The 67,782-nt window shown below is 45.7% G+C and overlaps 6 protein-coding genes across 8 annotated transcripts; 2 read left to right on the forward strand and 4 right to left on the reverse strand.

Annotated features, from left to right (window-relative positions):
- The first annotated feature begins 3,310 nt into the window (after positions 1 to 3,310).
- LOC136450980 (probable methyltransferase PMT24) lies at positions 3,311 to 14,180 on the forward strand. Its single transcript, XM_066451690.1, has 9 exons — positions 3,311 to 3,480; positions 3,996 to 5,120; positions 5,215 to 5,364; positions 5,744 to 6,014; positions 6,100 to 6,210; positions 6,641 to 6,815; positions 6,902 to 7,174; positions 7,655 to 7,849; positions 13,655 to 14,180. Exons 2-9 carry the CDS (start codon positions 4,122 to 4,124, stop codon positions 13,869 to 13,871), a joined length of 2,391 nt encoding a protein of 796 aa, XP_066307787.1. The 5' UTR covers positions 3,311 to 3,480; positions 3,996 to 4,121; the 3' UTR covers positions 13,872 to 14,180.
- Positions 14,181 to 16,964: 2,784 nt separating this feature from the next.
- On the reverse strand, positions 16,965 to 18,120 carry LOC136455498 (uncharacterized). The gene is made up of 3 exons (XM_066455499.1): positions 17,982 to 18,120; positions 17,486 to 17,881; positions 16,965 to 17,392 (listed from the first exon to the last, which is right to left on the reverse strand). The coding sequence occupies exons 1-3, from the start codon at positions 18,118 to 18,120 to the stop codon at positions 16,965 to 16,967; spliced, it is 963 nt and encodes a 320-aa protein (XP_066311596.1).
- A 9,080-nt stretch (positions 18,121 to 27,200) lies between these two features.
- On the reverse strand, positions 27,201 to 34,277 carry LOC136453871 (ubinuclein-1-like). Of its 3 annotated transcripts, none has more exons than XM_066454420.1 (13): positions 33,663 to 34,277; positions 32,970 to 33,056; positions 32,801 to 32,893; positions 32,186 to 32,262; positions 31,205 to 31,799; positions 31,031 to 31,124; positions 30,822 to 30,934; positions 30,389 to 30,475; positions 29,176 to 29,298; positions 28,940 to 29,074; positions 28,666 to 28,713; positions 28,104 to 28,205; positions 27,201 to 27,949 (listed from the first exon to the last, which is right to left on the reverse strand). In XM_066454420.1, exons 1-13 carry the CDS (start codon positions 33,969 to 33,971, stop codon positions 27,503 to 27,505), a joined length of 2,310 nt encoding a protein of 769 aa, XP_066310517.1. In that variant the 5' UTR covers positions 33,972 to 34,277; the 3' UTR covers positions 27,201 to 27,502. The 3 variants fall into 3 exon arrangements, with proteins under 3 accessions (XP_066310517.1, XP_066310518.1, XP_066310519.1); XM_066454421.1 differs by lacking the exon at positions 33,663 to 34,277 and adding an exon at positions 33,309 to 33,422; XM_066454422.1 differs by having other exon boundaries at positions 27,805 to 27,941.
- A 1,014-nt stretch (positions 34,278 to 35,291) lies between these two features.
- Positions 35,292 to 35,932, reverse strand: LOC136453872 (uncharacterized). The gene has a single exon (XM_066454423.1). It carries the CDS (start codon positions 35,930 to 35,932, stop codon positions 35,402 to 35,404), a length of 531 nt encoding a protein of 176 aa, XP_066310520.1. The 3' UTR covers positions 35,292 to 35,401.
- A 25,433-nt stretch (positions 35,933 to 61,365) lies between these two features.
- LOC136450982 (MADS-box transcription factor 2-like) lies at positions 61,366 to 64,131 on the forward strand. Its single transcript, XM_066451693.1, has 7 exons — positions 61,366 to 61,733; positions 62,225 to 62,291; positions 62,416 to 62,477; positions 62,631 to 62,730; positions 62,830 to 62,859; positions 62,952 to 62,996; positions 63,583 to 64,131. Exons 1-7 carry the CDS (start codon positions 61,381 to 61,383, stop codon positions 63,724 to 63,726), a joined length of 801 nt encoding a protein of 266 aa, XP_066307790.1. The 5' UTR covers positions 61,366 to 61,380; the 3' UTR covers positions 63,727 to 64,131.
- A 150-nt stretch (positions 64,132 to 64,281) lies between these two features.
- LOC136450981 (probable receptor-like protein kinase At1g11050) lies at positions 64,282 to 66,251 on the reverse strand. The gene has a single exon (XM_066451692.1). The coding sequence runs from the start codon at positions 66,227 to 66,229 to the stop codon at positions 64,298 to 64,300; it is 1,932 nt and encodes a 643-aa protein (XP_066307789.1). The 5' UTR covers positions 66,230 to 66,251; the 3' UTR covers positions 64,282 to 64,297.
- Between the last annotated feature and the right edge of the window lie 1,531 nt (positions 66,252 to 67,782).

Consider the following 67,782-nt stretch of genomic DNA (forward strand, 5'->3'; position numbering starts at 1 on the left):
GCATCTGACCCTGAGTCTTCCAAGTTGCTCCAGGAGCTATCTGTCAACTCTCGCAGCCATCCATCCCTTCACCTTGCATCATGGAGTCATTTGCCACTCAGGCCGCATCTGGGTTGGCAACAACCATCAACTGCAGCAACAAATTATCTCAGCTCTTCATGACAACGCGCTGGGAGGTCATTCTGGGTTTCCAGTCACTTACAACCGCATTAAGAAGCTATTTTTCTGGCGTGGTATGAAGCAGTCCATCAAAGCTTTTGTTGCTGCTTGCTCAGTTTGCCACCAGGCCAAACCAGATCGTGCCCGCTGTCCGGGTATTCTTTCTCCTCTTCCAGTTCCTGCCGAAGCCTGGCAAATGGTTTCCATGGACTTCATCGATGGCTTACCACCTTCTGGCCACGCTAACTGCATCATGGTGGTTGTGGATAAGCTAAGTAAATTCGCACATTTCATTCCATTACATCATCCTTATACAACCCAAAGAGTAGCACAAGCCTTCCTCGACAACATCTTCAAAATTCATGGCTTGCCTACTCATATCATCTCCGATCGTGATCCCATCTTTACCAGCCAGTTTTGGCGCGAGCTCTTTCGTCTTACCTAAGTCACTTTGGCTATGAGTTCAGCCTACCATCCTCAGTCTGACGGCCAGACCGAACATGTCAACCAATGCCTCGGAGCGCCACTTGCCGAGTACTGGTACAATACCAGTTCACACTCAGCTTTGGGAAAATCTCCATTTGAGGTACTGTTCGGTCGATCTCCTCGTCATTTTGGTATTACTGAACTTGCTGCTTTGCCCTGTGCCGGACGTCGCCTCCATGCTGGCGGAGCGCACCACCATGCTGGCCTCTGTCCGTCAGCATCTACTTTGAGCCCACCAGTGCATGAAGCACCAGGCGGACAAGAAGCGCTCCGAGCGTTCGTTCCAGGCTGGCGACTTCGTCTACCTCCATCTGTAGCCTTACGTGCAGTCGTCGTTGGCGCCGCACTCCCACCACAAGCTGTGCTTCAAGTACTTTGGTCCCTTCAAGGTGCTGTCCAAGATCGGCGCAGTGGCGTACAAGCTGGAGCTGCCACCGATGTCTTCAATACACCCGGTGTTCCATGTCTCGCTGTTGAAGCAGGCGTCGTCCGCTGTTCCGGCTGTCTCCTCCAGGCTCCCCAATCTCAACAACAACATGCAAGTCCCGGAGCGCGTGCTGCAGTCCAGACTTCATCAACGTGGAACCCACTCCGTCAAGCAGTTGCTGATCAAGTAGTCCGGCCTCGACGACGACCTTGCTACATGGGAGGACGCCGACGCTGTCATGCAACGCTTCCCTGGTGCTCCGGCATGGGGACATGCCGGCACTCAAGGGGGGAGGGATGTCAGGAAACCTCACCCTGGGACCCGTCGGCGGCACCAAGGCCCAAGAGGAAGAAAGTCAGCAACGTCAAATTGGCTGGGCCGGAATGGGCTTGCATATCTTGCAACGAGAAGCCCGAGTCGGCCTAAAGACCACTCCGTCGGCCCACTGGCTCGAAGCCGAGAAGAGTGAATCGAAGCTTGTATATCTGTTCGGCAGGGAGAGGAAGAGGGCATGAAATGAGTTCTGTATTATCTTTGCTGTAGCGAACACGTACTTCTTCCAATACACATCGTAGATTCTGTAAACTCATCCCTAAGTCCGGCTGCCTGCTACGGGCGAGTCTGACATGACGGACCTGCTGCCGGCATGAGACGATGAGAATGAGAATGACATGGGAATTATCCAACGGTGGGCAATGCCAAGCTGGCATGGTAATGGCCGCCCGTATACAGCAGCATGGAACAAACCACTGCTGTTCCTCGACGAACAGGCAGAGCGTTGATTGGGTGATAACTGATAATGAGATGACAGGTTTTTTTTGTTTAAGATTAGACACAGGCGGCCGGGACAGTATGTACGTACAAAAATGGAGTTAAAAAAAAGGACCTGTGTCCATCGGTGGGCAGCTCTGCACTGCTGCTTTTTTGGAATTAAAAATAAAAAGTCAACCTAGTATTATTAGTACGAGTCAACATAGCCCTCCAATGAAGAAACAGTCAACCGGCCTCTGCGCCGGCCGATTAGCACAAACAAGAGCAGTTTGGTGAGCCTCAACTCGTGGAGCGTGGCAGGCGGCAGAAGTCCACCATGGCGCCACCCAGCGTCCACAGGGGTTGGTTGTTGGGCAGGCGGCATTAGCCAGCCCAGCCATGAGCCATTAGTGACTAGTGGGCCAGCCTCAACCTGGTGGGCCGGGCGGGAATGGGATTATCCCCAACCAGCCCCACTCGCTCTCGCTCCCAATCAGCAGCCTCGTGACGCTCCGGCCTCCGGGGCCCATCGACCAGACGTCCAGACCGGGCGATGCCGACGGCCGCCACCGACAAGCAGGGGAGTGGCAAGCCGACACTCCCGGGATGCACGCGCCCGGTTCACTGCGCCGTGGCGCGGAGGACCCGCCGCGCCGAACACCGGACGGTGCACTGGAGGGGGGCGCCGGGCGCGCACGCACTTATTACTCCCGCCACGGGCCCTCTCGCACCGTCGCCCTCACACTGTGTGTGCCCTTGGCCTAATACTACTCTCCTATTTGCATTTGCAGTCACTCGTTTCATCGTAAATGATCATAAATTATTTATTATTAACTAGTTTAATATGAAAAAAAATATTATTTTAACTTATAGTCCACGATCATAGGACAAGGCTATGGTCTCGACCAACTTCCTACCGATAACCCTTTTTGCCCCAATTAAAGCATCGCCGTTTTTCTTTCTGAGCCCCGGGAGGAATAGCAACATCTTAAAAGGGCAAATCTACGAAACTACCGAACACTCAGATCGGGCATTTTGGTCAAGATCTCCGGCGCGGGGGTGTTTGGTTGCCCCTCCTAAATTTTAGTCGCTGTCCTATTAAATGTTTGAACACATACATAGAGTATTAAATATAGACTAATTACGAAATTAATTATATAGTTTGCGACTAATTTGCGAGACGAATCTTTTAAACCTAATTAGTTCATGATTCGATAATATTTTGCTACAGTAAACATGTGCTAGTGATGGTTTAGTTAGGCTTAAAAAATTCGTCTCGTAAAATACTGACAGATTATATAATTTATTTTTTTATTAGTATCCGAACATCCAATATCCTCCTATGCATCTTCTCAATTTTTTAGCCGGATCCGAACACCGCTGATCTAACCCGTAAAACGTACTGTATAGCGTATATTATATTATAATTACGTACGGTCGTCTAATGCGAACCCATCTCCTCCGCTTCCGCTCTGGACACACTACACAACAGGTTGCACTCCACTCACACTGCGCTGCCCACCCGCTTTTATAACGCGGCGAGCCCGGTGCGGAGGCAGAGAAGAGAACCCAAGGGCGCGCTTCGCCTCCCGTCCCCTCACTACTCTTCGAGATCCGCGCGGAGGGCCACCGCGACAGCTCCGGTCGGTTCCGGCGAGGTACCAACCCACCGCCTCCGCAATCCGCATTGTTGCTCCGTTCTCTCTCCTTGCACCCGCTTGCTGTCCTGGATCCGGCACAGCTGGTTCCGTCCTTCCGCCGATGAGCTAGCTAGCCAGCGAGCGACCTGCCGGATTAGCTATTCTTTTATTCTTCTTCATTTTCTGGAATCGGACATTGATTAGTGCGCGTTTTGCGCCCAGCTGAGAATCAGCTCAATTGGAAGATGCGGTAGCTCTCCGCGGAAGGAACAGAACGGGTTTTTTTTAATGCACACGCTTTACTAAATTTCTTTCCATGTTTGGCCACGCGGGCGGATTTCTCCGCGTTTTCCCGTGTTCTTATACCGGGAAAGAGCCGCTGTAGTAGTAGTAGCAAACAAGAAGCTAATAGCACCAACAACGGATCTTCCTTCCGTTGTTGCTTCAGTAGATCCAGCGTTTCCGTCTTTAGATCCAGCAGCTTGATTTAAACCCGCAGCGATTTTAAGTTCTTTTGTGGCTTGCTGCTTCAGGTGCCGCGCGGCTGTAGCAGCCTAGAGCAGACAAAGCTGCGATTTTTGGGGTTCTTGGTCCAGCGGTAGTTGGTGGAGATAAACCGCGTGAAGGCTGGTGATCCGGTACATGTTCGCCAGGCACTGATGGCATTTGGCCGAGGTGGGAAGATGGACGGCCGCCGGCCGTCCTCATCGTCGTCGGCGTTCTGCACGACCACCACGGTCGTCGTCTTTGTGGCGCTTTGCCTAGTCGGCGCGTGGATGATGACATCGTCCACTGTCTTCCCGCTGGAGATCTCGTCGAATAAGAAGCCGGCGGTGGTGAAGCAGCAGCCTGCGCCTGTCAATTTCGGGGCGTCACAGGAGGCACCATCTGGCAATGCTGGCGAAGGTTCTGAGAAATTTGAGGACACAGACAACAACGATGCCACGGTCCCGGAGGAGCCCAATAACAAGGATGCCCCTGAGGAAGAGAAGTTCGCTGAGAAGCCAGAGGAGAAGCCTGAAGAGAAGGAGCCGGAAGTGCCGACAGAGAAAGCGGAGACCAAGGATATGTTTGATGATGCAAATGGGAAATCAGAAGGGCGGTCAGATGACTTGAAGAATGATGGTGATGGGGAGAAGAACGGGGAGAAGAAAGGTGATGAAATCACAAATGAGAGTGAAGATGAAAAACCTGATGTTGAGAGCAAGGACGATCAAGAAGAGAAGCCTGAAGGTGATGTCACTCAGGAGGAGCAACCTCAAATAGAAGAGAAGGTGGAAGAAAATGGAGAGAAGGATCAGAGCTCTAACTCCAACGAGGTGTTTCCTGATGGGGCCCAATCAGAGCTTCTGAAGGAGTCAAATACCCAGAATGGTTCATTCCCCACACAGGCTGCAGAGTCAAAGAATGAAAAGGAAGTCCAAGCGTCATCAAAGTCTTCAGGTGATGCGACCAGCTATACCTGGAAATTATGTAATAGTAGTGCCTCGACAGATTACATACCTTGCCTTGACAACGAGAAGGCTATCAAGAAGCTTCGAACTACCAAACATTATGAACATCGTGAGAGGCATTGCCCTGAGGAGCCTCCTACCTGCCTTGTTCCACTCCCAGAAGGATATAAACGCCCAGTTGAGTGGCCAAAGAGCAGGGACAAGGTGATTCTGTCTATTCTAAATTGTACAACACTGAATCATCTTTAGTTGACCAAGATCTCTGTTTTCTTATTACAAGTTGTGCTGCTTTTTGCAGGTATGGTACAACAATGTTCCTCACACTAGGCTCGCAGAGTACAAGGGGCATCAAAATTGGGTTAAAGTCTCAGGTGACTACCTCCTGTTCCCTGGGGGTGGGACTCAGTTCAAGAATGGTGCCCTCCACTATATTGATACTATTCAGCAGGTATATATTATCATCACCATCCTAGCATCCCATATTAGTCACCCATTAGACTTATATCTGTCTCACTTTTGAGCATCAGTGATTGATTCACTAGTCGACAATCATAATTTGTCAAATGCCACCCTATGGAAATCTACACGTGTTGAGGACAGTTTGTATGTGCTAGACTAAATGACATCAGGCTTTCACAGCCAGCCATGTGTTTTTTCAGCCTCTCATTCCGGCGGATACAACTTTCCTTTTTTTAGTCTCATCCCTATATTAATCTAGCAAATAAGCTTAGTACTGTACCATGATAATGAAAGTTTCATGTTGCGTCTTTGAACTTGATATTGTCACACTTGCTTTCATCATATGCTGATTAAACTGCCATTCACAGGCACTGCCTGATATTGCATGGGGCAAACGAAGCCGCGTCATTCTAGATGTCGGTTGTGGAGTTGCTAGCTTTGGAGGGTACATGTTTGATAGAGATGTGCTTACCATGTCTTTTGCTCCGAAAGATGAGCATGAAGCTCAAGTACAGTTTGCATTAGAAAGGGGAATTCCAGCAATATCAGCTGTGATGGGCACCAAGAGACTTCCATACCCCAGCAGAGTCTTTGATGTCATTCATTGTGCTCGCTGCAGGGTCCCTTGGCACATTGAAGGTTTGTCTTGTTGGTGACATGTCTTCCTTTCTTTTATTCATTTGCTATATAAGTGAATCTTATTGCTGACTCCTGCTACTTTTAGGTGGCATGCTTTTGCTGGAATTGAACCGCTTGCTACGACCTGGTGGTTACTTTGTCTGGTCTGCCACTCCTGTTTACCAAAAGCTCCCAGAGGATGTTGAGATTTGGAATGGTATTGCACTAACTGCTGAGTTTAGTTTCACCCTAACTGAATGTCACATATCAAAACTGCATACCATCACTTTGAGAAGTGTAGATCCATAAGTAGGGTAGCTGGTAACTTGATTTGTTATGTCGAAATACCATACAGCCTCCCATCTTTAATAAGGCATCCATACCAAATTTATATTTCGTACACTGAAACACATAAAGAAAAGATCAGACTGTTGCTTGTGTGTACTTCCCCCTTTCTTGTATAGCAACTACTGGCAGAACAAATTCAGCAGTTCATGAGTGAAAGTACTGAATAATCCTAAGTATCAGGGGTTAACTTCTTTCATTGATGGGGAAGGATTGCATTTGTTCAAAATAGATGCTATGAACCAACTGTGCAAAATTGAATTATATTTCTAACATAACATATGGCCACTTAATCTTTTCAGCGATGTCCACTTTGACAAAGTCCATGTGCTGGAAGATGGTCACCAAGACTAAGGATAAGTTAAATCAAGTTGGTATGGTCATATTTCAGAAGCCAATGGACAACGTTTGCTACGAGAAAAGATCCGAAAACAACCCACCATTGTGCAAGGAATCTGATGATGCAGACGCTGCTTGGTATGGTTTCGGTTCTTTGAGAAGAACATATTTTCAATGCGGTGGAGTGCTTCTCTACTTTGCTTACACAACCTTTTGATTTGCAGGAATGTACCTTTGGAAGCATGCATGCACAAACTGCCTGTTGGCTCGAAAGTTCGAGGATCAAAATGGCCAGAGTTTTGGCCACAAAGGCTTGAGAAGACCCCTTTCTTTATTGATGGTTCCAAGGTTGGTGTCTATGGAAAGCCTGCAAATGAAGATTTTGAGGCAGATAATGCTCACTGGAAACGGGTTGTAAGTAAATCGTATGTGAATGGCATGGGAATTGACTGGTCCAAAGTGAGAAATGTCATGGACATGAGAGCTGTGTATGGAGGGTAAGTAAATGGCTGTCTTAGTTTCTTGGGCATGTTTCTTTTTTTTTGGTAATTCGGATCACAGAAGGGTGGGCCTGGTGCAAGCGGTAGAGTCTTACCGCCTGTGACCGGAAGGTCCCGGGTTCAAGTCGCGGTCTCCTCGCATCGCACAGGCGAGGGTAAGACTTGCCACTAACACCCTTCCCCAGACCCCGCACAGAACGGGAGCTCTCTGCACTGGGTACGCCCTTTTGGTAATTCAGATCACACTACATAACTACTAGTTAACCAAGCTAGCACATAGCTAGCATAAAACATAATGAGCAACTTGTCCACCATAAGTCATTGAGCATTTTTCTTTCTTTCTTTCAGTTAAGCTGGAGAAATTATCTTTCTTTGTTTTGGTTTTAAAAATCTTTTTTTTTAGTGAAGACTGTTGACAACGAGAAATGCATTTAAGCACCTTCTTCTGGACTAATGCTTTACATCGTTGCATGGCAGTTTTGCTGCAGCTCTGAGGGACCAAAAGGTCTGGGTCATGAATATTGTGCCGATTGATTCACCAGACACACTGCCCATCATTTACGAGCGTGGCTTGTTTGGTATGTACCATGACTGGTGCGAGTCTTTCAGCACCTACCCAAGAACGTATGACCTTCTGCACGCGGACCATCTATTCTCAAAGCTCAAAAAGAGGTTTGTATTTCGTGTTCTTCACATTATTCTATCCTTCTGGTATATATACCAGTGAGATGTTAAATTCTTAGGATCATCTTGGTGTAGATTAGAGGATGAATCCGGTACTTGTTTAGTTCAATTCAACCTATAACTTGATACAGAGAGGGAGACAGTGAGAGAGGAAGATGTAGGAGTGGCTGACCGTCGGCTTTGGGGAAGGATGAGCCGTCCATGTCGAGGTCCAGTCGGTGGTGTCGGGGTAGAGGACGCAGTGGAGTCCGGCATGGCGTAGACGTCCGGCGTGGCGCAGAGGCAGGGATGGCGCTTTCTGTCGCTGGCAGCACCCCTCTCGATCGGTCTAGGTTTAGTAAGTAGGGGCGTCTAGCGCCCTAGGTGAACCTCGTATCATGTGCCCTGGCCCCCACCTGCTTCTATATGGTGCTGCGCGACGGGGGCCCACCAACCTTGGTTTGGTTGGATGCCCTCGATCAGGGCACTGGATCAAGGTCCGACTCGACCGTTGGGTTGAGTCGGATGAGATCAACACTAACAATCTTTCCCTTGATCTCACCTCATACTTAAACTCAACTTTCTTTATCTTTTTTTCATTCCATCACAGATCAGTGCATAGAGCGTGCTTCATCGTCACGGTCAGTTGCCATTAGATTTAACAGCTACAATGCACCTCTCTGTTTTAAAACAGATACTCAATTAGGCCCTTAGTATCAAGAATTCATAGGCTTTCTCGTAAACCCATGTCGGCTGTGTGTTCTCTGAACGCACTAGGTGGTAAGCCTTTGGTAAGCGGATCCGCAAGTAATTACTCGATATTTATGTTCTCAATGCTTTCAAAATGATTCTGAATTTTCTCCTTTACAACATATAACTTAGTGTCAATGTGTGTAGCAGCACACTTGACATGTTGTTTTAGAAGTTAACTTACTTTAGATGGTTATTGCTGTTGTCTACCATTGTTAAATCTGGATACAAATTCCCTTAACCTCCTTTTGCCTGTTCTTTAAGCCTCATGTCAAGCTATACTATGGTATGCATCACTGATGACACCATAACTGTTTCTTTGGAGCTTTTCCACAATAATACTCCAACTGCGAGTGTTAGCAACTGCTGTGGATTTCACTACACATCTCGCCAAGACTTAACATCTGTACCCTCAACCTTTTGAGAGTTCTTGTTCTTTCTTTCTTAGCATGAGGCCTATGATACTTTACAAAATTGCAAGATATTTTCAACTTCATTCCAATGATCTATATTTGAACTGGACTTCTGCCAAAATATCCCGGATACGTACACTACGTCAGGGTAAGTTCTTACTTGTACTTGTACACTCAACAAGCTTTCAACAGCTGAAGCATATGGAACCATGTTCATTTGATCGATCTCATATCGGTTTCTGGAATACTTAAAATTCTCAAAACTATTACCCTTGACTATAGGAGTAGGCGTAGGTTTATTTCTTTAGAATCTTTTATAAGTATGTCTTTGCGATAGTCTTAATACCCATTTTTCTTTTATCTCGGTGAATTTCAATTTCTAGAACCAATGACGCTTCACCAAGATCATACACATTGAAACTTGACAACAAAACTTCTCCAATGATAGATTAACATCATTACTAATGAGTAGACTGTCATCTATTCACAGGATGTGGAAAATGAATTTTTCATTCTTAAACTTCACATAAACGCTATTGTCTTTCTCATTTTCTTTAAAAAACCCCAAACTTTCTTATTATTTTATCAACTTCAAATACTACTGTAGAGACTTACTTTTAATCCATAAATGGATTTTTACAAATGGCATCCCTTATGTTCTTTTCTTTCATGACAAAATCTTTTGGGTCGTGCTATGCAAACGTTTTTTCATACAAATCCCCGTTGAGGAATGTCGTCTTTACATCCATCTGATGTAACTCTAAATCTTAATGTGCCGATAACACCATTTCAATTCTAAAGAATCCTTGCATGAGACTGGAGAGAAAACTCTAATCGTAATCTATTCATCCTCTTTGTGTAAAGCCTTTTGCTACAAGTTGTGCTTTATTTCTTTCTACATTCCCTTTGGAGTCATATTTTGTCTCGTGACCCATTAACAACCTACAGTTTTGGCTTCATTAGGAATTACTTCTAAGCCTCAAATATTGTTGGTATTCATCGAATTCATTTCAACTTCATATCTTCTTGCCATTTAAACGAGTAAATGTTTCTCATGGCTTTTTCAAATGTGGTGGGATCACCCTTCATTTGAATTTCTTTACTAACATAGACTTCATAGTCATTGGAAAAACTGGTTTACTAATTCTTTGAAACCTTCTGGGGCCTCAGCTACTGGCACTTTCATATGGGGCTGTTGTTGCTCTTCATTGTCAAGAGACAATTGATTCTACAGGCTCCTGTATAACAAAATCCTTATTTACATTATTCATCTTCATCGAAGAGCTAACACCTGGTATTGTATTGGTCATACAACATCAATAGGTATTGAGAAACTTGTTGCCCCTGAGTCACTGGAGTAGGCACACAGTCCCTCTTTTCTTTAATTCTTAGGTCTCTACATACCTCTACATACCATGCTTCCCCAGATCTTCCCATCTTTTCTAAAAATGGTGTATCTTCAAATGTCTTATTTTGGGTTTAATCTTTTAAAACCTTATATGGCGCTTTAAGCACCATCTTAATATTAGTTTAATCTTTTTAAAACCCCATATGGCGCTTTAAGGTTATCTTCCTGTCGGAACTTTGAAAGGTCCAGGAATTTAGCTATTTCTCTGCTTAGGGGTATCATTGTTGTGACCGTTGTACTCCTCCAACGGTTTCATCTTAATTAATCTTTATCTCACTCTTTAATGAAAGTATCTTTCTTAATTGATTTTAATATTCCCCCCCTCGAAATATGGCACGAGCTTTAGTGCCATAATTTCGATAACTATTCAGAAAGCCTGTGAACAAGGAGACATTTATAACTTACTTCATTCACATGATTATGTCATATAAACAAAGTTATTTTTTGATCCGTTTAGGAGGACACTTTTCTTATTTCACTTCAACAACTCAACGAGGTCTTTCATTAGCTGTACTTTTGTAAGTCACGCTTGCATCTTTTCTTATCCTTTAGTTAGTATTGACCATGGCGATGTATTTCTTTTATGCTATGGTCAATACTAGGACAACATAAGAGCTATCCAAGCTTCTCTTGCTATACGGGATACAAAACATGTGAATCATCAGAAAACTTTTCCTGCCATGCAGGATTGACTAGCATAAGTACTATGCCAAACTTCTCCCCGTGCAGGATACATCTATGCGAAAACTTAGTCATAACGACTAAAACATTCACTTATACTTTATTTTTCAATTAAATCTTTCCGTTGGTTCAAATTTAATCAGAAAATTAGTAAACTAACAAAAAAATTGTCCTGAACTGGCTTGACTCAAGTCTTTTCATTCACATACCCCAGCATTGCAGTCCATTGGCATGCAGCCGAGTGATCTCGTGGGTTAAAAATAAAACAAACAATGTGCTTCTGCATCAATTCTACGTCACTGTCGGGCAGAAAATAGAATTAATGCATAAAACTCGTAAATCAACTTGAAATACATTAAACTACTCTTCAAAATTAAATTCTCCCATTGGCTCGAATTTAATTAGAAGATAAAGAACACTTCATCGTAGCGGAAACATGTTAATAAAATACATTCTATTAGTTCAGGAGCATTTCTTGGTTCTTATCTACTCTCTGAAAAATTATTCACGTTGGTTAAAAAATTATCAGAGATTTAAACCTCAAACTTGAACTCATTATAATATTGTCATCATCAACGTTGGTCAGAAAATAACAATACCATAATCTGACTTAAAAAAACAGACTACTCTAATTGAATTTTCCTATTGGTTCCAATTTAATTAGAGGATAAGCATAATCATGATTTACTAAATATAATTGCTCTTCAAATTAAATTCTTTCGTTGATTCGAATTTAATTAGAAGATAATAAACTTTAAACTTTGCAGAAAACCTAATTGTAAATTTTATCCGTAGGAAAAATTCTTTTGCTAATTTTCTTGAGCCATTAATCATTTTTCAGGAAATAAATATTTACTGGAAAAAGAAAAAACAAAAAATTGATTCAATTCTTTACTGTACGCTCAGCCTAGCAGCAAAAGCCGGCCCGGCCTGCTCTGCTTGCGCGCGCTGTGCCTCCCAGGCCGCAACCTGGGCCTGGGCCGGCAAAGCCGCCCGCTCCGCGCTCCCGCCTGGGCTCAATTCGGCCTGAGCTCCATCAGCCGTTCGATCCGATCCGATGGTCGTCCGCGCGTCTCGCCCGAACAAAATACCACGTCGCGTCGCTCCACTGAAACCCTAAACTCATTTCCTTCTTTTTCTCTTTCTTCCTCGGCGCCGCGGCGGAGAGCGAGAGGCACAGCAGGGTAGCGTCGCCGTCGGTCCCCACGCCGGTGAGCTCGCTTGCCCGAGGCTGAGCATGCCACCGTCGAGCGGTCTGGGCAACGGTGCTCTTGACTCCACGCGGCTCCACTCCCTTAACCCTAACCCTAGCTATATTTTGTTCTCCCTCCCTCCTTTCCTCAGTGCCGAGTGGCAGCAGTGACCGAAGGAAGCCCGCGGGGGAGGAATGGTGGCGCCGTCGCCGGCCCACTCGCCGGCGCGCGCGCCGCCGTCGAGCGGCCTAGCGGCGGTGCCTTAGCTCGGCCGTTCTTCACGGCACGGTGGCCCTTTCTCGGAGTGCTCCGGGGAGTGGAGGTCGGCGAGGTAAGCCGCCTCCCTAGCCCTTCCCATTTCCCCTTGATTCTCTCTGTTTGGATCTGCTTTTCTCTTCTTCCCGGAGCAAGTCCGATCTAGGGTTAGGGTTTGGGTCAAGTCGGGATAGGGTTAGGATTCGGCGCGAACCCTCTGCTACTGTTTTTCTTCTCCGAATCGATCTACACGGGTTAGGGTTCGGATTTGGGTCGATCCGAATCGGGCCGAATCGAACCCTCTTTCTTCTGATGTTCTTCCCTTCTAGGGTTAGGGTTCGAAACCCTCTTCTTCGATCCGAATTGGACCTTTTTCATCTTCTTCTAAACTGCTATTACTCCTGCACCTAGAGCAGCGGCTCCGATACCATTGTTAAATTCTTAGGATCATCTAGGTGTAGATTAGAGGGTGAATCCGATACTTGTTTAGTTCAATTCAACCTATAACTTATACAGAGAGGGAGACAGTGAGAGAGGGAGATGTAGGAGTGGTTGACCGTTGGCTTTGGGGGAAGGATGAGCCGTCCATGTCGAGGTCCACTCGGTGGCGTCGTCCGGTGGCGGTGGATCCGGTGGCGGCGGCGTCGGGGTAGAGGACGCAATGGAGTCCGGCATGGCGCAGAGGCAGTGATGGCGCTTCCTGTCGCTGGCAGCACCCCTCTCGATCGGTCTAGGTTTAGGAAGTAGGTGGGGCGTCTAGCGGCTCAGGTGAACCTCGTATCATGTGCCCTGGCCCCCACCTGCTTCTATATGGTGCTGCGCGATGGGTGTCCACCAACCTGGGTTTGGTTGGATGCCCCCGTTCAGGGCACTGGATCAAGGCCCAACTCGACCATTGGGCCGAGTCGGATGAGATCAGCACTAACATGAGACTCATAAGTTAAGGCTACTGATGTGATTAGTTCAGCAAGAAAACAATAATGAATTGTTGAGTTTGACAAGTTTCTTTGATATGTACAAGTAGCATGTTTGCATGCTTTATGCTTCTTACAACTAAACCTGTGTTGTTTACCTGCAGTGTTTCAGATACTAAATCTGAGTTGCTTGTTTACAGATGCAAATTGACGGCAGTTTTTGCGGAGGTTGATCGTGTATTGAGGCCACAAGGCAAACTGATTGTGAGGGACACTGCGGACACAATAAACGAACTGGAAAGCATGGCCAAGTCCCTGCAGTGGGAGGTGCGGATGACCTACACCAAGGGCAACGAGGGCTTGCTCTGCGTCGAGAAGTCGATGTGGCGGCCCAAGGAACTTGATGCAAGCACGTGAAATATATGTGTTGAAGAAAACTGTTACCAAGTAGGGTAAAATTAGAGGAATTTTGCCTCTAGATATGCCTATGATTCTTGTTGATGCTGAAAGGACAAACCCTTTGGTGTAACTGTAGAATAATACACATCTGTTTCCCCCCATTTGTTGTTTCACAACGCAGCTGTAAGATAGTGTGTTGGAAATCACAGGTGCATTCAGTTCAATTGGGCACCTTGTCCAGTTTGTCGGATAGCAGTTGAACAGTCCTGTGTGCTTGTGCTATATTTGAGCTGTTGTACAAGTTGTTGTTTACGTAACACCCAACAGTCTACAGTGCATGCTTGGTGCTACCGAGCAGCTGTCTCTGACTAGGGCTGGGCAAAATACTCGACTCGTGGTCGGCTCGACTTGGCTCGTTTTAACTTTTTCACGAGTTGAGTTGGAAGTTTAGCTCGCTATTTTAACGTGTTAACTCGTGAGCTGAAACGAGTTGAGGCCTATCAGCCCATGACCGTGAATTCAGAAGATGATGCTGACCTAGAAGTATACACTTATTCTATTGGTATGTAAACATTATTTTTAGCTGTTTCATATGAATTTTAATTTTATAATTGTTATGGTCCTTAAATATTGATTTTATAGATTTTTTTCTAGGGAGAAGATGATGCTGACATTGAATATGTGAGCTTTCCTAAGTTTGTGGTGACAAGCAATTAGGGTTGGATATCGAGTCTGCATATCGAGCCAACTCGGCTTGGCTCGGTCCAGCTCGAGCTGGCTCGTTAGGCTAACGAGCCAGCTTGGCTCGGCTCGTTAATATTACGAGGTAGAGGGGCAGCTCGGCTCGGCTCGTTACCGAGCTCGAGCTGGCTCGTTTAGCTCATGAGTTACTTAAAAAAAAATAGGACACACATGCTTATAATGTTTATGCTACATTAATTACAGAAAGTGACGTCCACCATTATGCAACCATACGTGATTAATACATAGCAGGTTCATCAAAAGTATCAAACATGCAACATAGCTGGTCCATCCATGATCATACAGTTTCAGTATACTAACTAGTTGCTTGCCACCATAAACTTAGGAAAGTCCACAGATTCAATGTCAGCATCATCATCTTTTTCCTAGAAAATAATCCATAAAATCAACATTTAAGTACCACAATAATTATAAAATTAAAATTTATATGAAACAACTGAAAATAATGATTACATACCAATAGAATATGTGTACACTTCTAGGTCAGCATCATCATATTCTGGATTCATGGTCGTGGCTGATAGGCCTCAGCTCGTTTCAGCTCGTGAGCAGCTCGCGAGCTAGCTCGAGGTGGTTCGTTAAAATAGCGAGCTAGACTTATAGCTCAACTCGTGAAAAAGTTAAAACGAGCTTAGTCGAGTCGAGCGAGTTGGCAAGCCGCGAATATTTTGTCCAGCCCTACAAGCAACTAGTTAGTATGCTGGAACTGCATGATCATGGATGGACCAGCTATGTTGCATGGTTGATACTTTTGATGAACCTGATATGTATTAATCATGTATGGTTGCATAATGGTGGACGTCACCTTATAGAATTAATGTAGCATAAATATAATAAACATATGTGTCCTATTTTTTAGTAGCTTACGAGTTAAACGAACCGAGCTGAGCTACCCCTCTAGCTCATAATATTAACGAGCCGAGCTGGCTCGTTAGCCTAATGAGCCAGCTCGAGCTGAGCTGGCTCGATTTCCAGCCCTATATGTGACAAGTCACTAACTCCCAGTAAGGCCTCCTTTGGATTGGAGGGTAGAAAAAAGATAGGAAAATGAAAATTATAGAAATGAAGTGCACCACTTCTCCAATCCTATGGAATTAGAAACATAGGAATATGGACTTGGAAGCCCTTTGGCAACAACTCAGGAAAACCAAAGGAATTGTACAGCGTGCTGCTCTCAATTTGAATTAAACTGGCCCGTTCTCAATTTGGCGGCTTGGCCCATTCATGACGCACAGCCGAAGGCCTCAGGAGATAGGGCAAGCAAACTAGCAGTAGCAGAGCAGTGACGGCGCACTCCCAGCCTCCAATCACGCTCGCACGGCGGCTCCGCCCCGCGCGCCCGCGCCGCTCGCCCGCTCGGTCGGCCGCCCTCCGGTCCTCCATAGCTGCAAGCCGGCGACGCGCGCGATCCGCTGGGTCCATTCCTTCCTCCGCGCCTGCGCTGCTCCGCCGACCGCCCCGCCGTTGGCCCGCTGCCGCTCCGCCGACCGCCCCCGCTGTTGGCCCGCGCCAGGACCGCGAATCGATCGAAGTCCAGACGGCGGCCGTGCCCTGCGCGCCTGGGCCCGGTGGCCTCCTACTGCAGAGAGGGAAGTGATGCGCCTATATGCACACGCGCCTGTACAAACCACATCCTGTTCATCTCCAAGCACACAGTTCATCTCCAAACACAACGAGCTCACCTCCAAACTCTTCAAGAGCTCTGACCAGATACTTCATACGGTGAGTCATGAATCTCATAATTTTGTTTTTGTTCTGTACACGTCAATCTTGCTAGTGACATTTATTTGTTATTTCACATCTCGAATACCAGGTGGTAGCCATCTGTTTATAGTGAATCTACAACATATTTGAGTACCATACTTGGTTTTCCACTGTGTTAGTCATGGATCCAAACTATCGACACCGATCACAAAATGAAGATGAATTCATGTTATTTGTTCTCCCTACCATAGAAGATTCATCAAAGCCATCATCTAGTAAAAAACCTATACATACATCAAAACTGTCAGGAGCTGAGCGTGTTCAAGAAATCTTAACAGGCCATGAGAGCCTAAGTAAAAGGAACTTTAGAATGGAAGTTGGTGTTTTCCAAGCTTTGGTCAATAAGTTGCATGAGAACCAACTACTTGATGATTCAAGGATCTCAGTAGAAGAGAAGGTTGCTATATTCTTATATGCACTAGCAAAAAATGCAAGTAATGAGACCTTGCAATATGAGTTTCAGCACAGTGGAGAAACAATTAGTCGTCATTTTGGAGCAGTGCTTGATGCAATTACACAGCTTACATGTGTATATATACGCCCACCTTTGCTACACCCGCACCAGATTTTGCGAAAACCAAAATTTCACCCCTTCTTGTTGATGCTGTATGGATCCTCCAATTTTTTCTCCTCAATAGCAGCAAATCGATCTATTTCTTCCTTCTTCAGTTTTAGGTATCTCTCATGAAATCCATCATCCGAGAGAGCAACTTTGCTCTTTTGTTTCTTATTACCACGTCGAGAATCAGATGCCTCTCTATGCATGTGTGTGGAGGTAGGTGCATGGCTGATGGACATGATTAGATGAAGGCTGCGAAAAATCAAAGTTTGCTCCTCTGTCTCTTCATCAAGATGAAACTGTAGATCTGATTCACCCGGAGCATTTAACGTTGGAGATGGTGAGTCATATGTGTCAGCCACTTGTGTTGTTTGTGTTGATGGAACTAACACATTCTTTGCTTTGCTTGCATAATGGTCCATGCCTTGATGGGTTCTCCCTTCGGCATGACGACCTGCAGAATGACGTGCAACAAAAAAAATGATTACCAAATTTAAGAAATCAAAGAGACATGCAAATAAAAATGTGCAGAATATGTAAGCCTCACCATCGTACAGTGAAGATAAAGCATCATAATATGGGAATGACCTATCTTGCCAATGGAAAGCGTCCTTATTGTTGTTGCGAGCAGTAAAACTAGACCAAACACTTGCAGGCGCAGTCACCATCATTCGCTCAGTATCCCATCCAAATCCACTTTCAGCCAGCAAATCTTTAACACTTCGGTATGCTTTCTTCAAGTCTTGCTCCTGATGTTTGACTTGGTTAACAGAATATGATGTACCAAACTTTGCATTCACGCGACGAACAATGTTTGTCCATGCGTCCTTACTCCAAGCATTATGTGTTCTGAAACCCGGCACATCATGTTCTTTTAAAAGATCAATAAGGAATAGTTTCATTTGGTGACTCCATCCGGCTCTCTTTGTGGTCCCCAAATTCACTGCAGTTCAGAAGATTACATAGACTCTGTTTCATTAGGAATATGCAACTATAAATTATAGGCAGGGTACTGGTGCATCTGAAATGAGAAGAAGCATCACCTAGTTCCTGGGTATTTTCTGTAGACCAATGCTCATCGTCAGCATAATCAGACCATTGTGATTGGGAGTGGTGTTGTTGTTTATCAGACAAAGTGCGTTGATCAACCACATTAATCTGAGTGGATCCTTTCCACGACATCAGTACCCTTGCAATAAAATAAAGTATGTTATATGATTTAGGCATATAAAATATGGTAGAACAAACTATTTTGCATCAGTTCATTCTGCTTCTTGTAGCTGCAGGCTCCCGACGCTAGTAACAGCCCGGCCAAGCCCGTGGCCAGCGACACTTGCTGTTGCGCCTCTTGTCTGCTCGCCGCAACCATCCCCCACCCCCAAATCCTCCTCTTCCATGGCTACAACCTGCTAGCGAGTGGCACTGTGGCGGCCTGTTGGGTATGGCGAGCGGCACGGCATGGCGGCGCCGGTGCGCGGCATGGTTAGGGCTGCGGCGAGCAGCGCGGGCGCGGGGCAGGGCTAGGGCGAGCGGCGTGGCGGCAGCAGCTGCCGCTGGGGCCTCGTCCTCGGGATGCCGTGCGGTCGCATGGGGAGCTCCGCCTCCGACTTGCTTCTGATGGGGAAGAATAACGCACTTGTAGATGGGGAAAAGGAAAGTACCTGGATGACGGAGGAACTCGCGGATGCACGATTCCGTACGGCGTTGTCGCTGCGAGTGCCGGACTAGGTGGCCGGAGATGGGTTCCGGCGGATTGGGTCGCCGACGTTGAGGCAGGCCGACTCGATGGTCTGCGATGGGAAGGACCTCGCGCCGTCTCGTGCAGAGGTGACGGCGCCGCCGACGCCTCAACCGGGGATGGCGCGGCCATCGCCTGCACCGACGACGGTGACCGTCAGCCGTCCCGACGATGGGGCGGCCGCTGTTGCCCCTTGGCTTGTGATGGGGATTGGGGAAATGTTCTGTTTCGACTGGGCTGGAAATGTTTTGAAAGACACAAGCGCGAAGCGAATCGAGCGAGCGGGAGACGAGCGAGGGCGTGAGGCACGCGAGCTGTCCTTTTCGCGCCAGGAAAGTTTTCAAAAGCTTCGATCTCATTTTTGGTTTCCTGTAAAACGAGGCCACAGGAATGGAATCCTAAGGATTTATTCCTTTGTTCTCCGGTGAACCAAAGGGCTCCATAGGAATAAAACCATAGAAATCTCAATCCTCCAAAATTCCTTTGCCATTCCTTCGAATCAAAGGGGGCCTAAACTGGATTCGGTGGTGCAAGACTGCATGTTATCAACTGCGTGAGAACGCAACGGAGCACCGGGAAAGATACAAAACTGTTCAGGATGCGGCATGGTTGGAAGAGGTTCAATGCAGAGAAGATAAAACTGCAGTAAGATTTTTTTTTGTTGTTGTCTCGGCTCTCACTGAAATGCAGCTACACATGGATGGTTTTCCCTTGTAGATAATACTGCTATTTACAAAAAAAAATTGTCATTAGCACATGTGTACTGTAGTACCAAATTGTCAAATCATGGACTAATTAGGCTTAAAATATCCGTCTCACAAATTAGTCGCAAACTGTGTAATTAGTTATTTTGTTAGTCTATATTTAATAGTCCGTGCATGTATCAAAACATTCGATGGAATATGAAGTAAACTTTAGAGGAGGAACTAAACAAAGCCTAAATAGCTAAATCTGCCTCTCCCATCGTCCCATGTCCAGAGATAATGAACAAAGAAACATGTGCACAAATTTAGGGATACTTGTTTCAGCTCTAAATTTCTCTCACTGACGGGGCAAGAGTGGCACCCCTGCCCCGACTAAGGGGGGATTTAGTTTCAGAGACTAAAGTTTAGTTCCTATCACATTGGACGTTCAGATGCTAATTAGTCTCAATCTGTGCAGTTAGTTTTATAATTAGTCTATATTTAATACTCTAAATTAGTGTTCAAACATCCGATGTGACAGAGATTAAAATTTAGTCCGTAAAACCAAACACCCCTAACACAGGAGAACAGCGAATGGTAAAGCGACGAGACAAATGAATCTAGGAAGAAGGTGATGTGAAGCAAGAAGATTTGGAACCTGGAGACGTCTGGAAGTGTGGGTCGCCCCATGGCCATGGACGCCACAAAAACGTTGGGAATTTGGAAACGTCTGGAACTTTCTACGCAGCATTTTCCTCATTCATTCACAGCGTGAGAGGAGAAGCGATCCTCTCCGGGCCCAGGAAACATTCGGCACCCGTGCGCTACCGCTACCAGACGCGGGTGACGCACGTGACGTCCGCGTCGGTCTAGTTTCATGAGCCTATTCAGGCCGTGTTTCTTTACCTTATAAACCGTACTTTTTTAATTAATAAATAATATTTTTTTATAATAAATCAGCTATAAGTATTTTTAGTCATGACTTATCAATATAGTAAACAGAGCTTCTGGAGTATTTGGTTACGTGGAGCACGTACGTACCAACATTGAACCATCCATCATATCCTTGGTCCATAGAATAGAATGGGATCAAAACAGTTGTCGATTAAACAAGAAAAGGGCACCGGGCCGCTTGCTTATATATATAGAAAATACGTATATATGTATTTTTGCATATGTACACTAGTAGTCGCAGAAGTAGGGCAGCGTCCAAAAATGGGAAGCGGCGCGGGACCCGCGGGCCACGTGTCTGCCACCTGCCCGCGGCCAGCGCCCACGTGGGCGCGCACGTGGGCGAACCCCCGCGCGGGTCCGGCGAAAGAGATGGCCTTCGTTTTTGTTTGGCCCGGCTCGCTCGCTACGTGCAGGGAGCCGCTGCCTCCTGGGCCGGGCCGTGGGAGAGCCAGCGGGTGTCGGCGTCCAGCGTGCGGGTGTCGGCGCGGTAGTGGCGCTGCGTGAAGCGCATGAGGTCGGCCCAGGTGAAGTCCGGGTACTGCCGCAGCGTGGCGCTGCTGGCCGGCGGGCGCACCACCCGGTCCTCGCGCGGGCACAGGAAGAAGGCCAGCGACCGCCGCTCCTGCCGCTGGTTCACCACCGCCCGTTGGACAGCGCCTGCATGGCATGCGTACATACAGGGGTGGGTTAGTACAGTGCACAAGAATCATCGTGTCGGACGGACCGACAGACAGATAGACGTGATCATTTTCCGGGGTGTCCGCAACATATATACACTGAAAACAAGTCTTGTTGAAAGCACAGGAAGGATTGATGCGGTAAATGTAAATCCGCGCTTCTTCTTACTCACTTACCCCATTGGCTCGAAATCTTGGCCGAGGGTGCCGGTGAAGTAGCCCACGACGACGGGCGACGCGGCGCCGTCGTGGAAGCCGAAGGACAGGGTCTCCTTCCAGGGGAGCTTGGACGCGAACCGGTCGGCGTGCGCGCTCGTGTACCCGGACACGGTGCCGGGGACGCGCCCGGCGCGCTGCTTCTCGGGCAGCGGCAGCCGGAAGAAGTCGCTGGCGCCGTCCAGCGCGGCGTGTCCCAGGGCCGCGTCCACGTCGTGCCCGCACACCTGGAAGAACCCGTGCGTCGCGCACGCCGCCGCCACCTGCGCCGCGGCACGGCGCAGCCCCGCGCGGTCGCCATTGCGCACCACGCCCACGTCCACCACCGGCACCTCCAGCTCCGCGGCCGAGGTCGGGCGCGCCTCCTCGTGCGGCCACAGGAATGGCGCCGGGATCTTGGGCTCCCGCCGCAGCTCGAACACGGCCGCGGCCTTGCTGGCCGCCGCGTCGGCCCTGTCCTTGCCAGCGGGGAGGTCAATGCTGGGAGTGGGGGCGCGGAGGAGGAGCGGCGGGGCCGGGCTGGCGTCCATGGACGCGGCTGCTCGCATGGCGCTGCTGCTGCTAGGCAGACCTGGCTCTTGCCGTTCTTGGGACACCATGAGATGTGCGAGCTGCGAGTGTGCAGGGAAGCTATCCGGGCGGGTGGGGCATTTGTAACAGGGGAGGAGAGCGAGTTCGCGAGCAACGACGAAGACGAAGCAGGGAGGGAACATTTGGAGGGAGGCGCGGCCTCATGTGGGACCCGCCACCCTGAATTAACATGTTTAGTTTGGATTTATTTAGCCTTGATCTTTATTTCGCAACTAAAATACCTTTTCAAATCTTTGCAAAAAAAAAATCGTTTCAATCTCAGCTAATCAACCACGTAAAGTACAAACCATGGACGCTTAGTACTCTGTTCTCTCACAACACAACGGAGAGTTCAATTCACACGCACTAATACTTTGATGAAACCTCTAGTTATGCATTTTCTACTTAAAAGATACTTTTGGAGTTTTGGTTCTTTATCAATCTAGCAAGCTAGTACTATTATGGTTCATGTCCAAAATTGGGTTTCCACTGTTGCTACACTAACATGCTACAATCAAATGATGTGGGCAGCGTATCATATCATCAAACTATACCTAGTGGAGGAACAACCATGCATAAACATGGCCATCATCATATCACTGCATATCTATTGGCCCAATGTTTCATTATGAATGGCTTCCCACTGCGCACAAAATCCATATAGTATTTCTTTATACTCCCTCCGTTCATAAAAAAAATACAATTCTTATTTTTTTTAAGGAGTCAAAATTTAAAGTTTGACCAAAATTATATAAAAAAGTAATAACATTTAGAGATACCCATCACAATCCAATATGAGATACAAGTATTAGACGTTCATATTAAAATTACTTATCTTTGTGCTTTCTTTCTCTCCGTATATTCATTTTTTTCTAGTGTAATTTGTTGATTATGATAAACTTATCTATACACACACACACACACACACACACACACACACACACACACACATATATATATATATATATACTTATCTATTTTACACCAAACTGCTATACTAAACAGAATTCAGTATCGTTCAGTAGTCACGTTTCAGTATTATTCAGTATTTCGTGGTGCTGTGTGTAGTACTGAGTGATACTGAACGCTTTTCAGTAGTACTTAGCATTTTTCTCTGGTCATACTTATTTTATATGCTACTATCATAGTATTATATAATATATTACAAAATATGTGCTCTTTTGAATTTTTTTCACATAGTAAAGATCTAGAGTATCTTAATATTAGTATGTCAACATACTCAAACTGATAAATGAGTATGTACACATACACAACGTGATTTATTGATTATGGGAGTAACTACTCCCAGGAGTATATAAAATGCACCCTATATATATAATGATATTTTTCATCAATGCCTATAGTTTTTTTTCTCATTATATGCCACATTGGTCCATAAATTTGCATCTATATTATCCACCCTGCCACCATAAATTTGCACGTAAATTATCTATATATGCTATTATGAAAGATAATACAAATTAATCCTAAATTTGCTTTTTTATTACCCATACATATCATTATAAAAGATAATGTTATTGTAATATCTTTATTTTATATCTAAACTTGCAAATATTCCATCATAAAAAATAAAATTAAATATCCTCCAATGCACATATGAATACAATATAAGATATAAAAGAAAATAAATTCAATAATAATAATAAAGCATGCTATATATATTTTTTAATTACATACTTCTACCATAGTAAATTAAAAATAAACATAAATGTTATCTGCCACCGTACAAACCAAGTAAACATGCATATATCAGGATAAATGTATCAATCATGAAAAATGTTTCATTAATAATTCACATACTAATATACTAAAAATTCACTTTAAATCATATTAATACTCCATGACGATAAATTTTGTGTCTTGTTATTTTAGATAAGTTTATACATTTTGATTGAAAAATATGACATCAACATTGGTATTATTTTTAATCACTTTATGTTTTTATGAAACAAATCTACTACACATATAATTCTTTGATGTAGAAAATTAAACATCTTCAGTGCCATCCTGTAGCATGAAACAAATGTTCATGGCATTGTGGTACCTAAGAATGTAGTTAGGACCTAGAATATATTTTTAGTCAAGCACAAAAAAAAATTGAATAAAAGCTACGGCAGGCACTAGAGGTTTAACTTAACACGTGGATACAAAAGACACAACAACTATTTATCGCCATGTTCATTTGGACTTGTTTGGCTGATAAGCCATGGCTGAAAGTACTGTTGGCTGATTCAGTGCGAGAGAAAAATAATGTTTGTTGGCTGAAAAAGTACGGCCTATAAGCCAAACAAACCCAAACGAACAGGACGAATATCAAAAGTTTAAATCCAAAATATATAATAATGGTGTTATAGAATTTGATACAATAGTAAATAGGGATGGAAATGGACCAGGTCAACCCACTAGGTAGTTGACCCGACACACAAAAATAAGGTCAATGGGCCATATGGGGCCGAACGCAAAGTCTAAAATGGACATATGAACTCGGAACCTATTGACACAATGGGTAAGATGGGTTGACCCAATCGTCACATAACAACTCTTTTTAATTTGTTGGTTTCTTCATTTTTCTGAATAAGCACGGTTGGTCATAAGTTCACAACTTGGAAGCATGTCTATTCTTGGAAGTAGATCGAGGAATATCGTATTTTGAAAGTAAAATAGATAAACTTAAAATTTTGGTTCACTTGCAAACTTATTTAATTTGATGCATCACTAATAACCTTAATATGTCATCATGATACTTTTTAATCATGCATCTCATATTTTTTTTAGAAGTGTCAATTGTATTCATGGCTGTGATAGCAGCAAAAAAAAATTAGGATGATTCATACTATCCAATGGGTTACGGAGAGCATAGCCTTTTAGGTGAAATATATCAACCACGTGGACCCTAAAATTGGCCTTAAGGTCACTAGGAAGGGTCAAGGCTAGGGTTAGGCCGATCTATTCCCATCCCTACAATAACTGATATAACTCGACCTATGGGGGTAAGATAGCTCGTGTATTTTGCTAATAAGAACACTTTCTCATGCAGATCCAGAAAACCCCCGAACTCCTGTCCCATCAATATAAGCTTATGTTCAACTAAATACATATTGAAGACCTAGGGGTGCAATGCAAAACATGATAACACATATATTAATATTACTAACTAAAAGCCCTCAGCAGACCCTACATATTTATCCTAAAAATATATTAGGAAAAAAAGACAAATTCTAGAATTCTCAAAGTACTTGGAAACTTCTAGTCATTAATTTTTGTGACTCAAATCATCAAAGAGGATGTCCATTTTACATTACTCACTTATGCAGTTGTGCCACAATAAAAAACATAAACGACCCCTAAATATACATCAAAACCACCAAACTCTACCATTTTGAATATAATTTAATTTAGGACATAACTTTCTTTTAAATTACCCACCTTTGACAAAAAATAGTATATAATAGCCTCTTTAATTTGCATCTATCTAACTCTATTGTAAACTTAAATATCCCTCAAATGTATCTAAATTACCAATGCAAGCTATTATGGAAAATAATAAAATAACCATAGATTATACTAAATACGTTTCTCAATTGCCCAGTTATAACACAGTTTAAAATTCAAAGTAAACGTAAATAGTATAGGTCACCATGTATACCAAGTACACATGCACACAATAGTGAAAAATATGTATTTTATAGATTATCGATCTCAAAAATAAGTTTCTTTAACAAACCACCTACCTCTACCTGGCGTGCATCGGCTCTCCACCGTTGCTGCCAGCCACTAGATTTGCCGGTTGCCACCCAGACGGCCACGCCAGATCCAGCAACCGGAGCTCGCCGGTCCCCGGACAAGGTTGGCATCTACCGCTGGAATTTCCTCTGAGTACGTCCAGATCCCCGGGAATGATGGTACCATTGGTTGCGGCACAGAATAGCAATCTGGTCACACAAAATTCACCCGGGAAATGACATCTTCCATTTAATGCAGGCTATGCAAGGCACTGCGTAGCGTAATCGGATCGGGTGAACTTATGTTTTATATGACGTCCAGTTTCTGGACTCTGAATACATATTCTGTTTCAGTGTCCCATGGCGGAAAACTCGGGTCGGTCGTTAAAATTCCAGCAGGAAGGTTTTATAGACATCCAAAATGAAGAAAAAAAAGGAGCAAGGCCATGTTTGGTTACTGGACTAAATTTTAGTCACCTGACTGACTAAAAGGTGACTAAACTACTTTAGTCATCACCCCGTTTGGTATTTTAGGGACTAAAAGTGACTGAGTTTAGTCCTAAAGTTTAGTCAACCAAACCAAACAGACTAAAGCTAAACATCACTCGAGTGATTTGGAGCAATCCAACACTCAAATTTTCTCTTCTCCATCTCCTGCTTCTTTCCCTCTTCTTCTCCGACTCCGGCAGGCTTAGAAGGGGCTCATGGAAGGCGGGGCGGCCAGGCGGTGGGGTTGGCAGGGGTGCGGCGTTAGGGTTTCGGCAGCAAAGGAGGCGGCCGGGCCGAGTCAGGGCGGGGCGCCCATGGACATGGCGGCGGGGAGAGGGAGGAGGAGGGGGGAGACCGCTGTGGCCGCAGCCATGGAGCTCCGACGAGACCATGCCACGGCGGGGCGTTGGGACAAAGAAGAAAATACGAAGAAAAAATTCGGGTGTTGGAAGAGCCCAAAACATTAGTATTGTATAGATAAATCCAAAAATAAAAAAGAGTGGCATGACCAAAGAACCATATATTTTTTTTCGCGATCGGGTTAGACCCCAGGGAACCATATATTGGGGTTCAAGTCTTGGTATGCTCAAACGTCAAGCATCCAACAACGAAACACCTTCCTGTCTGGCATGGAAGAACATGATGGATGTCTAGAAGGCAGAAGCAACTTAAGATGGCTCGCGATTTATTTTCATGTTCTGAAAAAATGTATAGGTCCAAATGATGATTCAAGTGGTTCATGTGTCATCTTCGGGCTCTTTCGTGTCAATCAGTTGTCGTCACTCAATGTCACCCTACCACACGGCCACACATGCTTTCTTTCTTTCTTTCTTTCTTTTTGAATCTCACATGCTTTCCATTGTGCAAGTAAAAAAGAAAGGGGTTGTTCCTGCAACGTAATTTTCAACGATTTCCCGTCCAAATTATACTTAACTGCCTGCAGCTCGCGCCAAAAAAATCTCTTACCCTGCCAAAAATAATTAAAGAAATCGAAGCATTTTCCTGGGTAATTCCTACTGCAATCCAAGCATGCACTGAATCGATTGTCCACGATATTGGTTGCTATTTGGACGATGCAGATGTTTACAGAGGCAAGATATTTTCTCTCGACGCTTGGACCTCTTCTGTGGGCAGGGACCCAAACCTACTTGATCAAACGAAAAAGAAAATCTGCAGATCGCTGAATGAGATTTTACATCAAACGATATGAACAATACATGTCTCGACTACCAGCAATAGAAACGATTCATAATTACAACCGATATTTGGACGGGTGCAAATCTGCATCCGATCATATCTATCAGCGCTGCACAGATAATCTGGGCAAAGGAACCATGCAATGCTGGAAAATTACAAATGATCAAATATCCTCTCGACTCGGAAACATGTTAGTCTCGACAATCGATGCTGAACACATGGAAAGGCCCAAATTTCTTACAGCAGCTGAAAAGAGCCTACAAGGAGAACCAAATGTCCAACACTATGCCGAAATAATCAGCTAGGTTGTTGGTTATGACCAAGCACCGTTGGTAGGCCAAGCACAGTTTGAGTTGTCGCCGTGGAGGGCAGGTTACCAGCACTGGCCTCGTCAGCAGGCTTAGAAGGCTTTTGCTTCTCGCTCCCATGCTGCAAGGGAGCCTTTGGTAGGTTAGCTTCTGTATCTACAAGATCATATTCATGTTTTCTTTTCTTCTTCTTCATCTCGCCAGCATTTCTGTTGCCATCATCAGGAATTGCACTGGAGCTCGTTTCACGAGCCCTTTCAAAAAATTTCGACCCCTGGTTCTGTCCATAATCAGCCGCGTGGTATGTGATGGAATTTGTTATGGGTGGTTGTGCAACTTGTGGGACAACTCCACTTTGCATTACAACGGGGAAGCCATCTTGCAGCTTTGCTGCTGCCGCCATCCTCTTCCTCTTCATTCTCTCTTCACTGCGAACCTAGATTAATTATTAGGGGGAAAAATGAGCGACAGAATGATACAAAATATAAAGTTAACCTATACACTCTAATGCCGCATCTGTTATTCTGTTTCAACTTTTAACTCATACAATTAACAAAGAATGGGAAAAGAGGAATATTTATAATGATGACCTTTTGCTGGCTGTACAATAATCTTTTTCGCTCCTTTGATCTATAAATGGCATCTTTGATTCCAACATAATCCATGTAACCTTGAGGCCATAACTCTGCAAGCTGGTGTAAATAAAATGACATTTTAATCATGATCAAGTCGATGCAGTCAACAAGTCAAAGGGAAACTCAGGGCCGGTTTGGCCGTGTTTCTGGTTTCAGTTTCTTGGCAGAAACCATAGAAATCCTGCCAACCCATCCAAAACCAGGTGTTTCGAAACAGAAACCAGCCAAACCGTTTCTCTTTATCAAATTGCAAGGGAGAAAACACACAAAAAAATTGGTTTCTCACTTCAAGAACCCAAAACAAAACAAAACAAAACAAAATAAAGAAACCCTTGTTTGCCAAACAATTTCCCTAGAAACAGAAACACAATAGACAGACATCTCTTAGGAGAAGAAACTGAAACAAAAAAAATGTTTTTCAAGAGGCAGGATCCCTACCAAATCAGCACTCTTATTCCAAAGAATCTTTTTAAAGGAAACCAAAATGAGAAACGAGGTGAGGCTTCAGGAACAATACCTCTACGTATAACTTCCTGCTTTGAGGGCCCTTGTCTTCATCCATACCCTGCCAAGGATTCAGATAGGATTTCATTCAAGCTACTTTCGTTCTATAGAAACTCATCTGCATGTTTCACTAATAAAGAATAATAATGATAGAGTAAACAAGGATCAGATATACCCATATGTAACTGTACCTTCACTATGCAAATGATAAAGCTAACAAAGTCTAAATAATATTCCCTTCGTGCTAAAGCCTTTTCAGGCTCCAAAAAAATTTTATAGGTTTATACCTCAACATACATATCATACAGATCACACATCTTGTCCTCCAATGCAGTATCCATTGCATACTTTGTTTTTAAAGCTCTTCTGTCATCATTAGCAACCTGAAAATCATCAGCTGAACCATCCTGTTGTTCATTGACCTGGTGGCATGTTGACAACAGAACATCTATCATTAGCTGTATATAAGAAAAAGGTATGATTAATAAGGAAGTCTCACACATATAACCAATTATATCTTTACCTTGGACTTTGTAGCCATACGTGCTTTGATCATTTCATTGATCTCCAATTTTACACGCTGAAACCTGTCAGCCTTCTCCAGTTTAGCAGATATACCTGATTCTACCATTTCTTTCATGTTTCTCTGTTTAAAATAGCATTTATTAGAAATGGAAGCAAACATACTCAAAGTTATAATAATTGTCGTGAACATGTAGTTTGAGTGAATGGTCATCGCACAGGATCAATATACTATAACATAAACATCCTTAGAGACCATAACATAATGGTCTAACCGACAATAAGATATTCTCGGTAGCAGCATTAGAGTGTTCCAAAAAGCACTAGGCGCTAGGCAGGCAGTCAGGCTCCGCCTAGGCATTACTAGGCGTCTGTACATTCTATGGCCAGGTAGGTTAATGTCATGCTAAATAAAGAAAATTTAGCAGATGAGAGTAAAAAAATGATGTTATCATGCATCCATGAGTAATATGACAGTAGTCCACCTTTCTGCATCTCTAATTTGCCCCATTTTCACACATATATCAATCCCAAAACACCTCAAAAAAAAAAAAAAAAAAAAACTTTAGAAACGCCAAGGTATCAGGTGGAGCTCCCTCTAGTGCCAAGGCACCGCGCCTAAGCGGATCTAGGAATCGCCATTTTAAACAGAGCAGATTTCTTTTTTACACCACATCAAATACCAAAGCATTATATCTGTTGCTCAGTTGGTCTTCTTGTTGCGCATTGTCTTATATTGACCTCATAGATCAGCATTGGCAGTGCTATTTGAGTACTTTCAATAGCCAAATGATGATAGCTTTTCTATGATTGCCATTACTTTTGCAACATAAAGGAAGTACTACAGATAAAGAGATAAGGACCTGAGTTGGCATGCTCAAAAGATCTTTTCTTTCATTATACTCTATTCATATTTGATGAAAAATAACAAACTGGAAGTTTGGCCATAACTTAATTGCCGCACTACCTTAATATGACATTTGAAAATGCATCCACTCAAAGTCTTCTAACTGAACCAGTAATATGTATGCAACAAGTGGAAGTGATCGTTTCTAAACGATACTGCTAGTGTAGATAAGAAAAATGCTTTTCTCACACAACACTATATTGTAATTTTTGCTAACATAGATTAAGATGAACATAGGACAAAACCAACCAGTGCTCTACAATAACAATACATGTGCAAGATAAGCTAATTAGCTTCCATCACTAACCTTCAGTGTCCTGCGCTGAACAAGGTGTCCAACTATGCCCATTAGGCGATTCATTAGCTCATGTTCTTGGATCTTTCCCTGATTTGCCTACACCACACAACAGTATTATGTACAGGTAAAGTATACACAAAGTACTAGAAAAGATTATGCATGGCGTGCCTTTGATTAAGAAATCAAAATACTAGCGATTAGTACAAATGAAAGAAAATCACAATAACTGGATACTGCAATTAACATCAGTGCCAGAAGATTTTAGAGAACAGACACGCATTCAAATAAATCATGTATGCTAGAACTTTAGGAAAAAAAAAACAAAATTGCATAAGCCAATGCATGCATATCTGGTCTGCAAACAAAATTTTCAAAGTTCAGACAGTAGTATCCGCACTTGAATCTGAAGTAAATTTGGCTGTGGTGCTAGTGTGCTACATACCGATAACCTTGCAACCTTGGCAAGCTTTTGCTTTACTTCAGGAGGCAACCGTCTTTTAACTGCTGCCTGGCCATTTGGATCTACCTCATTAATATCAATTGTAGGTGGTCTGTCTGCAAGCAGAATTTCAAGCATTTAAAACTACTTCCAGCACTACTTTGTCCACAGAAAGACTCTAGAACAGCAGGGGCATACGGTACAACACTCACATTCTGCAACAATCTTCTGGAGATCGCGAATAGCTCGCTCAAGCCTGGTGCCTTTGGGTTTAGTACCTGAACCCTCCCTACCAACAACTGGGTGCTGAAAACAACAGACCATGTTGAAGTGGGTTGACGACTTTCTCTTGTGCCACAAACAGAATATAAGAATGAAACTCTTACCATTGTTTGTGTAGAATAGACAGCACTAGCCATAGCCATGCCAGGATATTCACTTGTTCCATGTTTCTCTTTGCGATAGATTTTATTTGATGGATCTTGATTTTCTACGCTTACCTTTCTTTGTTGGAAATCAAGTTGCACTGAAGTGCCTTTATCCCTGTAAGCTGGATAGGCACAATCAAATGTCTCACTGGTTTTTGACTTATGAGCATAGTCAACAGGTAGTGCTGCAGCTTTATGCTTTTCCAAGTCTCTTAGCTCCAAAGGAGCATGTGAGACATCCTTAATAATCTTAGCGCGTGCTGCAGCATCACCACCCGAGAATTCAGAAGATTTTCTTTTAGGGGCTCCTCCAGGACCACTGGTTTTGTTCTTCACCACTCTACTGTCCTCGTAGTATTGACCATAAGAACCTATGTTGCTACTAGCTAATTGTTTTCCCGCCTGCACAGTACCTCTTGCAGAGGATTTTCCAGGTACATCACCAATATCGAAATAATCAACTGGAGCAAGGTGATTAGTCTCCAGATAAGTACTTGATGCATCCTTTCTTCTCCTTTTCTTTGGAGCGACATTTGCTGATGTGCCAGGTTCACTGCAAAATAGGATCACATTGATGTATATCATTTCATCAGTGCTGACATGAATATAGCAATGCACGTGTGGGTGTGCAAGCAAAGCATGTAATTATGCTATGTTGATCCTTTGCTTTGAATAAATTGATGTAAATGAGCAATCCTAACATAAGCACAAGCAATGATTTGTTACTCTCGTTTTGTTTTCAATGTTATGAGCTTATTCACACGTGCCCATGACATTTTTTATGTCAGCTGGCACAGCATGTACATTTAATAGCTAAAAACAAATATCAATTGTGCTGCCCAGAAAGGAATTAACAGGCGTTAGCAGAAGAGTATGGAGCACAAATTTCACTGCCTGCATCCCTATTGACTCCAAAGTTAACTATTTTGGGAACCTTACATCTGTTCCAACTTTCCCTTGTTCACAAAATACCCATCGTGCTTAGTTTTCAAATTATCGACTTCAAAATATTCATCCTGCAAAGAGGCAGACATTAAATAAATCAGTAGTAAGAAAAGAAAATTCATTCTCAATTGATAGATTTTAGCATAGCTCATGACAATCAGATGTTGTTTATAACTATACTCATATACAAGATGACTAAACTAGTAAACTACACTACAATTTCGGTCTAAATTGAGTAATTGCATAGGCATCAGGTAGTTCACGTGGTAGAAATCTTTAGAAGAACCTTTCCCAGACATATAGCTCAGGTTGTGGGATGTCTGGGATATACTATCACATATTCTATTACAGCTCAAGTGGCAATGCCATATCAGAATAGAATTCCCACAACGATAAGCAAGAGTTCAGAAAGGTAGAACCAAAGTAAAAAACATAGGGTAAATATTAATACTATTTGATGTAACCTACATAATAACTATATCACATACAAAATCAAGTCAGTTTAAGGCGTCCGATTTAATAAGCATAAAGCTGAGACCAGAAAATGATCCAGAAGCAACAAACCAAACTCATGTAGACAAAAGAAACAAAAGTTTGAATATAACTAACCAATTCGGCATCATCAATGAAAGAATCCTCAGTGTCATACTGATCATCATCTGGCACATCATTAAGATCCTCTTCATCGCTGCTATGTTTTCCCTGGCAATTTGTACATGGAGTCAAAACATCATCCATGGTGAACATGGGATCAAATGCAACATGGTGTTTAGTATACCATGTAAAGGCGCTCAATTTTTTCAATGACTGCGTTGAACCGATTTGGCTGCGTTGGATCCTTTGGGTCATTTTCTGCAGGATGTGCCTGATTCAAATGATAAAACAAACTAGCAGATGTTAAATACAGCATTTCTTGAATGTCAAGCAATTCAGTGGATTCCAAAATTTTAACATACTTTTCACACTGAAATACTGAATGCTAAGAGCATCATGTTCAAGAATGACAAGGTTTTGGCATGAACATGTACAACAATCCACCAGGATGAGATTTCATTGATTTGGGCATATAGGCTTTCAAGGTTTTGGCAGGTTACAAGAGAGAGGAACTAATACTCACTGCAGAACATCTCTGGAAGATACAGCACAAGCACCTAATAACATAAAAAAATATGCATAGCTCAACCCGAACAACAGAATACAACCACACTGTGTTCATATAGTAATTAAGAACATCGATGTTGTCATCGTCATCACTACAAACAGGTTCCCTAAAGGTATGCTTTTATGAGGGATGGACATGTTGCTACCTACCAAAACTGCCCTCACGTGGATCTTACCTTCAGTCTCCAGAAGAGAATCCTTCTATTTTCATCTACTCAAAAAGCTAAAAGCTAGGTAGCGCACAAATTACAGCGATGGCGATGCAGCAGGTAACCAACCAACACGCAACAACCGCAAAATGACTGCTTACCGCACCAGATGGGCCCGCATGTGCAGCGAACGTTGGCTCCGGCTTCACTGGCGGTGCCACGGCGGTGTGCCCGACCTCCTTGAGAAGCTTCTTCCACGACACGATGGTGGTCTCCCCTGGCCGCAGCTCCACCGTGAACAGCTGCCTCCGGCACGCGGCCGCGGGGGTGGCAGGTGGCTGCGGCGGAGCGAGAGCGGGCGGTGCAGAGGTAACGGCAGGGGCTGCCGCCGCCGCCGCCGGAACCCTAGCCGCTGCGGCAGCGGCAGGGGCGGTGGAGGACGAGGAGGGGGCCGCCACGGGGTCTTCCATGGCGAGGCTGCGGGAATTGGGAATTCGAGAGGTCACGGCATTAGATCGAAGGACCTAGGGTTTTGGGGAGCGGGGGTGGGGTGTGGCACAAGTGAGTGGGGAGCGGAGCAGGAGGTGGGCTCCGGACTCCGGAGTTTGGAGAAGGGGGCACGAAAACGCCCTCGGTTTTGGTCGAGGCGGAGGGAGTCGCGCGCGCCGGATCGGGTGAACTAGCCGCCGTGGATTTCTCGTCGCCGTTGGGTTGGCTCCTCGTCTCGCCGCCGCGTACACGTCCTTGCCTTCGGAATCGGAACGGGCGCGCGTGGACCTGTGGGACCGTGGTTGTTTGTTCTTGGGCTTGGGCCTTGGGAATACAAAAACGTTACCGCGCGGATGGTCGCGCGGACCCCTCGCCCATGGGCCGCGAGTCCGTGACTGGCCCACGCCAAAAGCAAGGTGCAGGGTTGGTGGAAAAATGGAAGAAAATTAATGGAACATGTAAATAAGAAATTTTAGATCACATTGGAGTATTGGACCTGTTGGAAAAAAAATATCAAGATGAACGGATCATAGATTAGTTGGTTGGGTTCTTGTGATAGAACATGCCCACCAGGATTCAAGTCCTTGACTTGGCACGAGTGCTCGTATTTTCCTAGATTTATTATAGGATTTAACGACACTATATTTTCACTGGCCGGTGACGTCCCCGTCGATAGCGAGGCGCCTGTGGTGATTTCATGAATCTCGAGATCAGTCGGCTCAGTCCTTCGGATGTGCTCATAGGGGTAGGGTTTATATACATGTGTTCATAGGGGTGAGTGTGTGTGCGTGTGGTTGGTGTCAACGTTGTACTGTGTAATTCTAAAAAAGTGCCAAACCAATGATCACAAAGTCATGGTTTCACATTTGACTTGCTAAATCTATAGTAAATCTTTTTGCCTAAAATTTATTTGCCAAATCTTTAGCATATCAAATTTTGGTCGTAAACCAAACATGCCTATTGTCTACTCGCTCCGTTCTAAATTATAATTCGTTTGATTTTTTTTTACTGCCACTCGTCTTATTTCAGGGTCAAAAAAAAAGTCAAACAAATGATAATTTGAAACGGATTTAGTATATTGTCTTCCATGTGCTTCGTTTATTGTTGGTGAAGGAAACAAAAAGGCATTGCTGCTAGCTATACCCATCTCCATCCATTCTAATTTCTAAGAACATGTTTCATAGGACAGTTGCATTACAACAACGTATCCACTCGAAGAACATGTTACAAAGTACAGTGCATTACAACAACGTAAACAAATGAAACAAAAGCAAACGCTGATTAGTGCATCTCTATGGGATTGAAAACTTCACCATCCAGGCCATCGGGAAATGCTTGCGAAGAAAGACCTAGCAGCCTAAGAAAAAAGAGCCGATGTGAAATGTAAAGCGAAAGCTCCGATGCACTCGTTTCATTCCAAATCATCACGGCCTGTTTCGCGCTGCTCCACTGCCTTGCCATTGCCGCTGGTGGCCATCCCCGACGGGGACTCGGGCGGTGGCGACGTGGGGAGCCTGGACGTGAAGCACCGGTGCTTGAGCGCGTCGCTCGCTGCAAGCCCGGCCTCCTCCTCGCCCTCGCCGTCCGTGCCGCCCTCGTCGAAGTTACGCGCGTAGCTGAGGGCGTCGTACTGGAAGTCCCGGGACCGGCGACGCGCGTGCCTGCCAGACCCGAGGCTCTGACCCTTTGCCTTGATCCACGCCGATGGCGACCGGATCAGAGACGGGGACGCCGGCCGGTCTGCGTGCCCGTGTCCGTGTCCGAGGCAGCTGATGCCGTGCGCGACGGGGGAAGACGATGTTGGGGACGGGCGGAAACAGCCGGCGAAGCAGCCAATGTTGCTGGTCACGGGAGGGACCTGGACATTCAGGTGGTGGAGGTGCGATCGCCGGTGCTTTCCGTCGCGATGGCTATGGTCCGTGTCGGCAGAGGAATCAGCCATGGCGTTTCTTGGTTTCTTTTTTTAGCGCCAAAGGATGCGTGAAGAAAAAACGAGAGATTTTTGCTCTCCTTGGACCTTGACTCCTTGAGTGACGGGCAGCACCTAAAGTTGGCAGCGCCTAAAGTTGGCATCGTTTTTTCTTTTCTTTTTTTGGTCTTGTGTCCAGGAGAGTAGCCAACTACCCGTCGAAACAACAATTTGCACTGCATTTCCAAATTCTAGATTACACTGTCTTGATTGGTTGAAATTAGACCATTAGTAAAGAACCATTTAAAACTAACTTCTATAAAAATTAGGGCCTGTTTAGCGGGGTTTTCGTTAGGAGCACTTGAGAAGCAGCCACATTGCAGCTCCGGTTCATGGCATAAAAACAGCTCCAGCTCCTTTACTGTTCATTATAAAATGGCTCCTTCTAAAACATTTAGTATGGCTCCTCTAACAGTCTCTTAACATCAATTTAATCCCTCACGGCTAAGAGGTTTGTTTGGATTCTTATTAGTTAACGTCTTACCTATCATCTAATTAACTAATAACAATTTGCTAATAATGATTTTTGAGCTAACACAACTAATAGTTATTGTAGTTGGGTAGAGATAAAAAAAATAGTTAGTTGGGTGAATTTAAACATGACCTTATCTAGTAACAAATCTATTTGACTTGAAATATATTTTATTATTTAGAGCATCTCCAAGAGTTTTTTAAGTCCACTCTCTAAATCATCATTTATAATGTTATTTCCATAAAACTCGCTTTATATGTCTTTTCGCTCTTCAACAATTTTTTCTATATCTTGTGTGCACTTCAGAGAGTCTTTCTCGTGTTTATCTTTGGTTGGCGAGAAATCTGAAATAGAATATTGTTATATTTGGATAACAAAAAAAGAAATTGTTGGAGTGTATTTTTTCATCAAAATCTCTATTCCTAGCAATATGAAGGATATAGAAAGTTTCTTAAAGTTGCTCTTACGTCTATGATAATGTAAACAATCCATGCTAAATAAAAGTGTCATGAATACAATGAAAGAGGAAGAGATACGAAAGATGACAATAGCAGCGAGTTAGAGTCAAAATTTATACAGGTAAACAAAGGTATACAAAGAACAGACAAATATATTTAGTTAAATAAATAAAACTATATGAATAAAAAATCCAAATACTACACTAAACAAACTAGCTATTCGTGCTATTTGTACGATGTGTGGGTGTGATGTGAGTGTGTAATGTGTGGGTTGTGTGGTCCAAGTTATACCCTATAAAAAAACTTGCTAGTTGAATTTTTGTACTTTCCTTTAGAAGGCTGATGAAAGTTTATCGATGGCAAATAAAAACACTGAGCGACCTAAATGCCGGATTTTGTAAACGTTGATGAAATCGCAATATAAAAAATTGTAGATATAGCATCCTGTCAGTGACTGGGAAGCCAACAGGTTCCTTGTCGGTCTCTGAAAGGCCGGGTGGTCTCATGTCGGCACCTTAGCAGACGGTAGAGGTGACGTGGCAGCCGACGCTGTCCTGTCGGCGCCGATAGTAGACCTGTCAGCAGCTGGAAGGCCGACAGGCCCTATCGGCTTTGGGGAGCTCGACAGGCTTGTCGGCGCCAGCGGCCGATAGGCTTGTCGGCTATCCAGCACCTAATTACACTCAGCCTATTCGTTTGGCTGTGGCTTGTCGTAAACGATCGTAAATTTATAGCCGGAACAGTATTTTTCTCTCACACAAACCAGCCAGCAGTACTGCTTCACGAACCAGCAACGATACGAACCAGCCAACCGAACAGACTGACTATTTCATGTTTTATGACCCGATATGAGCTCTTTTCCGAACATAACCATCACCAGACATAAAACTAACTTTATCACTACAACACTAAAAACATTTGCCATCCTTTTCCGAACATATAAACATATATTACGTACCATAACCTAAAGAACCTTACAAACTTTTGAAGGCAAACACATTGTAATATTAACCCGGCGCAGTACATGGACCAAACTTGCAATACTAAATGGCATGTGTGGAACTGTAGGTAGCTAAGGTAAGTAGTCCCATCACTAATCCTAATATGCCTTAGGGAAAGTAAACAAAGCACGACTTGCAATGGCTGTGGAACTCTGTACTTTTAATGTTCAGAGGTCCACCACTAGTCCTAACATGCCTTAGGGAATTTAACTTGCTGGGTCTATTACATTATTCTACTGGGTGTAGCGTGGTTGTTTCACTTTTCTATCACGCCCTGAAGATGGTTCCGCTGCATCCTACTTGTTCTTGAGAGCTGCCTCCCGGATTTTGAGCTCTTGCTTCTGACGCTTGATGGCTGCTTCACGCATACTTAACTGCTCCCTCAAGGTCATCCTCCTTCCCCTTCAGACGGATTTGGTCGACCCTAACGCGCCGCTCTTGCTCCAACCTAATTTTCTAGACCATCTCGCGCTCCTGAGTCATCTTCATGTAGTATTGGCCTTTGGTTTCCACCTACTGTGGGAGATTTTCTGGCCATGCTGGAAACTTCTGATCCACGCATTGAACCCACTTGCAAGGCTACATGTGTAGTGGTAGATGTGAAAGGATCTAACAATGCCTAGAGGGGGGTGAATAGGCGTATCTAAAAATTTAGTGCAAATGCTAAGTTCAAATCTGTCAGCCACTGTCGGAAGTCCCGACGTTTGGGTCGGAACTCCTGACGTTGTCAGAAGTTCCAACGTAAACGTCAGCAGTTCCGACGCCTACGTGAACTACAAAAGCAGTGTCAAATTTAACTTTGCGGATAAATAATCTTATAACCTCACTTCCTAGTGGTTTGGTGAAGATGTTGGGTCACTCCCTTGACGCCGTAAAGCCTTCAAACCGTAGATCAAGTCCAAATCCTAAAATGGAGATTTTGGAGACAAAGAGACAAACACATACAAGTAATCTCAAGTAATCTCAAGCAATCACAACAACAACAACAAGCACGCGGGACACAAGGATTTATCTTGAGGTTCGGCAACCCCACAAAGGAGCTCCTACGTCCTCGTTGTTGAGGTGACCACCAAGGTCGGAGTCTTTTCCACCTCCTTGCCTCTCTCAAAGCGACCACAAAGGTCACTTGAGCTTTCCACTAAGAAATCGAAGGGTGATACAAACTTCCCAAGGCTCTTCCACAAGATGGAAGCTCTTGGGCAACGCCTAGCCGGCTAGGGGCAAAGCCCTAAGAGTAATAGACGCAAAATCAACTGGCTTGACGAAGAAATCAAGTGCTTAAGCTTTCTAAAGTGATGCTCTCACTCAATCCACTCTCCTTTCACTCAAACCCTAAGGGAATCGAAGATTAGAGCAAAGGGGGAAGGAGAGGGGTGCTTTAGTTGCTTGGGAGTTGTTCAGCATGAAGTGAGTCAACTGTGAAATGGGTCCGTAATGGTTAGAAGTGAAGAGAGGAGTATTTATACTCCAAGTGAAAATCCAACCATTCAGATCTACGTCGGAAGTTCCGACGCAGATCCCGGGACTTCCGACATTAACAGAAAACATAGTTCACAACGGGTCAGAAGTCCACGGGTGAAAGTCAGTGTCGGAACTCCCGGCAAATGTCAGGACTTCCAACGGTCGGAACTCCCGACGTGCGTCGGGACTTCCGACGTGCACAGTTAAACAAACAGTCAGCACCGCTGATGCCAGGACTCCCGGCTTGGATCAGGTCAGTGTCGGAACTCCCGGCGAACATCGGGACTTCTGACGGTCGGAACTCCCAGCGAACGTCGGGACTTCCGACGTGCACAGACAGCGAGCAGTCAGAAGCACAGGTGCCAGGACTCCTGGCTTAGGTCGGGACTTCCGACTGTCGGGAGTTCCGACTTACGTCGGGACTTCCGACACCGAAAGTCACAGAAAATTATTCTATGTGCTCGTGAAGTGCTAGAGTGACTCTCTTTTGATTTTATTTAAATGCTTGAGCACTCTATCTTCCTCAGACCAACTAAACTTGCATCCGTCTTTATAGTGTGGCAGATCCTAAACTCAAAAACAAAATTAAAACCTTTGGAGATCGTTTTGAGTTCGTCCGCCTTTACAACTTCAAGAATTGAGGGATACCATTTCATCTTTATCAACTCTTTGATTCTTTCACGGGACTAATAGCTTCAACATATCTCATTTAGATCACATTAGTCCCTAATTTGGATGTCATCAATACACCAAAACCCACATAGGGGGCAAATGCTCTTTCAATCTCCTCCTTTTTGGTAATTGATGACAACCAACTTAGGCTTTTATAAGAATGAAAGAATTTAAAGCTTTTGAACCCCAAAATTTATGAAGAGCTCCCCCTTGATGTATGCATGAATTTGAATTTCAATTGGAATCATGTATACATGATTTGCATACACCAAGACAAAAGCTCCCCCTAAATTTTACAATCCGTGGGGTGCAACAAGTGTGTGTGAACAAATAAGTATTGGTGAAAAAGAGATGCAATATGACATGGTAATTCACACAACAAGTAAAAAAGAAGAGTATGATGGCCAAGATTTCAAAGTAGAATCTTGACGGAACACATGGCCATACAAAAAGCATTCATCATGACAAGTAGAGATAAGCACAAGCAAATAAGATAGATTAAAACATTACTTATCCTACAATCATCCATCACACACATATAAATAGATAGTTGTCCATCACACGGTTGGCACCACACGACATAGTTCATACACGCTAAAAGTTTTAAAGTTCCGAAACCATAAAGACCAACTAACTTATTACAATAAATCAAAGCCTAACACTCCCCCTTTGTCAACAAGTGCCAAAAGGGGTAGGCCGCGTGAATAAGCAGCTACTCATCGTCGGAGTTATCATCCTCATCGTGATCATCGTCGTCACCATCGCCGTCGTCTTCATCATCATCCTCTCCGATGTATTCCTCATCATCCTCAGTCGCCTTCCCTTTGCCATGCGGGCGAGAAGTCACATCATCTTCGTACGCCGCACAAGCCTCATCATATAAAGCCACCGGATCATGAGGAGGCACAAATGGCGGCGGAGAAGATACAATGCCTGCTTGCTGTTCCAACTGATATAGCCTCTCTTGCATGTCGTGCTCACGCTGAGCACTAGCACAACACTGTCCAACACATGTAAGTCATTAGAAACTTGAACTTGCTGGGCTTCTTGCCGGAGGAGGACGAAGAAAGGGGCTCGTCACTAGATGAGCGAGCAGTAGCAGCAATGGTGGCAGCACCACGGTGAGAGCGAGAACCCAAAGGACCTTTCCCTCTAGCACGGGCTGCCTCAGCTTGTTCTTTTAGTTCTCTAGCAGCAATGATAGAGGTCTTGTTGGATATCTTGAGGACCTTATGCTCAGAGTCATAGGGAAAATGGATGCGGGATACATGCTCTATGATATGCATGTTGTACGGTGCATAGGGAAGATGCTTTACCGGATCCTCAGTAGCATCATGAATTTTATTCCATATATAGCGGCTGATGGAGAACTTCTCAAACTCATCTCCAAATCTCTCAAGCACCTTCTGTGAATCATCACGAAGGAAGGTGGAGTCACCTACCTTCGAATACAATATCTGTCTCAGGATGTTGTTCAAAACATAATAATATGGCTTCAGAAATGCGGTCTGTCCATCAGCTCTGTGGCCCTCAAGATACATGTGTTGATATTCCTCCAAAGCAAGATCCTCATACTCAGTCAACTGATTTGTAGTCCGGTCGCTGTGACCCAAACCTAGAAGGCGAGAGAAATTAACGAAGTCCACCTTATAGTGCTTGCCTTCCATGGTCCAATGAATAATGTCCACAGCACTGATCTGGTCTCTCTCATGATGATAAGAAGCATAAAACTGACAAATCAGCTCGTTGTTCCAATTCTTCCGAAACTCTAGCAGGTAGGATAGCCCCATTGATTGTATATCTCGAACCATCTGCTCCAGCTCGGGTTCCTTGTACTTGCCAAGAGAATATGCATCAATGCACTTCATCTGAAGGACCGGTGGCTCCTTCTTCTTCAAAAACTTCTGATAAAGAATGGAATCATAGAAATCATAATGGAAGGGGTGCTAGAAACGATACTCAAGGCGGAGATCTTTCTCATCCTCTGCATACATGTTCCTTCCTCTGTTGGACCGGATGTCCTTGACTCGGTGACGATAATCCACTGGAAGGGGAGGAGTCCATCCACCAGCCGGATTCAGAGCCATGGTGGGCTCCCTCATGATCGGCGACACACCGGTGAATGGAACAAGCTGAAATGGCCCCGGCGGACCACGAGTCAGCGTGCGAAGCGGTGGAACAGCAAGGGTGCGTCCGGCACGGTCCAGCGCTTCCTCTTCTTCATCAACCATCGGCTCAGCCCCAATAGGGGCAGGAGCAGGAGGAGGGGCAAGAGCGGCAGCCGATGACCCCTGGTCACCACGGCCACGGGAACCACCAGCACCACCACGCGAGTAAGACGCCTTGGTGCGGCCAGGCGGCTTGGGAACAGCGGGACGATCTTGAGTCTTCTTTGAACGCTTTTCCCGATGGCACGAGGGACTGCTACCACCTTCCATGACTGTGAAGAACACCAAGGGAAACTGAGAAATAATACAAGGAAACGCGAACGAGCATCGAGAAGTGAAGAAACAGGAATGGAGTGGTCACCATAGGGTCGGTAGTCCCGGCAAAAATTGGGACTTCCGATAGCTAAGAGTTCCGGCGTACGTCGGGACTTCTGACAGTCGGAACTCCCGTCGATCACCGGGACTTCCGGCGCACACGGTGACCATCCCATTCATGGGGCTTCAAATCATGACACACATCCAAACAAGGGAGATAGAGGAGTAGAGAGGAAGAAAGAATAGAGGCAAAACAAAAGGTACATTGGATTTAGGGTTAGAACACCATGGTAGTACCTTGAAACGAGAACGGAAGAGATGAAGAGAAACGAATCGCAGTCGACGACAAACAAATCCACGGACACAATCTCCACCACCAATTGGTTCTCCACCACACCAATCACAAGGTCACCATGATCCAAGGAAGAACGAGGGCACGGGCGGTGGAAGGGGTAGGGCGGTCGGCACTACCGGCAAGCCCTCTGGCGGCGCAAGAATGGGGAATGGAGGCCGGAGCACGAGGTAGGGCGGTGGTGGGGGGGAGGGCGCGATGGGGTGGCGCGAGGAGGGGTAGGGGTGGCGCTGTGAGATGGGAGGAAAATAATCCGTAGTAAGAAAAGGATTGGGCCGGTTATAAAGGAGTTGGCGTGGTCAGATCTGCGTCGGAACTCCCGGCGTACGCCGGGACTCCCGGTCGTCGGGACTTTCGACGAATGTCGAGACTTCCGACGCAGGGAAACAGAAAAACACCTTAACCTACACTCGCTCTACCATGTGGGGCAAAAATATGATGGACACTAATATTTTCACATGTGACTAGATTTCATTCATCCAATACAAAACAATAGTCACTCATAAAAATTACAAAATAGATTTTGAAAGTGGCACACATTGTTTTGACAATTCTTTTCTCCTAACTAAATCAAACAAAATGTGTGCGCAAGGGATCAAGCCATGTTACGAGAATCAATGATATTTAGTTCACTCCTCAAAGCACAAAATCTTGACTCATCTAGAGGCTTTGTGAAGATATCGGCTAATTGTTTTTCGGTGCTCACATGATGAATGGCGATATCTCCTTTAGCTTCATGGTCTCTCAAGAAATGATGCCGGATGTCTATGTGCTTTGTTCGAGAGTGGTTTACGGGGTTGTTTGCCAACTTAATGGCACTCTCGTTGTCACACAAAAGTGGAATCTTGGTTAACTCACATCCAAAATCCTTTAGGGTTTGCTTCATCCAAAGTAGTTGGGCACAACAAGCGCCGACCGCCACATACTCGGCTTCAGTGGTGGACAAAGCAACGAAATTTTACTTCTTAGAGCTCCAAGACACCAAGGAACGACCAATAAATTGGCAAGTTCCGGTAGTACTCTTTTGGGTTACTTTGCAACTGGCGTAATCCGAATCGGAATAGCCAAGTAACTCAAAAGTGGAGCCCTTAGGATACCACAAGCCAAGATTAGGAGTGTGCACTAAATACCAAAAAATTCTCTTAACGGCCATCAAATGACATTCTTTCGGATTAGCTTGAAATCTTGCACACATGCACACGCTAAGCATAATATCGGGCCTAGATGCATAAAGGTAAAGGAGTGATCCAATCATGGAGCGATATACCTTTTGATCGACGTCCTTTCCTCCTTGATCAAGATCAAGATGTCTATTGGTTGGCATGGGTGTCTTGATGGGCTTGGCCTTGTCCAAGTTAAACTTGTTCAACATGTCATTGGTGTACTTGGTTTGACTTATGAACGTGCCATCCTTGAGTTGCTTGATTTGAAATCTAAGAAAGAACTTCAACTCTCCTATCATGGACATCTTGAACCTATTTGTCATAATCCTACTAAATTCCTCATAAAAAGCCACATTAATACTACCAAATATTATGTCATCGACATATATTTGGCAAACAAAGATATCATTATTGACTTTGCGAGTAAACAAAGTAGCATCGGCCTTTCCTATCTCAAAACCTTGTTTGAGTAGGAATTCCTTTAAACAATCATACCAAGCTTTAGGGGCTTGTTTAAGCCCATAGAGCGCCTTGTCGAGCTTGTAGACGTGGTTTAGATATTTGGGGTCTTCAAAGCCCGGTGGTTGCTCTACATACACCAACTCGGATAGGGGGCCATTGAGAAATGCACTCTTCACGTCCATTTGATATAACTTGAAATCAAGATGGGCGGCATAGGCAAGTAGAATGCGAATTGATTCTAGCCTAGCCACCGGTGCATAGGTCTCCCCAAAATCTAAGCCTTCAATTTGAGTGAATCCTTGAGCCACCAACCTTGCCTTGTTCCTTGTTACCACGCCATTCTCATCTTGCTTGTTGCGGAAAACCCACTTGGTTCCAATCACATTTTGCTTGGGTCTTTCCACCAAGGACCAAACTTCATTCCGAGTGAAGTTATTCAACTCCTCTTGCATGGCTATCATCCAAACCGGATCATCAAGTGCCTCTTCCACCCTACGAGGTTCCAAAGGAGAAACAAATGAGTAATATTCACAAAAACTTGCTAATCGGGAACACGTAGTTACCCCTCGTCGAATGCTCCCCAATATGCTATCAACGGGATAATCCCATTGAATGGATTGATGCACTCTAGGATGTGGCACTTGAGTTGATCTTTGGATAGTGCCATCATCATCATCATCATCACGGTCATGATTGATTGGAAGATCACAATCATGAGCTTATGGAGGGTTGACTTCACTTCTTTCTTCATTGTTGAGTTATGGTTGAGCTCGCTCATTGTTGACACCATCTTCATGAGAATGACCTTGTGCTTCATTTGATCTCCCATCTTGATTATTTCTTATTGCGGAAGCTTTACCATGTTCATTGGATGAAACATGATGAATGGTTGGATTAAGATCATCATGCACAACATGGTATTCATCTTCGTCTTCAACAGGCTTTACTTCACCAATTACAAGCTTCTTGATTGCTTCATGTGGGGCTTCCTCATTACCTACATTCTCAACATTGACTTGCTCTTTTTGAGAGCCGTCGGTTTCATCAAAAGTCACGTCTACCGCGATTTCAATCAAACCGGTGATTTTATTAAAAACACGATATCCATGTTCGTTAGTACCATAACCAAGCATGAAACCTTCATCAACCTTTGATGCAAACTTAGAACTTTTGGATTTCTTGTTAAGTATGAAACACTTGGATCAAAAAACTCTAAAGTAGTGCACCTTAGGCTTTTTACCGGTTAGAAGTTCGTAGGCGGTCTTTTCTCTTATCTTGTGAAGATATAAGCGGTTGATGGCATGACATGCCATGTTGATTGCTTCCGCCCAATAGTTGGTTGGAGTCTTGTACTCATCCAACATTGCTCTTGCGGTTTCTATGAGCGTTCGGTTCTTCCTCTCCACAATACCATTTTGTTGTGGAGTGTATGAAACCACAAACTCATGCTTGATTCCGTCTTCATCAAGAAACTCTTCAATGTTGGTGTTCTTGAACTCCGTCCCATTATCACTTCTAACTCTCTTGATTTTAACATCAAACTCATTTTGGGCTCTTTTTGCAAACTTCTTGAAGATTCCTTGGACTTCACTCTTTTCACGCAAAAAGAATACCCAAGTGAAACGAGAATAATCATCAACAATTACAAAACCATATTTGTTACCACCAATGCTTATATAAGCGATGGGTCCAAATATGTCCATGTGAAGCAACTCCAATGGCCTTTCGGTTGTCACAACATTCTTGACGGGATGTTTAGCTCCAACTTGTTTTCCCGCTTGGCATGCGCTATAAATCCTATCTTTCTCAAAAGAAACATTTGTTAGTCCAAGGATGTGTTCGCCTTTTTGAAGTTTGGCCAAGTTCCTCATCCCAACATGGGCAAGTCGGCGATGCCATAACCAATCCATGCTAGATTTTGCCATTAAACAAGTCTCAGGATTTACTCTATTTGATGTGAAATCAACTAGATAGAGTTTCCCCTTTAAATGACCCGTAAATGCAATAGAGGAATCCTCCCTTCTATAGACTTCCACACCCTTATCCGTAAAGAGATAATTGTAACCCATCTCACAAAGTTGTGAAACGGACAACAAATTGTATCTCAACGAATTCACAAGTAAGACATTGAAAATGAAATTATCATTTGATATTGCAATTTTACCCAAACCGAGTACTTCACCTTTTCCATTGTCACCAAACACAATATTTCCACTTTGATCATGACTTGGTTGGAATGATGTGAACATGTCCTTCTCTCCGGTCATATGATTGGTGCATCCACTATCCAACACCCAACTTGTTCCACCGGAGGAATATTCCTATAAAGACAAACTAAGCTTTTGTTTTAGGTACCCAAAAAGATTTGGGTCCTAGGGGGTTAGTCACATAAAACTTGGGCACCCAAACACTCCTCAAAATTTCCCTTCTCTTTTGGGCACCAACATACTTAACCACAATCTTGCCATCCTTGCCCCAACAACACATATAGTCACTAGCATAGCATCGTGGAAGTGGTGCTTGTGGCTTGAGGACATCGGATTGCTTTGTCTTGATAGTCTTGGTATTTGTAGGTTGGATCTTTGGAATGTATACCTTGTTGTTGGCCTTGCATATTAGCTCATCAAGAGCAACGCCCTTGTTGAACTTCACACAAGGCACTCCATTTATCATGTTCCTTCCATTTGCTTTTCCATCATACCTATTGTAGCCAATGTCTTCCTTGATTGATGGGTGTCTTGATGACTTGTATATAGTCTTGTTGGATTGTTCTTGACACTTGCACCCATTCTTCACAATCATCTCCAACCTATGAATCTCCTTATTTTTCTTCTCTAACTCAACAAGGTTAGTTGCATATGCATTTACATCAATTTTATAGCATCTTTTACAACCATCACTAGTGGAGACATTAGAGACTTCGGTTGCCTTAGGAGAAGTTGAAGTGCTAGCCCAAAGAGTACTATAGTTTAGCTCAAGATTTTGATATTTTTCTTCCAAGCTTGTGAGGCTTTCTTGAGCTATACTCTTTTCATTCTTAAGGCTAGCTATTTGATCATCAACCGAGAAATGTTCCTTAGTCAATTTCCCAATTGAGTCATTGGCTAAAGACAATTCAACGGTTAACTTCTCAACCTTCATCTTTTCCTCGGCGATAGATACTTCAAGTGCAAGGTTTCTCTCTCTCTCTCTCTCTTGTGTAATTATATCTCCTTGCAACTCTAAGCATCTATCCCTCTTCTCTAATTTCTTCATTAGCATTTTTATTTTAGTGAATGCCTTTTTACCAAATTTCTTTATCATGGTTGCTTCAATTTCTTCTATGTTATCATCACAACTATCATACTTGTCACTAGAGGAAACGGGTGTAGTATGTACCTTCTCCCCTTTTGCCATGAGACAAGTTGGGGTGTAGTAGTCGTTGTCGATGAGGTTGGAGAAAAGCCTCGGTGGTGAAGATAGGTTGGAGAAGAGCTTTGGTGGTGAAGTTGAGTCAGGGAAGATCATGGTCGGTGAAGAAGAGTGGTGGATGGTGATGTTTGTGGCTCCCTTCTTCTTCTTCTCATCATCACTTGAGTTACTATCACTTGACTCCCATTCTTCCCCAAGATGAGCTTCACCTCTCTTCTTGCCTTTGTTCTTCGTATCTTCATCCTTGTCATGCTTGTGCTTCTTTTTTTATTAGGACAATCGGCTATGAAGTGACCAACTTAACCACATCCATAGCAAAAATCTCTTTTTGAACCTTCTCTTACCATCACCATAGGTCTTGCGGTTGCTTTTCTTCTTTATAAACTTTCTAAGATTTCTAATCACAAATACAACCTCCGTATCAGAATCTTCTTCTCCACTTGAGGAATCATCCTTCACTTTCTTCTTCTTTTCTTGACTTGAACCTTGACCTTCATGTTGTTGAGTTGCTTTAAGGGTGGCACTCTTGTTGAATCCCATTGCATTAGGATTTTGATTGTGAGCATTGATTGCATATTCATCTAGACACTCATGATGCTTGAGCTTTGAAAGAACTTCTTGAGGTGTCATCTCATCATAACCGGGCCTTTCCATGATCACAGACGCTAGCATATTGTTCTTGGCTCTATAGGTTCTCAACAACTTTTTAGCAACTTTGTTGTCATCCCATTCGTTGCTACCAAGAGCTCTTATGAGGTTGACCAATGCCATGAGCCTATCAAACATGGATTGTGTTATTTCATTTTGCAAGAATACAAATCTTTCCAATTCACCATGAAGTAACTCTATGTTGCCTTTCCTCACACTTATATCTCCTTCAAATGATACTTTCAAAGTATCCCAAATTTGCTTTGCACTTTCCATTCCATTTACTTTTCTAAACTCATCCGGAGCTAAGCTTGACACAAGCAATGCTATGGCTTGTGCATTTTGATGGAGGTTGTGCACTTCTTCTGGAGTTATCTCTCTATCTTCATCGGTAGAAATTGAAACATCCTCAATTTTCCGCAAAGGGAAAATCCACAGAATTAATTATAATATGATGAAACCAATAGTTGATTCCATCATATTATCATATATCAGTCGATATCACAGTCATACATCGTAAGATTACAAGAATACAAGATATTACATCACTAGGGAACACACCTATTACAGAGTTAATCTAGCGGAAGACTATCGAGTGAAGGCTCCTCCTTCACGGGTCATCATCAGAGTTGGCGTAATGCAACGTAGATTCCATCTCTGAACCAAACTTGAGCGTAGGCACAAGACCTCCTAATCCTTCTAAAGTCAGCATCTCTGAGAAGCAGGAAAATCTGCACACCACCAGATGTGTGTAGGCCATGGTCAGCACCGATGAGCTTTAGTGGAAAAGATAAAACAAGGGGATCTGGCGATCCTAACATTTGGCTGTGGTTTGCATCCTTAGCGCATGAGAAGTAAGTAGCAGTAGTGATGTAATAATAATATCCAGTTTTTAACACATTCCCAGCCACACACATCCACATCCATCCATATCCATCCACCAACCCATCCCAACCATAACCACACCACCATCACCACATCTCATCTCACATACTCAGGTCGATAGGCCAACTCCCTCTCGGCACTTGTCTCAACGGCCCGTAGCCCCTGGCTCACGACCAGAAAATACCCCAACCCTAGAGGGAGAAAAGAAGGAATCATCTCCTATCTAGTTCAAGCAAAACCTAGGAAAGGTCCATAGCTGACAAGACGGCATATGTATCGATCGATCAACCATACACTCTGTAGAGGTTTTACATACCCATAAGATTAGCCATCCTCGGAGCCATGTATCTCCTAGGTAGAATTCCAGTCGCTTGCTAGCCTAGAACGATACCACCCTACCTCTCAGCCCTGGAACATCCCAAGTCTAGTCTAGGATGGCTGATACTGTGAGTCGTAGACAGAGCCGGGGCCCACTGGATGTCAAGAGCCAGGTCCACAAGGCCTCCTGAAGTCTTGGAAGGGTGTGGGGGGAAAAACCACATGCCCCGTACCTCCTTGCACACGTTCGCCTAGCAGTAGTAGCATCGCTCTACCAAGTAGTCCGACCGTCCCACACCATATAGGGCGAGTGGGATGTAAAGGATTCTCGGTGAATCTAAGTACTAGTAAGTCCTTAGGGATTGACCAAGCTAGAATATCTTCATCAGGGTTTCCATTTTACATGCCACCATAGCACCTCCACGCTGGGCTCCTCCCATCACAGGTTCATACCCAAGGCCACCTCCAATTACCATTTACCCGCCATAGGTATTCCATATCCAAGTGCCCAGGTAGCACCATATGGCAAGACTCACCCCAGGCTCGTCGTTATTCCAGCTCGGTCGACACAACCCTCACTCTCCACGCACCCAAGACACACGCAGCATGCTCACGCACCACCAAGTTCGGCACCCATAGCCAAACCATTCCCAGGGGGTTCACCACCAGCATCACATCCCCGATATAATGCGAAATGGAGTTAATAATAAGTATAGTGGTGTAATATGCAAGCAAGCAGGCAAGTATGCATATATAAGCGAGCGAATGCGCAAAGCAGGGTGACGTGGTAGAGTGGGTTGCATCAGGGTAATAATGGCTCAGGTAGTAGCATGCATCAAAGTACTAGCAAAGGAATAATTATAAAGCGCTAGCAGTTCTAGATATTATGCAATGTCTAATATGATTCTCTAAAAGAGGGTGCTGCCATGACACCTGCGATGTCGAGGTAGTAGTGGTACAAATCTTCGTTAGTTGATGTAGTCGATCAGCAAGGTCTCCTCTTCCCAGGGTTCTGTCGTCGATCACGTTCTCCTTCTCCATCGGGTTCCGATCCATCGTTGTCCTCGTGGCAATTACCTCCAAAACACACTCAAGGCAAGAGAACAAACAATATTCCAAAAAGGCGACAAGACCCAGAAGGAACACAAAGAGAAAATGACTTGGCCCTCTCGGCTGATGTCCGATCCATGGGCCAAAGAAACACGAGGGGTGGTATGCTGAGCACAAGCTTAAGTCATGGCCAAGCCAGTATGGCTTTACGATAAACGGTTTAAGCCAGAGCTTATCCAGAGCAAACACCACGGCTCACGATCTTTCGATCCGGTATCATTGAATTGATGGGGATTGGAAGTCGGGCCCCAAGAAAGAACGACGGGGTTTGGCTTTTGTAACCTTATCCCGCAAAGTCACAATTTGACACGAGTAGCAAACAAGAACGATTAACACTATTGTAACTTGGCTCCAACGTACCTCGGCTCACCTGCTATGGTAGAAAGCGGTAGCGCAAAGAGATTGGACATCAACGGTTCCCCTCGATCCACACGACACAATAACGTCGGGAGCCAAGAAGAAAGTCGCTCAACACGACAAAAGATGCGGGGGTTGGCTAGGCACATCCATGTCATGTTCTCAGACACATCTTCGGGAAAGATGGTTTTAGACGATCGATCAGGTCGACACGCACGGGTCTGAGGTACGACATAGACCATAGCTTTGCTAACCCAAAGGGAATAGTCCGGTCTTTGATCCAATCGTCATGGGCAAAGACAGAATCGAACAGAGCGGGCTAACGGTGCAACATGAGCAAGAACAACAAGGGACAAGGTCTACTTCTTCCAACACTCGCGCCACGACGAAAGACGGGGCATTGGAAGAAAGCGACAAACACCAAGTGCACAAACCACTCGTAGGGTACCCGACTTAGGTGCACTGGCACTAGGACATCTCTCTAATTCATAGCGGTGCGGTTGTCACCGCGGGAATCAAAGAAATGCGATGGTCATACAAGGTACAAGCATATGGGGGTTTGAGCACGAAGAGGCAAGTAAAAGCAAAAGAGTGGTGTAGCTTCATGGTCATGGCAAGGCGAACTCGTGGCCAAGAGCTTATCCTACACAAGTTGGCATCCGTCTCCTACAATCATCATATCCTGACTCGTCCACTAAGTTAGGCCACAAAGGGCTCATTGTGTGCGGGTGATATCTACACCAATGTTCAATCCACAATGGCTAGGTCCTAGGGCCGAATCAGATTACTAATAATTGTAGTACGTCGGAGACAACTAAAAGCAAGGGAGCGAGTTATGCTCGCCATTACGGCCACAGTGGGGCGAACTCATGACCAAAATGGTCGAACGAGGTACGATCCCTCGACCGGCTTGAAGGCACGGTCCTTAGGCAACAAACATAACATAAGAACAAGAATCCCGACAACCCAACATAAGAGCCAAGACACGTCCTCATGAATGGAGTAGCACATATCCATAGCGAGGGGGAATGGGTAGACCTGCATAAGGGCATGGTGCAGACAGATATAGATAGATCAAGATCACGTATAGTAAGTGAACAAACGAGTATAAGAATGAGCAGGAAGGGGCTTTCATCGGTGCCAAGAATGACGTTCGACTAGGATTCGACTTCGTGGCAAAGATGTGGAGGGCCAAGGGCTGTTGTAACTTGTCCTAGAGGGCTGTGGCTTCTTCTGGCCGGCTGAGGCCAGCTACGGCCTGCTGTGGCTAGCTATGGCTTGCTATGGCTCGCTGTGGCTGGCTACAAGTGGCTATGGTTGGCCAAGGCTGGCTATGGCTTGGTCGAATGACGGCTGTTGTTCGTGGACTTAGCTCCAGTGGCTATGGCGTTGGCTTGCACACACGGCTCAGTGTAGGACTGCGCATGGGCATGCGAACGGCCACGGCGGTGTGGTCCCGAGGCTCACGCGACGTCATACGGAGGCACGGCCATGCGTCACCACATGCAAGTAAGCGTGCATAAGTCCATGGCTCGTGGCATGTGTCCACGAACGATGGGGCGAAGCAAGGCTGGAGCTCTTGGGAAGGTGTTTTTCTATGCAACGTAAACAGGCTCATGCCAGTGTCATCCTAGGCGTGAGTGCAACGGAATGACACGACGAGTGCGTGTGCGTGATGTATCTAAGAGCGTTGGCATCGTGCGGTTGATGAGGTCCCTGTAGAAAACACGGCTCGAAGGCCGGACACACAGAGGGGTCATCGGTCTTGGGCCGGCAACATGTAAGGCTTTAGGAAGGTCCGGCTTTGGTTTGCAATAGCAGCTCGAAGGCCGGCACACAGCTACGTCATCATAGCCACTTGGTGAGGTTTGGTTCGAGGCTTGACATAGTCAATGTGGGGGTTGGTCATGGCGTCCGGGCACGCTACGACCATAGGTGGCCTACTAGAGCACGTCTCGATTGGCAACGGCTTGCTGCGGCCTCCTCTGGCCGGCTACTGCCAGTTGCTGGCCAACTGTGGCTTGCTGGTCATGGCCATGGCTGGCTGCAGGTGGCCAGGGTCGGCTACGACTGGTCAGGCCGGAGCAGCGAGTGGCCGGAGGGGTGATGAAGTCGGTGAAGGGTGCTTCAAGGCCTGCTGCTTCCCTGCGAGGTGAAGGAACGTGGCACGAAGGCCAGTCTTAGGCACAAACTCCACTGCGGTGTAAGGAAAAGCAAAAGCTTGGCTTTGGGCGGCTCACCATCATCAGAGGATGGAGGCAGGTCGCCTAGTGCAGGAAGGGCTCGGTGCGGGTAGATCGCGTCAAGGTGGTGGCGTTTCCGATCGTGGCCGTGACGTCGTGGTGTCGCTGTCCGGGCTTGGTGGACAGAGGTGGCACCGGTGGCTCTTGGCTGCGGTTCAGGGCGAGGTCGAGGCCCAAGTTGGTGACGGTCCGACGCAAGGACATTCTGTGGTGGCCATGATCTCCAAGGGCTCGGCGTTGCTGCAGGTTTCAGAACTCGGCGCAAAGGCCGGTCAGGCATGGTCACTGAAATGCGTCGAAAGGTGGGGTCTTGGGTTCAGGGAAGGCTCACCATCTGCTTGTGAAGGCTGTGATGGAGATGAGGTGGATGGCGGCTCGACGTGGTGTCGACGCCGGGGCTTGACATGGATCCGTGGCTGCGAGGTCTCCATGCGACGTGGCTTGGCGAGGCCGTGGGTGTGGTGAAGTCTTGCGGTTGAGGCACAGCTCGAGGAAGACGGACGCCGTGGGGATGCCGACAGCGCGGTCGCAGAGGCGGTGCTGTAGGGGCGCCTCGGAGGTGCCGTAGCCAGCATCGCCTTGGCCTCTGGGCGCCATGGCTATGGCTCTCCTAGAACCGGGAAGGAGGCAGAGGAGTGGAGAGGCTTGTGGTGGCTGGGGAAAGGAGAGGGTGCCGGCTACTGGGGAAGGAAGAAGGGGATGGCAGCGGCTCGGGCTTCTTATGCCCACGGGCTAGGGCAGCCAGGGGTCACGGACGGCGGCGATCTTTGGGGTCCGCGCTCCCTGCCCATGTGGCACACATCAAGCGGAGGTGCGGAGCTTGGCTTTGCGCGCACGCAAGTTATAGCGGACGAGCGGCGGCGGCATGGAAGCAGGGTCGCGGTGGGCACGCCCTAGGGTTGGAGTGGGTGTCGGTTGCGGCTACTGGCCAGGCTGGGCCAAGCAGGCAACGGGCTGCTGCGCCGGTTGGGCCAAGGTGCTGGCAGGCCGAAGGGAGGAGTGGCGAGCGGGCTGGCAGGGCAGGCTAGCTGGGCCTGCTGACGCCGATTGGGCCAAGGGGAGAGGTGCTCGGTTGGGCTCCTGTAGCCTGCTGGGCCAGTGCAGGAAAAAAGAAAGAAGGGGAAGAGAGGGAATGTTGGGCCGGGCCAAGGCGTGAGGGGAGAGAAGACAGAAGGGAATAGATTTTCCAATTTGTGTTTAAATGGTTTTGAATTTGGATTTGAGAAGAATTCACCACATCTTGAAAAGGATTTCCAAGGTGAAAACTAAAGCGGTGTTCAAGGAATCATTCGGAGAGATTCATATGAACTCAAGACGAAATTTCCACGAGTGTTTGAATGGGAATTTTTCAGGGGATATTCGGAAAGACTCGAAGGGGAAATTTGGGGGGAAATTCGGGGGAATCTGCATGGAGTTTGAATAGGAATTTTCACTAGAGGGGTATTGATGGTACTTGAGATGTGAGCTCCAAGAGGGGGCTCGAGATGATTTCCACTGGCAACTAGAGGGGAGGGTCTTTTCCTTTGTTCTCCTACTCCTAGGTCTTATATGTGCGTACCCGCATGTATTAATAACATGCTTACTCATCGTGGTGGTCTACTAGGGGTCTTAGGGTTTAGGGACTCTGGTCCAATGGTCAACACAAATATAAATGGCAAGTCCGGGTTCTAGTGGGGTTCAGGATTATAAAGAGAGATTCATGGAAGACTCGAAGTAATCCCGCGAGGATCACAAGGAGGTTGCTATGGGTTGTGCTCTCCAACAATAATCAAGACTCAAACATAGGACAACTTGAAAAACTCCGGCAATCACCTACAAACCATCTACATGTATGCAACGTCTTGTTAGCGAGTTGGACTTGTGTTTGACCTAGCAATTACATGTTTCACTCATTGCAGGAATTTTTTTTAAAAAGTTCGTATTTTTGGCTTTACCAAAAACCCAGTTTGTTACAGAAATCATCACACCAACATCCACAACTTCCCAAAGTCTTGCGGCTATTAGATGCATCTTCATCTTGTAAGACCAATCGGTGTATCTTGTTCCATCAAAGTGAGGTGGCTTGCCAATATTGACGGACAGAGTATGTAGTGTTGAACCTTTCATGATTTGTCCATAGTCAAAACTCATGTGTGAATATATTCCTTTTCCATGATCATTCTCACCGGCTCCAATATCACTAGCGGCATCTTTGTTTGCTTCATTCTTGTCACTAATATCATTTTTGCCACTTATTGCATCATCAACCTTCTTGCTCAATTCTTCCTTCAACTTGCTCATCTCATCTTACATCTTTTTCATTTCATCTTGAAAGAGCTTGACTTGAGCACTCATCAACTCTTCAGCTATTTTCTTGGCCATTTCGACAGCAATGGCTTGCATCTTGTCGGTCTCCGACATTGTTTCTTCTCACGTGGTGAAACACAAAGAGAAGACCTTGCTCCGATACCAATTGAAAAAATCTAACAATGCCTAGAGGGAGGGTGAATAGGCGTATCTAAAAATTTACTGCAAATGCTAAGTTTAAATCTGTCAGCCACTATCGGAAGTCCCGACGTTTGGGTCGGAACTCCCGACGTTGTCAGAAGTTCCAACGCAAACGTCAGCAGTTCCGACGCCTACGTGAACTACAAAAGCAGTGCCAAATTTAACTTTGCGGATAAATAATCTTACAACCTCAGTTCCTAGTGGTTTGGTGAAGATGTTGGGTCACTCCCTTGACGCCGTAAAGCCTTCAAACCGTAGATCAAGTCCAAATCCTAAAATGGAGATTTTGGAGACAAAGAGACAAACACATACAAGTAATCTCAAGTAATCTCAAGCAATCACAACAACAACAACAAGCACACAGGACACAAGGATTTATCTCGAGGTTCGGCAACCCCACAAAGGAGCTCCTACGTCCTCGTTGTTGAGGTGACCACCAAGGTCGGAGTCTTTTCCACCTCCTTGCCTCTCTCAAAGCGACCACAAAGGTCACTTGAGCTTTCCACTAAGAAATCGAAGGGTGATACAAACTTCCCAAGGCTCTTCCACAAGATGGAAGCTCTTGGGCAATACCTAGCCGGCTAGGGGCAAAGCCCCAAGAGTAATAGACGCAAAATCAACTAGCTTGACGAAGAAATCAAGTGCTCAAGCTTTCCAAAGTGATGCTCTCACTCAATCCACTCTCCTTTCATTCAAACCCTAAGGGAATAGAAGATTAGAGCAAAGGGGAAGGAGAGGGGTGCTTTAGTTGCTTGGGAGCTATTTAGCACGAAGTGAGTCAACTGTGAAATGGGTCCGTAACGGTTAGAAGTGAAGAGAGGAGTATTTATACTCCAAGTGAAAATCCAACCGTTCAGATCTACGTCGGAAGTTCTGACGCAGATCCCGGGACTTCCGACATTAACAAAAAATACAGTTCACAACGGGTCAGAAGTCCACGGGTGAAAGTCAGTGTCGGAACTCCCGGCAAACGTCGGGACTTCCAACGGTCGGAACTCCTGACATACGTCGGGACTTCCGACGTGCACAGTTAAACAAATAGTCAGCACCGCTGATGCCGGGACTCCCGGCTTGGATCAGGTCAGTGTTGGAACTCCCGGTGAACGTTGGGACTTCCGACGGTCAAAACTCCTGGTGAACATTGAGACTTCCGACGTGCACAGACAGCGAGCAGTCAGAAGCACAGGTGCCGGGACTCCTGGCTTAGGTCGGGACTTCCGACACCGAAAGTCATAGAAAATTATTCTATGTGCTCGTGAAGTGCTAGAGTGACTCTCTTTTGATTTTATTTAAATGCTTAAGCACTCTATCTTCCTCAGACCAACTAAACTTGCATCCCTCTTTATAGTGCGGTGGATCCTAAACTCAAAAACAAAATTAAAACCTTTAGAGATCATTTTGAGTTCGTCCGCCTTTACAACTTCAAGAATTGAGGGATACCATTTCATCTTTATCAACTCTTTGATTCTTTCACGGGACTAATAGCTTCAACATATCTCATTTAGATCACATTAGTCTCTAATTTGGATGTCATCAATACATCAAAACCCACATAGGGGGCAAATGCACTTTCAAGATGTCATGGTTTAGGTTGACAAAAGATAACGAGAATTCAAAGGGAGATTTAGTTGTCATTCTTATAGTGAAGTCGTCATCCAGATCAGGGCACGTGAAGTACCTACAACCGTAGTGACCATCTTCAAACGACACGGACAGGATCGTCCTAAACCGCAATGGCACTTTGGTCGCTCACGCCACTCCGGGAGTTGAGTTGGGTCGGTCCTCTAGGATGACATTGTTTCTTAGTTGAATGGGGAGTGGAGGCGGAGATGTGGTGTGGTGAACACATACGAGGCCTTTTATACAGTCGGTTTGTGTGGTGCAGTGGACTTAGTCCACATTGATAATGATCATGCTGGCTTGCAGGCGTTGGTCAGGTGTAGAAAAAAATAGGAGAGTATGCAGGCTTGCATGCATTGGTCAGGTGCAGAAAAAAGAGGAGAGCGTGCTGGCTTGCATGCATTGGTCTTGGTTGCTGAAAGAGGAGGAGAGTGTGCCGGCTTGAATGCTTTGGTCGGGTGCAAAAAAAAGAGGAGAGCGTGCCAGCTTGCATGCTTTGGTCGGGTGTAGGAAAAAGAGGAGACCGTGCAAGCACGCATGCAAGAGAGAGAGGGGAGAGAGGGAGACTGTGCGAGAACGTACGGTCTCAATGGAGCACTAGCAGATGAGCAAAGTGTGCTCTTTAGCAACACCAGCATCCAAGCAATCAAAGCGCAATGGTAGAACATAGCATTTTCAGAGATTGATAGAACGTAGCATCTCCCCCCTAGCTAGAACACACCCTGGAAACGGTGCAGGACCTGGTCCTCCCAGTCCCCCTGCACTACTACAGGGCCGACAGGGGCACCAGCGAGAGGTAGACAGAACAACATGGCCATGTCCTGCAAAGTGATGGTCACCTCACCTATAGGTAAGTGGAAAGTGTGCATCTCCGGTCTCCAACGGTCGACCCAAGTAGAGAGGAGTGCACGATCAACCGGAAAACACACACTCTTGTGCCGGTGTCGCTCAATCAGGCGTGCGAACAGAAGTAGACCAGCAGCACGTAGCACGTGATAAAAAATATTGATTACCGAATTTGAACACGTAAGGCGGGAACATACAATGTACAAAGTAAACAAACCATGGAACACAGTGATGATCAAGTAGCCACAACTTGTTGTGGGTACAAAGACAGAGGGCTGGGCAAGCTACCCATCCTGCAAGTTCGAGCGATCCCTCTGGTCAACAACTCATCGTGGATTCTGAACGACTAAGGCTGCTGCTTCACAAAAAGTACCATCAACACAGAGCAGAGGTCGGCAATGCTTGAAGGCCTGTATCATGCACCCAAAAGACCAAAAAGCTCGTTTGAGGACACGGTCCCGCTTCACATTCATGTAGTCATCAATATCAATTATAGTCCTAGGTTTTCTCGCTTGAATGGTTGCTAGAAGAGTTGGCAAAGTGGTGATATGAGTCCTTGTAATTACCGAACCTCTTCTCCAAGGTTAGTTGCTTTGCTCTCCAAGCCATGTCATAAGAAATCTCATAGCCATATCTATTCTGAATAGCAAGCATTATCCGAAATGGAGACATCCCAACTTTTTCAACTATCTCGCCGTACATTACGTTTGCCACGAATTCCGCCGTCATGTTCTTATGCTTGATCAGCGTTGTCTGCGGCAAGCAACTGTGTGCTTGGACAATAGTGGCTATGAAGTTGCTCTCAGTACGTGGCATATGATCATGAACACGCCAAGTACAACCTAGGGTCACACACTTCACGTCCCATGTTGTGGGGCTAGAAATAACCACCTTAAACTGCTTCTTTTCGGAAAAAGCCCATCGTCGAACTACGTGCTGCAGATGAACCTTGTCATGAAACATTTGCCCTTGTTTCACTTCAATCATTGAATACTCCCACGACGAATGATGACCATCATCGATCGTCATAGCATCTGGTGCTATGTGAGCCCAATCCTTAGGGATATAGGTTTCCTGCCCACAAATTCATCCACAAAAGCGAGGTGCTCTGCATCGTTAGCCTCCATCTGTTCCACGATTCTTTCGTTCTCCTCACCCTGGTCAGCTTCCATGTATGGACCATACTTTTCTGCTTCTCCATCCTCTATCGTGTTCTGAACCGCCTGAGGATCGGAAACATAGGTCTGCTTAGCATTTGCTGCCTCTAAGTTGTCCTCTACTACACCTGTGTTGCTACTCTCACCCTGCATGCCACCATCCAGGAACTCAACAAGCATGATATTGTAATAACTACGCTCCAATGCCTTGGACACGAGAAAATGCCATTTCTTCGTGTTACTGGCCTCATACAACTCCCACCTCCATCCATTCTCCCGTAATTTAGGCACTAACATACTAATCCTGAAACGATGCTGGGAGGACGGAACACCCAAATATTCATGTAGCCAGGCTAAAACTTGTTTGCGACTATAATATAGCGATGAATTTAGTTCTGTGTCAAAGACCTGGAACTCACTAAGGTCTACCCCACTATCCGCATATCTGATTTCACCATGGCCATGGTAAATACTGAAAGGAACTAAATCGGTCGACATTCCTGGTCGCATCGTGCAAAGTATTGTGTCTGTTATACGAAGTACCATGCGAATTAAACAAAATAAACTAAAACTAAACTAACCCTAAGTAAATCGAACCCTACAACCTAATTAAAAATAACTAACAATAGCTAAAACTAACCCTAAAAAACGAACCCTAAAAATCTAACTAAAAAAACTAATCTACAACTCAAACGAACCCTAAAAAATAAACCCTAAAACACAAACCCTAATCTCAACTAACCCTAATCCTAAAAACTAAATATAATAATTAATCTAACCCTAAAAACTAATTAATCTAACCTAATGTACGACTGCAAACTAAATATACTAATTAATCTAACCCTAAAAACTAATTAATCTAACCCTAATATACGACTACAAACTAAATATACTAATTAATCTAACCCTAACCATATCTAACTAAACAAACTAAACTAATAAAATCTAAATAAACTAACTAAAAACTGAAATCTAAATTTACAAAAAAAAACCTTACCTGCACAACGCCGAGCAAGCAGGCGGCGCGCGAGCAGGGTGGGGGCGGTGGCGGCACGCCCTCCGCCGGATTTGGTGTCGGCCGGCGCAGGGAGGCCGCCCGCACGGCGGGGTGGGCGAGCAGCAGCGGCCGACAGCGACACGGTGAGAGAGAGAGAGCGAGCGCGAACGAGAGGGAAGGAGGAAGACACCAGGTAAATATTTCAGAACCTATTGGCCAGCGGAGAGCCGACAGAACCTTATCGGCCTCCGTGCGGCCGATAGGCCTATTGGCCCGATATGTCCCACCTTGTCGTACGAGACAGCCCCCTCCGGAGCCTTGTCGGCTTCTGGATGACCGAGAGAAATTTGTCGGCGCTCCAGAAGCCGACAGGACTCAGTCGGATATACAGTAGCCGATAGGCTACTAGATTTGCAATTCTTTTTAATCAAATGTTACGTTTACATTTAATCACAACAACAACAAAGTCTTTAAGTCCCAGATGGGATATGCTACGTTTACATTTAATCATTAAAAATATTATTTAAAAAATTCCTCATGGAAGTACCCAGCGCCATTACCGCACCAAGTACAGTACCTCTCCCCTTGCTTTCGGCAAATATTATTTAAAAAAAATTCCTCATGGAAGTACACAACGCCATTACCGCACCAAGTACAGTACCTCTCCCCCTGCTTTCGGCTTTGCCATCAACCGCAATCGGAGAGCGAGGTGAAGTCAAGTTGCCCCGCGGACGCAAAGCATACAGGTCATTTGCCGTTTCCGGCGCGCGCCTCTGAACCAACCCGAAAGCCCCCTCATCACCATTCCTCTTCCTGCCATGGCGATCCCCTTTACTCCTCCCCTCCCTCCCACCACCACCACCGCTCCCAACTACACCACACCGGCACCACCACCAAACGAGCGGCTCCAGGCTCTTGCTCAGGAAGGGGAGAAGAGGCAAGCCTTTCTTGGCAAGTTGCTGGAGGAGGGAAGGGGAAGAAGGATGGGGCGCGGCAAGATCGAGATCAAGCGGATCGAGAACTCCACCAACCGCCAGGTGACCTTCTCCAAGCGCCGCAACGGGATCCTCAAGAAGGCGCAGGAGATCAGCGTGCTCTGCGACGCCGAGGTCGGCGTCGTCATCTTCTCCAGCGCCGGCAAGCTTTACGACTACTGCTCCCCCAAGACATCGTGCGTGCCGTTACCTACTCCCTGTTTAGCTTTACGACTACTGTGCCTTAGCATATTGTTCTAGTTTTTGCCGGACTGGAGAAAAGTTCTATTTTTTAGTCTGCTACTATGATTTTTTTATATATATACTGTTCTATTTTAGTTGGATTTGGATATTGTTATACTTTCCATTACTATAGCAACTATGCAATTTAAAGTTGTTTTGGATTCGGGAAGAGACAGCGCAATTAGATAAAGGATAAGATTTTTGCCGGTGCTGCTACTTTTCTTATCTATTTGTCATTAACGAGCTTGTAAAGTCTTAAGATTTTTGCCTGAATGGTTTCTTGCCCGTTTAAAGTATATTTTCTATTTGTATAGGTAAACCACCTTTACTTCTCTTTACTAAAATCGTTATGACGCGCGTTATTTTGATTCGCTTGGTTTCTGTTGAACCGACACACTAGCAATATTCATGCATGTATATGTGATATCCTTTTGGTATGCCGTAGGCTATCAAAAATCTTGGAGAAGTACCAGACCAACTCTGGAAAGATACTGTGGGATGAGAAGCACAAGGTAATATTTGATTTCCGGACAGAACGGAAACCCCCTTTTTAGAGCTTAACTATCATTTTGCTAGCCTCCTAGAATTAGTTGAAGATATGGATTGACTATTTGATGCGCACATGAACCATTTCAGAGCCTTAGTGCAGAGATTGATCGTATAAAGAAAGAGAATGACACTATGCAGATTGAGCTCAGGTAAATGCTTAATCAAGTTTTTTTTTATTTAAAGAGAGTGTGGTCTCATAGTAATCTTTTAAGCTAGAATAGGTTCTTTCCTTTTTGGGAATTTACCTCTTCAGTTTCATGTTGATATTTATGAAGAATGTGATCTCATGTGTGACGGCACAGGCACCTGAAAGGTGAAGATCTAAACTCACTGCAGCCCAAAGACCTAATCATGATTGAGGAGGCACTTGATAATGGACTGACAAACCTGAATGAGAAACTGGTAACAAATCTACTCAGTCAATCCATCTCAATGTGGTTGATGTTGCAGGTACTGTCATCTGTTTAATAAATTCTGATATTGGTTGTTTTGTTGATGCAGATGGAGCACTGGGAAAGGCGTGTGACAAACGTATGAGCTTAATTTGACTACTGATGATTTTTTAAGCATATGGTTGTTTTTAATGCTTTCCCTCATCCACTATTTTATTGGTTGATTTGTAGAATAAGATGATGGAAGATGAGAACAAATCGCTGGCCTTTAAACTGGTAAGTGTCCTTGCGGGGTTGCATTTCATTAGCTGAATTCAGACTTGAAAAGGCTGATCACTCTTTTACTCGAAAAAAAAATAATTTGAAATTTAAGGCTAATCTTGTACCGACTTGTGTGCGGCCTAATGTTTTCAGAGATCAAGTTAATCAACTATTTCATAAAAAAACAGTTATTGATTGGGGATTTTTTTGGGGGTTGAAATCACAAAGATTTCATGCAAATAACTTATAGCGAAAATCATGCATCATACTTTAAGACCTCCTATCGACCAACTAGAATGTCATGAAGTGTGTTTCTATCATATTTTCCTCCGTCTATTAAATTATGTTTGTTTAGTCTAATCAAACTGGATAAGTAAATGTCGGGCTTCCTATATCGAGTTGGTGGGACATAAAAAAATGACATATTAGCCTCCGTGGTTTTAGATGTGCGGAAATTTTGATACACAATTCTATGCATTAGTAGTACTACTTTTTGAACGCAATAGTAGTTAGTACTTACTACTAGTCATTTATTGAAATAATTCTGAATCTGAAACTAGAAAGTTTTGCCTAAGCAACTGTTTTTCTTCATTATCTGCAGCACCAGCAGGATATTGCACTGAGCGGCAGCATGAAAGACCTTGAGCTGGGTTACCATCCTGACCGGGACCTGGCGGCCCATATGCCAATCACCTTCCGCGTGCAGCCCAATCATCCCAACTTGCAGGACAACAATTACGGCTGAATACCCCATTCCACTTGCCGTTTCATCTGAAGATTTCACCCACCACCACTAGCTTGTATGTCCCCATGTGTTGCCAACTGTATCTTTTCTTTCCAGTATGTTTGGATGAATGTATAATGTGTGTTAGTCACATGATGTGGCGATGTCATCGATCTGTGACACACGTTCTCAGCTGGTCTATCCTCGTTCAGGATGGCGCCAGCAGCAGAGCTGCAACGTGAGTAACTTGGTACCGTATGATTGTGTAGTCACTGCATCTGCCGGACAGTGAATAGTTTCTATGCGCTACTAAAAGTGGGTCAAGCAATGATGTAATATTTGAGTCGATCTGTCAATGACACGTATTTGGCTTTTCACTATATGTTACATATAATCCATTTTCATTAGCTGAAAGGCTATACATCACTCTGAAATCCAGTTAACCAACACTTGCAGCAGTGTAGATTATAGAATAGCATGTGGAACTGTGGATATTACGCATCTTATAATAAGAGTACGTGTGATCTCGACCTGACACGTCGGTCACCTTGCAACCTGCACCCATCCATCATCGCCGCTGCGCCGTCGTGCATCACCGGAGCATGTCTCCAAAGTCCACGAGTGGGCCGCCGCCGCTCAGAATCGATGAAGCGCTGAAATTGGTTTCGCCTTCGTCGAACGCAATCCTCTGGCCGAACGGCTGCGGCCGGTCCGGCAGGTCGGGCACGTCCATATCCCCCTCCAGCATCCTCAGTGCCTCCGGCATGCTCGGGCGGAACGCCACCGTGACGTGGGCACACAGGATCCCGACAAGCACGTACCTCTCCATGGCCGCAACGCTGGTGCTCGCCTCCTTCCGCAGCGCCTGGGCGAGGACATCCCCCGGCCGGCCAGCCTTCGCGTGCGTCCACGCCCAGTCGGTGATCAGCACGACCCCGGATGGGTCGGACAGGTCGAGGGCGCGGCGGCCGCTCATCACCTCGAGCACCAGCACGCCGAAGCTGTACACGTCGCTCTTCTCGGTGAGCTGCCCGTAGAGCGCGTACTCCGGCGAGAGGTAGCCGTGCGTGCCAGCGACGCGCGTGGTGAGATGCGACTGGCCCTCGCGGCTCCGCCGGGCGAGGCCGAAGTCCGCCACGCGCGCGCGCATGTCCGCGCCCAGGAGGATGTTGGTCGCCTTGATGTCCCGGTGGTAGATCCCCGGCTTGACGCCGTAGTGCAGGTACTCGAGCCCCCTGGCCACGTCCAGGAGGATGGTCCTGCGCTGCGCCCACGACAACGCCGGCCGCCGCCTGCCTTGGCCGTCCTCAAAGATGTACTGGTCCAGCGAGCCCTTGGGCATGTAGTCGTACACGAGGAACATCTGCTTGCCTTCGTCGGCGTCGGCGTCGGCAATGCAGCACCCGCGCAGCGGCACCAGGTTCCGGTGCCGGAGGAGGCTGATGATCTCCACCTCGTTGGTGAACTCCTCGTCGCCGCCCTCCACGTCGGGTTCGAGCATCTTCTTGACGGCGACGACGGTGCCGTCCACGAGTACGCCGCGGTACACAACTCCGAACCCGCCGCGGCCGATGAGGTTGCGCTCGGCGAAACCGCCGGTCGCCTTCGCCAGCTCGCAGATGTCGAACATGACGGAGCCGGTGTTTGGCCGCGGGCGCGAACGCCGCTCCTCCGAGATTTGGATGCTCCTGTCCTTGGCGTGCTCCTGTCTGTTCCTCCAGACGAGGAGAGCGACGAGGGAGACGAGCAGGAGCGAGGCGATCGGGATGGTGGCGGCGACTGCGATGTTGGTGTGGCTGTCGGAGCTAGAGGTCGGCGACGAGGTGGAGGGGGAAGGCGTGGAGAGAGCGAGGCCGAGGGCACACGCCGCAGTGACGGGGGAGTCAGGACCGGCGGAGCTGGAGATCCCGGCTGCGTAGAGCACGGTGAGGTAGAAGCAGTTCTGGGACTTGGATCCTTTGCCTGCTGCGGCGGTGAGGCGCGCCGAGGCGTCGATCCCGGCTGCGAGGCAGCGGTTGCAGAGCGACATGGAGGTGACGTCGGCGCCGCAGGAGGCGTTGAGGCCGGCGACGGAGGCGTTGCCGGCGACCGCGACGTACTCCGCGGCGGTGGTGACCCCGGCGCAGTAGTCCGGGGAGATGGCGAACTGGGACTGGACCGGGAAGCAGCCCGGCACGAGGGAGGCCGGCAGCGAGAGCGGCGGCGCGGCGAGCGCGGCGGAGAAGGCGCGGAGGCAGGCCGCCGAGGCCCGCGCGGACGGGAGGCGGAAGCGGCCCGTGGCGCGGAGCCGCGACGCGAGGCCCACGCCGAGCACCGAGAGGAGCGTCATGCAGCAGGCTGTGCCGTTGGTCACGGGCGGCTCGCACGGCGCGCGGTCCCACGGGAGCGTGGCCACGTAGCCCAGGTCGAGCGGGCACGCCGCCGTGGCGTTGGCGCCACCGGCCTCGGCCGCCGGCAGTCGCGTCATGACGAGGCGGACGAGGAGGAGGAGGACGGGATGCTTCCACTTCCACACCGCCGCCATCCCGGTGGGCGAGCAGAAGAGAACCCGATGCAAAGCGAAAGGGGCGCTCAAGTGAGGCGGCGATGCCAAGGTGTATTTTAAAGCGCGGGTGGAGTGGATCGCTCGTGGGACCACTTTGTCAGTCGGATCGAGCGAGTGGCTGCCTGGCTGGGTTTTGGCATCGGATCGGAGCCTCGGAGGTTGGAACCTGATCTGTGCGAGTGTGAATGTGTGATGTGTGGCTGTGATGGCAGAGACACTGACGTCGAGCAGCAACACGTTGACCAGTGCCGTGCTTCACTCACGACCACCTGTGTTTCGTGATCAGGAGAAAGGGGTCAATCCTTTTGCAATGTCCGTTGATCCTATCAGGCTAAACTTGTGCGCTGACCACGTACAGGGCTTCTGAAGCTCAAAGAGGCAAGAAACATGAGAAAGTTGGTTCCATGTGGCCAGAAAGACTTGCTTTTTTCCTCGCTCCGTCACGGGGCAGCTGGCTGCCTACCTTTTGATCTGCACCACACCAACTTGACGTACATAATGATCTTGGATCGAGCAAAGAACTGGTTGGTATGTTTTTTTTATAAAATGAAAAAAAATTCTAGCCTCGGCGACCGCACACAGCCAACTGGTTGGTATGGTATGTGTACTCTTAGATCGTTTTTTAATCGATACCATTATAATTAACAATTTGAAACCTCTAATTAACGTCGGTAACAAGGCAAATCCGGCCTTTGTGTGCAGGCTATATCATTGCTGCTGGCCGTATGTCCAGGAAAAGGGCTCTAGGAATTTTGAGCGACAGAACAGAGCGCAGTCGGAGAAAGAATCACGTCACATGTGGCTCTGTCTGAACACATCTATTTTTTCCCCGAAAAACCTAACCATGTCTCTCTCCTTTTTATTGAAAAAAGTCACTGTACCAACCATGTCTCTGTGCTCGACAAGCACATGGCGTTGCATTGCAGACTGCATGTGTTTACATGCCACCCTGTTTGCATGTGTTTACATGTCCTATCCTTTGGATGCACAAGCACAGACATGAATCTGGTCGTCCTAGCCGCTTTGAAACGCTAATCCAAGGGCCCAGGCGCCCAGCATAGATTTGGCACGTTCTATAGGAGGGAGAAACTACACCGCATCATGCGGTTGTCATCTTGGGCCCTAAATGGTAGGCCGACATTCGACATGAGATTGTGAAACTTTAAGAGCTGGCCGACCGTTCAGATGTCTCGTTGTATTGGGCCATTTGGCAATGCGGTGGACATGGGCTTCGTCCATAGAGCCAGCCGTACACATTGAGTCAAGCCCATTAGCGAGCATTTCCTATTTTTGTTACACTTTTTTATAAGGAAACAAAAAGTTCTATCGTCAAACGGCATTTCTACATCGTCAAAAGGACGATGAAATTCTTGATATCGAATAGTCGATTGTGATAACCAGACTAACGCTATCCTAGTAGCCTGCTTATCATGTTTAGGCTAATAACTAGGCTAGCCATTGGAATCAAGCATGAGAGCTGTCGATTATATCAATAATTAGACTAGACTAGGTATGATAAAGGAAAACAACAG

Source organism: Miscanthus floridulus, chromosome 5, assembly GCF_019320115.1.
Source record: "Miscanthus floridulus cultivar M001 chromosome 5, ASM1932011v1, whole genome shotgun sequence".
NCBI classification, from domain to species: Eukaryota; Viridiplantae; Streptophyta; class Magnoliopsida; order Poales; family Poaceae; genus Miscanthus; species Miscanthus floridulus.

Bases quoted from the DNA above. Each gene is read 5' to 3' on its own strand.
- LOC136450980 (XM_066451690.1), top strand. From the start codon at position 4,122: ATGGCATTTGGCCGAGGTGGGAAGATGGACGGCCGCCGGCCGTCCTCA. The intron at 6,211-6,640 runs GTATTGCACTAA...TAATCTTTTCAG, and splicing joins GGATGTTGAGATTTGGAATG to CGATGTCCACTTTGACAAAG. The intron at 6,816-6,901 runs GTATGGTTTCGG...TTTGATTTGCAG, and splicing joins GATGATGCAGACGCTGCTTG to GAATGTACCTTTGGAAGCAT.
- LOC136455498 (XM_066455499.1), bottom strand. From the start codon at position 18,120: ATGTCGTGGAAAGGATCCACTCAGATTAATGTGGTTGATCAACGCACT. The intron at 17,882-17,981 runs GTGATGCTTCTT...TCTGAACTGCAG, and splicing joins AGAAAATACCCAGGAACTAG to TGAATTTGGGGACCACAAAG. The intron at 17,393-17,485 runs GTGAGGCTTACA...GTCATTCTGCAG, and splicing joins TTTATCTTCACTGTACGATG to GTCGTCATGCCGAAGGGAGA.
- LOC136453871 (XM_066454420.1), bottom strand. From the start codon at position 33,971: ATGGAAGACCCCGTGGCGGCCCCCTCCTCGTCCTCCACCGCCCCTGCC. The intron at 33,057-33,662 runs GTAAGCAGTCAT...CATTTGAATCAG, and splicing joins ATGCGGGCCCATCTGGTGCG to GCACATCCTGCAGAAAATGA. The intron at 31,800-32,185 runs GTAAGGTTCCCA...CCTATTTTGCAG, and splicing joins AAGGGAAAGTTGGAACAGAT to TGAACCTGGCACATCAGCAA.
- LOC136453872 (XM_066454423.1), bottom strand. From the start codon at position 35,932: ATGGCTGATTCCTCTGCCGACACGGACCATAGCCATCGCGACGGAAAG.
- LOC136450982 (XM_066451693.1), top strand. From the start codon at position 61,381: ATGGCGATCCCCTTTACTCCTCCCCTCCCTCCCACCACCACCACCGCT. The intron at 62,478-62,630 runs GTAAATGCTTAA...GTGACGGCACAG, and splicing joins ACTATGCAGATTGAGCTCAG to GCACCTGAAAGGTGAAGATC. The intron at 62,731-62,829 runs GTAACAAATCTA...TTGTTGATGCAG, and splicing joins CAAACCTGAATGAGAAACTG to ATGGAGCACTGGGAAAGGCG.
- LOC136450981 (XM_066451692.1), bottom strand. From the start codon at position 66,229: ATGGCGGCGGTGTGGAAGTGGAAGCATCCCGTCCTCCTCCTCCTCGTC.